The 55676-nt window shown below is 32.8% G+C and overlaps 4 protein-coding genes and 1 pseudogene across 10 annotated transcripts; 3 read left to right on the forward strand and 2 right to left on the reverse strand.

The window, feature by feature from the left end:
- Positions 1 to 1033: 1033 nt before the first annotated feature.
- Positions 1034 to 2474, reverse strand: LOC115961170. Its single transcript, XM_031080200.1, has 2 exons — positions 2216 to 2474; positions 1034 to 1334 (listed from the first exon to the last, which is right to left on the reverse strand). The coding sequence occupies exons 1-2, from the start codon at positions 2472 to 2474 to the stop codon at positions 1072 to 1074; spliced, it is 522 nt and encodes a 173-aa protein (XP_030936060.1). The 3' UTR covers positions 1034 to 1071.
- Positions 2475 to 7558: 5084 nt separating this feature from the next.
- LOC115959969 lies at positions 7559 to 21836 on the forward strand (annotated as a pseudogene). The gene is made up of 7 exons (XR_004085060.1): positions 7559 to 7652; positions 7881 to 7936; positions 9644 to 9784; positions 12026 to 12094; positions 18317 to 18983; positions 19058 to 20224; positions 20762 to 21836. The product of XR_004085060.1 is annotated as a pentatricopeptide repeat-containing protein At3g13880-like (transcript).
- Positions 21837 to 26707: 4871 nt separating this feature from the next.
- On the forward strand, positions 26708 to 27286 carry LOC115961171 (rust resistance kinase Lr10-like). Its single transcript, XM_031080201.1, has one exon. The coding sequence runs from the start codon at positions 26708 to 26710 to the stop codon at positions 27284 to 27286; it is 579 nt and encodes a 192-aa protein (XP_030936061.1).
- A 4551-nt stretch (positions 27287 to 31837) lies between these two features.
- On the forward strand, positions 31838 to 38489 carry LOC115959970 (LEAF RUST 10 DISEASE-RESISTANCE LOCUS RECEPTOR-LIKE PROTEIN KINASE-like 2.3). Of its 6 annotated transcripts, none has more exons than XM_031078652.1 (6): positions 31838 to 32832; positions 33137 to 33172; positions 33515 to 33550; positions 35211 to 35258; positions 36828 to 36854; positions 37133 to 38489. In XM_031078652.1, exons 1-6 carry the CDS (start codon positions 32022 to 32024, stop codon positions 38263 to 38265), a joined length of 2091 nt encoding a protein of 696 aa, XP_030934512.1. In that variant the 5' UTR covers positions 31838 to 32021; the 3' UTR covers positions 38266 to 38489. The 6 variants fall into 6 exon arrangements, with proteins under 6 accessions (XP_030934512.1, XP_030934514.1, XP_030934516.1 ...); XM_031078654.1 differs by having other exon boundaries at positions 35214 to 35258; XM_031078656.1 differs by having other exon boundaries at positions 33518 to 33550; positions 35214 to 35258.
- Positions 38490 to 46978: 8489 nt separating this feature from the next.
- On the reverse strand, positions 46979 to 50119 carry LOC115960916 (rust resistance kinase Lr10-like). The gene is made up of 3 exons (XM_031079918.1): positions 49309 to 50119; positions 48330 to 48356; positions 46979 to 48250 (listed from the first exon to the last, which is right to left on the reverse strand). Exons 1-3 carry the CDS (start codon positions 49979 to 49981, stop codon positions 47139 to 47141), a joined length of 1812 nt encoding a protein of 603 aa, XP_030935778.1. The 5' UTR covers positions 49982 to 50119; the 3' UTR covers positions 46979 to 47138.
- Positions 50120 to 55676: the final 5557 nt, after the last annotated feature.

Below are 55676 nucleotides of genomic sequence, written 5' to 3' on the forward strand. Positions count from 1 at the left end.
CTCTTAGATGATCACACACCAAACAATCTTTATCTCTCTCTCAACACTAAAATCAAAATTAAAAATAGATCATCATCTTTTTCAAAATAAAATAAATCTCTTTTTTTTAATATAAAAAAATTTAGAAAAAATAATTTATTTTTGTTAAATTTAATGCTTTGAACTAAAATATTTGATACTCTATAGTATTAATTCATCAAGCTGTATGTTTAATGAATATTAAATATATTTATTCATTTGATATGAAGCCAGTCCTGACAAAGAGTAACTCTAACATGCACTGGTTGAATCATAGGAGAAGTTCGTGAGAATTACAACAATTGAATCTGTTTAACCACTTTAACGGACTTGAAACCAACTATACCTACTATAACTACTTCAACTGATATAACCGACTTAATAACAACCATAACTAACAAGGTCTGTCACGGCCGGCCTGGCCACCGGTGGCAATGTTCTCATCTCTAATTTTGAGTGTGAATCAAATCAGCATATATGGAGAGTTCTCGGTCCATGGTGGCTTTTTAAGCGGCTCTTTCTTCCAGTTTCCATCGACATCTTTGATAGCTTTCTTGCTCTGGTGTTTTCTTCAGTTCAGTCTTTAGACAATGTTAAAGTAGTTATCTTGTTTTTAATATTCAAATTATATTGGTTGAATAAATGTTTAGAGACTGTTCGTATATGTATTAGTCTCTATTCTTTTATTTGAAAAAAAAATATTATGTGGCACATTTTTATTGCAGAGCATAAATAGAGCATTTACACCGAATTCTTATTGAATTTAATCTCCAAACATGGTCAATCCTTCCAATTGCAAAAAAAATTCAAAAGCTTTCTATATGAAGTCAATATTACATCAAAGCATTGCATCAATGCAAGACTATCAGCATATAGAAGAACACTTATTCTCTCATCTCATAGATTTATTTAGCACTCATTGCATATGATCTTTAGGTAATAATCGAAAAACAAATCTTGCTCGCAACAACTTTAGAATGTAAATATTGGGAAAAAAACCCTAGCTAGCTAGATATAGAATGCAGCAATACAACTTCCTTAACTCCTTCTTCATCAATGCCATTGATGAAACAGTGGCATGACAAATAACTTCATCTGCCCAGCATTGCAATGATAGCCATCACGCTCACCACATGCAAAATAGTAGGGTTGCCACTTTTTCAGCACAAATTCAAATCCCTCATCTCCTCCTTGAGTTACATTGGCCACCATTGTTGCCCTTCTCAAATCGCACGTTGAGAAGCTCCAAAGGTTTGGTAGCAAGTATACACTGTGAGGAATTATGCTGTCGTTTGTTGGTGGATCATACTTGAACACTGCAACCACCACATTGTCATCATATAAAAAATTTTAAAAAATAAATATAAAAAAAACGAAGTTATAGCATAAGATATGGGGAGCCACTGAGCCAGGGAAATATAAGACTTCGATGGTAATAAGTTAAGGCTTCTATTAAGAAGTGTCCTAAATACACAAGTTAAAATATATTTCATTCTCCATTGAATAATGTTTATATTATATTGGTTAAAATTCAAAATACACCCGTGAAGTTTGGAGGATTTTGAATTTTACACCTTAAAGTTTCAAAATTTAAAATTTCACCCCCTAAAATTATATTTTGTTTACATCAACAATGCCTATGTGTCCATATTTTCCGTTAAATGTCACATAAACTTGCCATTTGTGTTTGTTTGTTTGATAAAATGATGTCATGTGATATAATGAAAATGACGGCATCATAAAAATGATGTAGCGTCATTTTATTTAAAGAATTAAACACACGTGACAAGCTTAATTATGTGACATTTAACTGAAAATATGGACAAAAAGGTTGCTAATGCAAATGGAATATAATTTCAGGGGAAAAAAAATCTAAAATTTGAAATTTTAGGATGTAACTTCAAAATCCTTCAAACTTCAGGAATGTATTTTGCACTTTGGCCTTTTTTTTTTTAAGTTAAATTTTACACACCTACTATAAAAAAAAAAGTACAAACAATCATAGTGAACTTGATTATGTAAATCAACACATTATCAACAGAGTATTTTTCTTTTTGAAAGACTCACAACTCATATATGATTATTTATTAGTATTTCTTAAGATGTCTTTAGGACACATTAAAATAACATAAGTTGATGATAAAACCTAGACGACACTTTGACAAACAGTAGTAATAAACAAGGAATGGCAACTCACCTAATGTATCATTTAGGTAAAAGGGGCCATTTTTAAGAGCCCAATCGGTGTAGTTAAAGTTTAATTGCCAGTTCTTTGAGCCACCTACAACGATCTTTCTGGGTCCTGGTGTATCATTTTGGCTTTGGGGAGGGCCTCCTTTGAAAGGCCAATTGGTATAGTTAAAGCCAAAATGCCAATCTTTGTTGGCCATATTAGCAGCCAACATGGAAGCAGTTAGAATCAAGATGAGGCTCAATGAAAAAGTGGAACCACCCATCTTCTACTAGAGTGCTAGTTGCAACTTAAGGGGTGAAATTATAGGATGATACTATAAAGGAGACGGTGTAAAAATCGATGTTGGCATTGACAAGATGATGAGTTCATTGGTATTTATAGCATTAGAGGGAAGACTAGAGAGGAAGGTAGTGAGCACTTACCCCAAAGAAGGAAGGGAGAGTAGGGAGAAAGAGATTGTGCAAAATGGCCAAATTGACATTTTTCAAGATTGGGTAGGTTAAAGATTCAAAACATAGAGCTAAGCTCTTTTAAGAGATATTATTAGGTCTTCTGGATGAAGTTCGACCTAATAATTTCTCCTATTTAAGGAATATTTTTGAATGGTTCTAGAGATGAAGTTTGGTTGGAAAGACCTTTGGAATTCTTGCCTCCTTTTGTAAATCAGGTCAACCTAGTTTGCGAGATTTTCTTTTGATTTGAACCAATATTTTAGTGATATTATTGGTGGATTTATAACATAACATAATTTCTTTTATAATAAAAAGAAGGTTAAGATGAAAATAACTCTTTATGAGAAATTATTAGCTCTTCTGGGTGGAGTTCGACCTAATAATATATCATAATTAGGGAATATTTTTGAATGATTCTAAATATGAAGTTTGGTTAGAAAGACCTTTGGGATTCTTTGCCTCCTTTTGGAAATTGGATCAACGTGGTTTGCGAGATTTTCTTTTGATTTTGATTTTGATTTTTTTTATTTATAGAGTTTCAACCTATGGTTTCTACTTCTATGATTTTTACTCCTTATTATTGTTAGAGATATATATTATTCATATTAGCCCAATGTCATATTCCCATCTTTATTGTATGAGAGTGTAGTACAATAACTTCCTGTGTTACAATGAACCCTAACATGAGTATATATAGGCGACTAAACCCTAGACTACTAGTACAAGTAGGAATGGGCTTGGGCCTATTACATTGGGCTAATATGTCTAATATATATCTCTAACAAATAAAGAAGATTCTCACGTGCACACCGCCAACAGAAGTCACACATGCTTGTTTGCTGGATCTAGACTCCACAGCATCTCGCAGCCGCCATGGCTCCTTGCTGTGTCCAAATCCTCAAGCCCAAGCAATCCGTGTCTCTCCCTATCAGATCTGTGCAAACCCAAGCCTCGCCTGACGAAGCCAACACCACAGACGTGCTCCACGGCATATCGCGACCAAAACCCAGGAACCCGACCTCCAACGGCAGCCGCACGCGCCACCACGCGCGGACAATGGCTCCTGGAACTCTCACAAGCGCCGCCGCAGTTTCTCGACTCCCAGGCTAGATCTCAGTCACACGCGCCGCCAAGACGGCCTTCTCGTCCACCGATCTACTTGGCCTGAGAATCTGGTGGTCATACGACGCTTCACGCGCCACCACGCGCTAGCGCAGTTTCTAGCGACTTCTCCACGCGCCGCCGATTTCACAGGGTCAGTTTCTCCTATGGTTACACGCGCCGCCATGACGGCCTCGCAGCTCGCCGATCTGCCAAACCACCGAAGTCCGAGCATCAATCTCCCTTGCACGCGCCCCCACGCCCCTTCGGAAGTTCCAGACACGCACCGGAGGAATAGAACACGCGCCGAAGAGCTGCTGCTAATGACGTGTGACGTCATCGGATGACGTCACCTATCCACGTCAGCATGCCACGCACGCCCTAGTCCACGTCATCAGAGACACGTCATCAGCCACGTCAGCAGTGTCGTCTCGTCAGCACCACGTCGTTGACCCGGACCGAACCGACCCGGACCGCCCGGATCTGACCCGTGAGCACTTTGACTGTTGACTTTGACTCTGGACCAGTTGACTTTGACTTTTTGCGTTGACCTTTGACCAAAAGTCAAAATTTCCAAAAGGGCCTATCTTGCTCAGTTTTTCGCGTAGATTCCAATTTTGGCCTCCGTTTCTTCATTTGAAACTCCGAAATTGGACATTTGGCACATTCTTCATTGTGGTTTCTTCAAAGGCATTCTTCAAGGCATCTCCAAGTGATCTTCTCATACTTATCCAACCTCAAGCCTTCATCGAGCTTCCGCCTTGAGTTTGAGGGAGGGTGTTAGAGATATATATTATTCATATTAGCCCAATGTAATAGGCCCAAGCCCATTCCTACTTGTACTAGTAGTCTAGGGTTTAGTCGCCTATATATACTCATGTTAGAGTTCATTGTAACACAGGAAGTTATTGTACTACACTCTCATACAATAAAGATGTAGCCCTTAAGGGATTCCTCCGTGGATGTAGGCCGTAAGGCTGAACCACGTAACCCTCGTGTTCTCAGTGTTCCTCCTCTATGCTTCCTCTTTCGCATCTACTCTAACATACACAACATGATATAACACATCGCATTGCTAATATTTAACAATTATCAAACTAAAACACCAATTAATTTTTTATTTGTGTAGGCAGGGATTGAATCCCAGATTTCTTATTTAACCATTATTTTAGTGATATTATTAATGGATTGATAACATGATACAATTTCTTTTATAATAAAAAGAAGTTCAAGATGGAAATAACTTTATATGAATGATCTTGATCCTTATTGTTAAATTAAACATTGTTTTGGTCCAAATAGATCCTTCTTTACTATCCTATAGAATTAAAAAATATTATTAAAGCACTCAATTATCCAATAAGGAAATATCCTAAGAGCTGCAAATCTGCAATTGGGTTGGTGAAAATGGAAGGAAATTCTCTTTCAACAAAAAAAGGGGCAACGTTTTTCCATTATGAATAAATCTTTCTAAGGTAAGAAATTTGACCAAGGAAAAGTCAATGCTAAATGCAAATGTAGGGAAGGATTACGGCTTTAACTGAAATGCCTGAGAAACGTGGGTGAGAACTAAAGTCTAAACAACTGATTATGTATACTTTGGGGGTGACGTGGTGATGATGATTCTATAGCGGAATATCATTTGTTCAGTATAATTTTATGTTTTAAAAACCAGACCGGTTGAATCGATCACTGGTCTGATCCCGAAAAATGTCTAAAACCGATGAAAACTGGAAATTGGAAGCAAATCCGGTTTTACCTCAGTCTGATTTTTAAAACAATGGTAAAATTATCGTGAAAATAAAATATAATTTTTTAAAAAATAAACCAACTTTAGAATTATTATTTTGGGTTAGTATTATTCAGTAGGTGTGCGTTTGGCTTCAAATTAAAAAACCAACTTATTTTACTATTCAACTTATTTTTGCTACTATTCATGAGCTCCATTGCACTTATTAGTACTATTCATAGGTCTTATTATACTATTTTAGCTAACTTTTCCTTTATTTACAGTACTTTCAGTAAAAAGTTTTCAATTTTAGCAAAATAAGCGGATCCTAAACAGATTCTAGGTGATTTCAAAAACAACCGATAGTAGAAGCACATTATTTGTTAGTTCGTTTAAACCTTGTATACTCAGATTGTTTAACCAATTAATTAACCAAGTTGATACTTAGGTTTATTATTCAAATCTAAATTAAACACAAACAATCATATCACTAAGTGTGGAAATGTAAAAAAGGCAAGCGATATGATGACTTGTGAAAACCAATGAAACCATCTAATTTCAAGGTAAAAAACTTAGGAAGGATTTAATCTAAACTATCATCAAAGCAAAAAATTCACTAAATAGAAAGAAAGTGTTTACAATAAAATTTTCCCTAAATCTAATACTACCTCTTGTAATACTTACTTACGTGATCACACGTAACTCCGAATCTACGGACTCTTCTATCTAAATTTCTTGAACACAAACACCCACGTTTGTGACTCTGAGATCCCACTCAAAATTTTAGATCATTAGCAATTGTTGATCTGTATGCAACAACTATCTCCACCAGTTCTTTTTTATGGATCTTCCTTCTAGTAGATGTTTGTTGAGCTAGAAGGTTACAAAACCTCACAAATCTCCTAAGAGTAACTCATTAGTCTTCTTTAGAACTTTTGAAACGTATTTAGAGTTTTTCTTTTATACTTAGTAGTGTTGAGCACAAACCCTAAAAGTTTTTGTGGGCTTTGGGCTTGATTAAAATTCTACAGAATATGATTCTCGATCGGTTGAGCCTTACAGATTCTGAATTCTTCTTTTTGCAACTTGAGGAATAAGTTATGCTCCAAACATATTTGAAACTATCTTGTTCTAACTCATTATGTGGCAACTAAAGAGACATTTCATATGTAGTTTTAGTGACAAGATTTTTTAAATAAGTCAATGACTTATTAATTGCCACATAACAGGTTGAAAAAGATAGATTCAAATATGTTTGGTGTCAAACTTTATCAAATATTTAACAGATATAAGAGCATATTTTATAATAATAAAAAAAAAAAATTGTGAAAAACAAAGTTATGTGTCTATAACTATTAGACAAAATATTTTTTTTAAGAGTATCATTGGACTAATTCAAATATTTGGGGACTCTTATTTTTGTAGATAAAATTTTGAAAACATTAAAATAATTATATATATATTTATATATATATATATATATATATATATATAATATAAAAACGAAATGTTTATCTTTTGTTAGTCACTCTTCATTGTGTCATGTGACTACATAAAATTAGTGTCACGTTTACATTTAAAAACATCAACTTTTCTTTTGGTTGTTTATGTAAAACCCTTTAATATTCTTAGTACCATTTTCAAAAAAAAAAAAAAAAACCACAAACACTTGTTTAAAACAGTGACAAATCAGCAAACAACCTTCTTTATATTTAAAAAAGAAAAGAAAAGGCCAAATCAATTATTAACCTCGCCCTTGCACTGGTAAAAAAAAAAAAAACCTCACCCTCGCACATGTTCACCAAATATTTGATTTGTCTTAAAAAAAAAAAAAAAGAAAAAAACCACAAACACTTGTTTAAAACAGTGACAAATCAGCAAACAAACCTTCTTATGTATTAAAAATGAAAAGGAAAGGCCAAATCAATTATTTTTAACCTCACCCTTGCACTGGTCAAAAAAAAAAACCTCACCCTCGCACATGTTCACCAAATATTTGATTTGTCTTAAAAAAAAAAAAAAAAAAAAACCACACCGTTTCAGTGGGTAACCACTTTGTCTGTATCTATATATATTACTTCTCTTCAAAATTTTTCCTTCTCATGTCCTTTTCCTCTGCGAAGCCTACCGCCACCGTCAGCCAGCGAACCCATTGCCGGTAAAACTGAGCTTTTTTGTTTTTCCTTTTGCAGTTGTAGTGCTTGAGATTTTCTTTCTTAAAATTCTTCTCCTTCTGGGTGAATGTTTGCGTAATTTTGGTGTCTCTTTGTTTTTGTTCAAAGATTTCATTGTTATTGACATCTTTGTTTTTGTTCTCTATATGTTTGTTGAAATTCCCCAGTGAATAATTTGATTTAGATTAACTATATTCTCTATATTGTAACAGTGACTTGAACGGTGCCCGCTGGAATCTCTTTATTCTGTAATTTTGGATAATACTTGGTAACTTCATCTACTTTTTTGTTTTTCATGAAAGTATCTGTGTGTGAGCAATTAGTAATGTGGGTTTAAAGGTTTTGTCTTAGTTCATTGTTATTGACATCTTTGTGCTTTTTTTCTCTATATGTTTGTTTAAATTCCCCAATGAATAATTTGATTTAGATCAATTTGATGTTGTCTTAAATTATCTTAAGAATTCTGATCCTTTTTGTTTTTTGATTTTGGGGTACATGAGAGAGTTTGAATGTTAAGGATGATTATAATTGCTCTGTATAGATTTTGATGTTGGGAAAGTAAGTAGACATGATGGGGAACTCTTATGGCAATTATCACTATATTAGTTATGTCAGTTTTGCAAATAAAGGATCTTATTCCAATTGTTAACTTTGTGTATTTAGCAGTTTCAATTTGTCTCTTTATTCTTCACCAATTGTTTTGTTTGTATCAATACTTTGTTTCATCAGTAGTAATTAGAAATCTGATTGTCCTAATAAGCAATAGAGTGAGAAAGCATAAACACATTGGTATGGAATCAATTGCCTGCCTGATGGGGGAAGGGGTGTATAGTTCACAAGACCTTCACCAAAGCTTGGGCTCTTTTGTTTACAAATTTTTTCTTTGTAGAATGACAATGTTTTTGGGGAAAAATTTGCAAAAAAGCATCTTTTTGGAAAAATATTAGCAAAAAAGCATGTGGAGGAAATATTTTAGTTAGTTAGACTGTTTTTTTTAAAAAAAAAAAAAAAAAAAAATGGAACTCAAGTTTCTGAAACTCGAGTTCCAAGTATTTTCACATGGAACTCGAGTTTGAGAAACTTGAGTTCTGTACAAATGGAACATGAGTTTCTTAGACTCGAGTTCCACCTTTTTTTTTTTGGTCCTTATCAGACTTTATCTAGAAGGAAATGGGTTGGAAATCGAGTTTGTTAAACTCGATTTTCAAAAACAGTCTAAAATGTTTCATCCGCATGCTATGTAGCAAAAAAATTTCTAAAAATCTACCATTTGGCAAATTTTGCCATGTTTTTGGCATTGAATATTTTATGGTTTGAATTAACATCGAAATCAATGGAACTAAAAACCTTTTTACGTTAATAGTTTGTTTATCTATTGTCATGTTGCTAATAGCTTTATAATAAAAAAGAATATGTAGTTGAGCTAAAAAATAAGTAAAAAAATTTATCACAACCCTGGTGTAAATTTTGATTTGTTTCTCTGCTTATTTTTTCGAAGGGATTTTCTTCCCTTTGTAAATTTGAATTTTATTTTATTTTTAGGTTTCTATTTAGGCACTGATTTGTGAGCCTTTGATATAGAGATAGATTCAAAATTTGAAAGGAAGTTTTAGATTATAATTTTTATTGGGTTCCATTAGGGATTTCAAGTTTAAATTTGATCCAAGTTATAATCGCTTAATATGTATACAATATAATTGAATTATAATAGTCTTTGAGATTGTGTATTTGAAAGTTTAGGGAAAACTAAAAAATAGTTATGATTTTTTTATGATTCATTTATGGTGGGTTTGTGCATTGACATTAGAGCTTGGGAATTTCTTTGCAAATTTGAAAATTTTTATTGAGAATGAATTTGTGTTTGATTTAGAGGTGGCTTGGTGTTCTTGAATGTAAATTTTGAAATGAACTGTGTATGTGAATGTAAAGGTTTAATTCCATGCAAGTTTTTCCTTTCCTTTTTTGTGTTATCCAGAAAACGACATCTATCCAATTACGTTTCAAATAATAGGATCAACAAGAATTTCAAACACAAGGAGTTTGCATGGTAACAGGAAATTACTATTATTCAGATCCACCAGAAATATTCCAGCAGAAAGCCAGTCAACAAATAATCGTAAGTTAACAAAATCTATAACTTAGGGGCAGGGACGAACCCAGGATTTCAAGCTGGGGGGGGCCGGAGATAAACGAAAAAAAAAAATTCAAATACACATCCATATAGTCACTGGCGGAGCCAAGAAATTTTCTTAGGAGGAGCAAGTTAGTTATGCCTACATTATTTTAATAGGTTAAGCCTATGTTGGCTCAAAATGCAAAACACTCAAGTTAATTTGGCCCAAATTAAATTACTTTATTTCATAAACTAACTTTAAGTAAACTTGTGCCTACATTTTTTTCACTGTACTAAATTTTTTGTACATAGGTTAATAGGTTTGAACTTACCTTTTTACATTTTAGAGCTTTTCTAAGGAGTTACATCTAATGTTTCAGCATTTAGGATAAAAAATTGATTAATAGGTATGAAATTTTGAAGATTTATACAATAATTTTTGTTAAAAAAAGTGTGAACAATGAAGTGCAAATTACTATTTAAGTGCAATTAGATCAAATCAAACAATTAAACAATTATTTGTCCTACTATTATCATATATAAATAGATAATCTAATATTCTAATATAAACCACATTATTACATATTATATTATTATTATTATTATTATTAATTGTAGTGTACTGTGTAAAGAACATTAAATCACCGAAACAAAAGTAATATACCTTATTATAAATAAAAAAATAAAGAAAGACAAAAGTATTATATGTGAAATGCTGTACAGTTGTACAGCACTTCATTACTCAGTCTAGAAGCTTTCTAGTCGGTCAAAGTGAACTGCTTCAACGGTTTTGGAGTCTTGCTGTGCTGGGTTTTCTTTTCTTTTCTTTTTTACATTTTATTTTTTTAAGGTTTTCATGGCTTTTGAAAACTACTGGGCTGGCCGACTGGGGGGGCCTGAGCTAAAAACCAAGGGGGGCCCAAGCTAAAAACCAAGGGGCCCAAGCTTTTTTTTTGAAAATTTTACCTACTAATTTTTTTTTTTTTTGGACCCAGGGGGGGCCCGGGCCCCCTTTGGCCCCTTCCTGGGTCCGTCCCTGCTTAGGGGGGAGGGGGAGATTAAATGTGAAACCTGATCATATTGTTGTCGCTTCTCATTATCTTTCAAAACCAACAACGACAATAAGAATAATACTTGGTTCTAGCCATTTGGTATATAATATTAGAAGACAATTTCAGGCTTTGTGAATGAGAGGGGTTGGGAAACTGAGAAGTGGATCTGATTTGATTATAATTTATTTTATGATGGGTTTGTGCATTGAGATTATTATTATTTTTTTTTTCTCTGCAAATTTGAAATTTATCATTGAGAAAGAGTTGTGGGTTTAGTGAAGTGAATGATAGGGGTTTAAGAAGAACTTGGTATTTTGATATTCTTATTTTGGTTTTAATTTCGTCTTTTCTTTGAGTATTTTCAGTTTAGTTGGATATAAAGTTTATATTCAATTAAACTTGATAAAATAATTGATGTGAGTATATTACATTTAAATGATAATATTAAACATTTTTAATGTTACTTATACATTTCATAATACATTTTACATCATATTCTATTAACAGTTTTATATGAGTGATGCTACAAAGATTTTGTCAACAGCTTACCAAGTGAAGAAGATGCTGATTCTGTTAAATTTCAAAAAGTAGATGATGCATGTGATGTACAACTCGCAGCTAAATCTGCAACTATGAAGAACAAAAAAACTATTCATTGACCATTGCAGATCGACAAAAGAGGAAGAGGAACCAAGGAATCCTTTAAACTGTTAAACTTGTGTTACAAATCATTTTTAACTTTTCTTACAATAATGTAATCACCATTGGAAGGTGTTCTGTTTTGAGTTGAGAATACATAGCTGACCTTACAAAATAAGTGTGAAGGAATAGTTGGTGTAATGTATATAATTAAATTCTGAATGGTGTTTGCCATAAAGGCATGTGTACTTTATTACTAATACTTGTATTGTACTATTAGTGTGATGTAGATAGTTTTAATTGTGGAATCTATATTGGTTCATCGTTCTGTTTGCTTGCTAAATTAAAGAAAAAAGAGAAAAAAAAAAAAAAAAAACTCTTCTGTTGTTAGAGTATTTCCCATTTTTAAAATTTTTAAAAAGTATATTTAACGTAGTCAAGTTGTTAGACAAAATAAAAGTTTGTTGCTTAAAAGTCTATTTTTTCAATAACTCATTGTGAGAAGATAAAAGTATTTCTTATAAACGGTTGGAACATATGGTTTATTGTGCAGGGACTGTGGCATTATTATTAATCCAATGGATATTATTTTATAGAGCAGTTGAAACAGAGACTTTGACAGGTAAAATCTCTCTCTCTTTCTCTCCAATGTGAGTTGCCCATATTGTTGTAATGAATCTTAAAAGGATAGAAGTTGTTAGCATGCATTTTTGTTTGAAAACCTTTGAGATTACAATGTATTTAAAGCCACTTAAAACACACAATCCTTGTCAGACTATTGCTGAAGCACATAATTCTTGGTGTTTAAAAGCATAGTTGTCAGTATCGTACGATACGTGATACGTATCATACGATACGTATCGTATCATATCGTGTGTAAAAAGTTTCGTATCATATTGGCATATCGTAAGTGTTCTTGAATCGTATGATACATTGTGTGTATCGTATGAATCGTATCGTATCGTATAAACGTACGTATCGTACGATACATAAACAAATGTTTTAAAATGAGTTTTTTGTTAAAATTTGTATTTTTATTTGAATCTAACAAGTTGTTAAACTTGTTTTTAACACAAAATCATTAGATTACTTAATTTAGCCTAATAAAATAACATATTTATAAATTTTTTTTCTCTCTTTCTCCTATAAAATTTGAACTACGTAGTATGCACTTACATTTCACTTTGATACTTACACATTTATTTTCTATACATTGAATAGATATTAATTGACAATATAATTATTTTTTATTTTTGTCATTATTGTTATATATCCAAGAAACTAGAATGCCAAGAAGACTTTAAAAAAAAAAAAAAATCAAAATAAAAAGAACAAAAAAAGATAGTAAATGTTAATGATGATGAAGAAAATTTTAATAAAAAAAGAAGTTTGCAAAATGATAAACATGATGATAACATTGACTTAAATGGGGTTGATTAGGTAATATGATGAAAATAAATTATTATTTTTTTGTCATTTGTAATATATTAGCACTTTTGAATTTAAGCAATTTGAACATGTATGTTATAACACAATTTAGTTTGATTTATTTAGTTAGCTTCTTAAATATTACTACATAAGTGATAAATAAATTAGTTATTAGTTGAACATATTTTAAATTTATAGTGAATATACCTTTTATATATGTAAATCTATAATTTTATATAATTTTTATCAAGTGTTTGTGTATCTTACGATACACGATACGATACGATACACGATACTGAAAAATCACAAATAGATTTACGATACGATTCACGTTTTGACAACTATGTTTAAAAGTAAGCATAATAGTTTTCCCTTTTAGTTAACTTAAAATTTTTTTTGGCTGCTTATAATTTGTATCATACTCAGAATGATAAAATTAAGCTATTCTTCAATTGCACAAAGTTCAAACTTTTCTTAGAAACGATACTAATTTTGTTAATGAGAAAGAAAGGAAAACAACTACCGTACATTATCTGTAAAGGAGAAACCAAACAGCCCGGCAACCCAATCTGTTTTGTGTTAGACTGCACCTGTAAAATAAAATACCCGGCTGTTTTGTTCTTATTCCAGAATTTGATTGAATTCTGTACAGTGTCCATTATGAAGATCTAATAAATGTACACTTATTCTCCTTCCTAGAGTATATACACAGTCTACTCAGGTTTAATAAATTAGCAAAAAGTTTTCTTCCTTTTTCAACCATGCGTTACATACAAAGGTATAATGTACCTGTTTTTTTTTTAAACACAGTCTCTATTATACTATTGGTTCTCCCTATTACTACTCTATTTAATGGAATATGGATTTAAAAAAAATCATAAACTATTATTAGATAAAGGAACTCAATAGTAAGCTATTGAAGATCAATATTGAACACAAACTCTGACTTAAGGAGAAGCTACAACATATATTTAGAGTCCAGAATGCTTCATCATGGACAATGGCCTAAAACTTTGGGTAAGCAAAACCCATGTTCTATTATTGAGTATATAGAGGCTAATTGGCCTGAATTCAAGCTTGACTCACATGTTTCATCATCCTCAGTCTGTGTCTAATTTGATTTCCCTTTTAGATTTGAATAATTTAATGTTGAAGCATTCCTACTTATTGGATTTGTTAGGACTTAGGAATGGTTATTTTAGGATGCATGTTAACTGATTTTTCTCTCAGGAAAAATTAAGTTAAAACATGGTAATATGACCTTTTTGGCTAATTAGTAAGAGGGTTATTTTTTGCGTTTTCAAGTTGTAGCTTATCATGTAAAATTATGCATGACTGGCCCTTCTTAGGCTCATACCACTATTTTTTCTTTAAGAAAAAATGTGCGTTTTAGTTTTGAATAAGATTGTTGACATTCTTTTCTTTTCCCTTAAACTTGAGATTAGTTTGCCCTTTTCATCATATCCTTGATCTGTAGGAGAGTATATCTCTGTCCAGTTGACAATAGACTATAATATGCAGGATTTAGGGAGTTTTCAACTATAATATTAAACGACTCATTGGAGGAATAAATTTCATGTTCTAGGGGAATAAAAACTTTTTCATTTGGATTTTCATTTAGAAGAAAACATGCATCTTTAAAGGAGGCTCAAAATTCGTATGTTTATAAAATAAAAGAAATTTTTTGAATACTTAAGGTACCAAATTCCCATTTTAAAACAAGTTTAATCAAATTTTCAATTAGAATCACAAAAAAATGTAAATTATGTTTGAGTGGGGAATTAAATGCAAAGGTTTTTTGATTGCATGATTTAAGAATTTTCATAGTGGCAGTTCAAGTTTAGAATTTATTTTTCATTTATTAGGAAAAATCTAGGTGAATAATTCACGTGTATATTACTATTGCATTACATTTGATAGGCTTTACCTACAAGACAAGGTTCTGTTCAGGCAATAACTTATCTCTCTTTCTTTATAATATAATTACTGTTTTCTTATGGGTTAGATTTGGTTTTAAATTTTTGATTAAGATTTTGATTTATAATTAGTTTTCAGAAGCCTTTTCTGTTACTTCTTCTTTTGTCTACTGTAATTCCAAAAGGCTGTTTATTCAGTTTGAAAAAAAATTTGTCTTTTTTGGTGTTTATTTGTTTTGATATTGATGAAATATATTTGCTTATTGTTTTTAGCTGGGATGCACGGACTCGGCTCCAGACCCCTCGCACCCGAGTCCGACGCGGCGAGACGTGGCGACGCGGCTCAGACTCGGGCCGATTCGCGCTGAATCGGGCCGACTCGGACCGTATCGGGCGAAACCGGCGAACTCATCCCCTTACAGCAGTTTTCCAACACGTCGGCGGTTGCTAGAATGAACCCAGGCCATGGCAGAGGCGGCTGCTGCTTCTTCTTCTTCTTCTCCTTTCTTCGTTTTGAACTCTTTAAATAAGAACAAATCAGCTACAACTACACAACAGGTACGGTCACCAAGCCTCCTTTACCACCCATTTAAAAATAGACACGCGTACTAATCCAAACTATTTTAATATTTAACTAATCTATGGGCCCACACGTAATACTAATATATGAATAATAAAACTATTTTAATATTTAACTTAAACCTTTATATTGCGTTTTTAATAGTAATTTTTTAAAAGAATATTTTAATAGTAAAATTGTTTTAACAGTATTATTATAATTATTGAATAGATATTTAGACTTGAAATTGATAAATTAGCTGAAATTAGCTTTCAATCTTGTGGAATGTTTTAGTTTCATGGAATGTATTAGTTCAATTTTGTGGGTTGTATTTAATTTATGAACATTATGTTTTAATTATTATCTACTAGTACTCTTAAATTTGGTATATATTTATATAATGTGAAAAAGTATGCTTAGCAATATATTAAAAATATAAATAAAAATATTTTTAATAATTTTTTAATCGCCGAGTCCCGCCGCACCCGTACCCACCTTTTTTAAAAATTGCCAAGTCCCGCACCCGCATCCGAGTCCCGAAACGCACCCGTGCTTTGTAGGTTTTTAGGCACACAAAACAGTTCGTTTAGGTTATTATCGGATTATCCTCGAACTCAGACTCATGATTTGAATTTTTCACAAAGATATTGCTTAGTGATGGCATTACACATTGAAATAATATGTAGTTGATGCATCTTGATTCAATCAATATAAAGTCCTATTTTTTCAAAACATCGGAATAATATGTAGTTGATGCATCTTGATTGAATTTTAAAGCATTAACACATGAATATAAGTAAAATATATTGTATATGTATTATAGGATATTTCTATAAAATCTACATTTGTTCTATATTGCACTAGATTAATGAGAATTTTACTATTAATACTGAGTGAAGATTTCATTTATTTGGTTGCTGGTGATGCTTGAGCTCAAATCCTTTTCATTCTAACGAATTTTGTGTATTCCTTTGAATATTAGTGCTGTAGTTAACTATTTATGTAACTTATTCCTTAAAATCCATAGCAAAAAGTTTTGTTTATCTTAATTAAATTTCTCTCAACCATCTGAAAACATTATTTAGTCTTTTGGATACAGATTAAATTATTGTATTGGCTTTTAATAAGATCTTTCTGAAATCACCATTAATAGTGACATTCATTTTCTCATTGAATTGACAGAAAAACCATTTAATTTGATAAAATAAAATTTAGCTTTTCTAAGAACTTTTCTGTGCATTGCATGGCTGGGTTAGCAACTAGTATAATATAAAAGTGAAATGTTTGACTTTTTGTTGACCACTTCTCATTGTGCCACGTGATTATGTAAATTACTGCCACTTTTACTTTAAAACAACACTTCAGGTGGGTAAAGTGTTAAATTTCAAACCGTTGGTAGGCAACTTAAATTTTGACCAAACCATAGGTGAGTAAATTGTGATTTGCCCTTGTAAAACTTTTCCGTGCAATGGGTTAGTGACTAGTATATATGTATATATATAGGAAAATTTCAAATTTTTTGGTTGGGGGGGGGGAGGGGGGGGGCACATGGCCCCCCACCCATGTACATGGCTCCGCCCCTGGTGCTATTGACTTGCTGTTGAGGCAGTTTTGATTGCCGTATAGGATTATATGCTTGTTTCTTTGGCTTTTCAACTTATTTATATATTTTTCCTTTTCTGTTTTTTAAATCAGTTGGGAAGACCCAAAGTCACAGGTAACATGGATCAACCAAGCTTGCAATTCGTCCTACTTTTGGAATTTGGGGGGGGGGGGGGTGGGAAAGAGCATCAAAGGTAATATATAGATTTTTTTTCTCCCTAAAAGTTTGATGGCTATTTCATATTATGATTTTTTTAATATATAAATTATTATGAGATGCTATATCACCGAAATGCTATAGCGGCGATAGATTTTAGAGTAATGCACATTGATGCTTTTATAGGTCAAGTTATTGTACTACCTAGATGGTTGCTATTTTGTGTTTAAATATTGATTTTCTTATTTATCATTCATTTGCTTCTGTTTCACTCATCAAAGTCTTGGAGTACATTGCTGATAGTTTTTGTGCCTTTACTATTGTAGATAATTTTATGTAAATTCTAGTTCTATTAAATAAGCTTTCTATGTGTTAAATTACTTTGGATCATCTAATGAACTATGAAGCGACATACTTTCACACCCTTTTTACCTTTCCTGTAAACACCAGGTATCCTACTAAAGTTGATGAGCTCTAGCTCAAATGACACATTTTCCCCTTGTAAAAATTGAGGTGGGAGGTCAAATCGTAAGTTCAAGAACCACTAGGGTATGTGGGTAATTACCAATACAAAATTGTTTACTTGTAAAAAAAAACCATTCAATCTATCATTCAGTATTGAGAGTTATTTATTTTGCTAAGTGTCTATTGTGAATTTATTTTCATTGAGGGCAATAGCTAAATTTCAAAGGAGGAAAGCTGGAGTTGATTATATGTTATAACAATAATATTGTGAAAGCTCTCAAATTTCGGGTTGTTAGTCACAGAAGATCACCTGTAAAGCTATATGACTTATAGCATCTTTGACTGTGCGCATTATTTGTCACAATCAGGCAAACACACCATCTATCTGTGAGTTTGATTTGAAGTGTTAGTATTTGAATTCTACCCTTTTTTTTTCCAAACAATTTTCAACTGTATCAAAATAGGTAAGTTTCACATTTTTCAATGTTATACACTTATAATTGCTGATGTCAATGCAAATATGCATGATCAACATTATGAAAAGATGTTTGAATCTTCTGCAAAACATGTTCAAAACTATATTGTAATTTTCCCAGTTCATTGGAGATGGTCATTTACTTGCTTGGTTAATATGACAGCTCTGCACTTTTTATTATTGGTTTTTTACTCCATTTTTATCTCCCTGATATGTATCTCTTTTGTTTTACTATTTTGTAGTATGAGAAGGATAAGAAATTGACCCATGTACAATTCAAAGAAAAATTAGAGAGGATGCTACTCATCTGCTTTTGAAAGGCCTCCTATGTTAAATAGACGAGGATTCCAACTCCATTTGGGAACAAGGCAGATAAAAACATGTTTCTCCAGGAAACAAAACCCACAAAACCAAACTTTCTCCCCCACAGCACCGAGTTTCCTGGGCTCATTCAACCTAGAATCCCCTCCACCATATCGCCACCAGCTATACCATTACATAACCTGCCACAACATGCTCAACCTTGTCATCAAAACTTTTCATTGGACTCTGTAGCTTATACAAAACTGGTCCAGTTCCCTACCAAATCTGGGTCTCTTATTTATGGCAAGGCTGCTCATGGCCACATGATTAAAACTGCTTTCAGATCATGCCTATTTTTGCTAAACAATCTTCTCCTTATGTATTGCAAATGTGGTGAGATAAATAGCGCTCGTCAGATGTTTGATAGAATGCCAAAGCACAATGTTATTTCATATAATTCTCTGCTTTCTGGTTATTCCCAGATGGGTCTTTTTGTTAAGGCCATGGAGGTGTTTAATGAAGCAAGAGTTGTTGGTTTGAAACTTGATAAGTTCACCTTTGCTGGTGCTTTAAATCTGTGTGGTCAAACTGGGGATCTTCTGTTGGGTAAGCTGATTCATGGTTTGGTTATTGTTAGTGGGTTGGGTTATAAAGTTTTTTTTTAACCAATTCACTTATAGATTTGTACTCAAAATGTGGTCAGGTCAATAGGGCGGCACTTTTGTTTGAGTGTTCTAATGACTTGGATGAAGTTTCTTGGAATTCCTTGATTGCTGGTTATGTTAGAATTGGTGCCAATGAGGAAATGGTGAAACTTGTTGGAAAAATGCACCAATTAGGATTGAAGTTGAATACTTATGCACTGGGAAGTGTACTGAAGGCATGTGGCACAAATTATAAGGATTCAAATCAACATGGGAATGCACTTCATGCCTTCTCAGTCAAACTTGGATTGGATTTGGATGATGTGGTTGCAACTGCATTACTTGATATGTATGCCAAGACTGGGGATCTGGTTGATGCAATCCAAATTTTCAAACTGATGTCCGACCAAAGCATCTTCATCTATAATGCCATGATCTCTGGATTCCTCCATGGTGAGACCATTAGTGATGAATATGCAAATGAAGCTTTTGATATTTTCTCTAAGATGCAAAAGAAAGTAATGAAACCCTCAAAGTTTACGTTCTCTAGCATGCTTAAAGCTTGTAATGCTGTTGAAGCATTTGATTATGGAAAGCAAATTCATGCTCAAATTTGCAAGTGGAACCTACAGTCGGATGAGTTCATTGGAAGTGCACTAACTGATTTGTACTTTTTGTCAGGTTCAGTTGAGGATGGAGCTAAATGTTTTGCTGTAACTCCTAAGCTAGATATTGTCTCATGGACATCCATCATCTCAGGTTATGTTCAAAATGGGCATTTTGGAAGTGCATTGGCTTTGTTCTATGAACTTCTCTCATTTGGAATGAAACCTGATGAGTTCATAATATCAAGTATGTTGGGTGCTTGTTCTAATTTGGCATCCCCAAGATCTGGACGGCAGATTCAGGGATATGCAATAAAAACTGGCATTGGCAAATTTACTATTATTCAAAATTCACAAATTTGCATGTATGCAAAGTCTGGAGACATTGATTCTTCTCGTCTGACCTTTGAAGAGATGGAAAATCCAGATGTGGTGTCCTGGTCCGTGATGATCAGTAGCAATGCGCAACATGGGTGTGCAAGAAAGCATTGAGTCTTTTCGAGTTGATGAAGGGTTATGGAATTGCACCCAGCCACATTACGTTCCTTGGAGTTTTGACGGCCTGTAGTCATGGAGGTCTTGTTAAAGAAGGACTCCGGTATGTTAATAAATCCTTTTTACATTTCATAAATGTGTGATTTTTTCCTTTTGATTTTTTTTTTTTTGGAAAGGGGAGGGGTGTTGGGGGGGGGGGGGGGGATGGTGGGGATGGTATCCTTCATCCTCAAATTTTATTTATTTATTTTGCCATGAGTTGTTTTCTGAAACTAGGACTTGATGAAGAAAGTAATTTTAATAAGTTGTGAATTGAATTTGATTGGTGCATAAGGGTAAATTGTATACTAGGGAGAAGTAAATGCAGATGTACTCCTTTTCATCAATTTATTATTCAATGTCAATAATATTTTAGATAGAATATGAAGTTTATTTGTGATACCATGAATTAATTGCTTCCACCCCCCCCCCCCCCCCCTCTCCTTGGAACTTGATCTAAAGCAGAACTTAATTAGTTAATCTTTGAAATTTATAAGCAGTTTAATTTTTTTTTTTTTTGGAGAAACAAATTGTAAATAGTTGTGTGCACATTTGGTTTTTAACTTGTATGACTGTCTTTCACTATCCTTGTCCATGGCAGATTCTTTGAAAGCATGAAGAAAGATTACTGCATGGCAGTTAATGTAAGGCACTGTGCCTGCATTGTTGACCTCCTGGGTCGTGTGGGAAAGTTGGCTGATGCTGAAAATTTCATTCTGAACTCAGGCTTTGAGGAAGATCCAGTGATGTGGCGAGCCTTATTGAGCGCTTGTAGGGTTTATAAGGACACTGTCACAGGAAAACGTGTTGCAGAGAGAGTAATTGAGCTTGAACCTCAGGGATCTGCATCTTATGTGCTTCTTTACAACATCTACAATGATGCCGGGATAAATTTACCTGCGACAAAAATTAGGGAATTGATGAAAGATCGAGGAGTTAAGAAGGAACCTGGTTTAAGTTGGATCGAGGTAGGGAACGAAGTTCATTGCTTTGTGGTGGGTGATCGATCTCACCCAATGAGTCAAGTGATATATACATGCTTAGAAGAGATGATGAAGAGGATAGAGAAATTAGGTTACATAGAAGAGAGGCCTATTTCTAGTATCTCTGAACCAAAACTCAATGCCAGCACAGTGATGAACTACCACAGTGAAAAGTTAGCTGTGACTTATGGGATTCTCAGTCTGCCAGCATCAGCACCAGTGAGGGTGATGAAGAACTTGAGAGTTTGTCAAGATTGTCATACAATGATGAAGTTCTTGTCGAGAGTAGAAAAGAGAGAGATAATTCTTAGAGATTCAATTCGTTTCCATCATTTTAGAGGAGGTACGTGTTCTTGTGGAGATTACTGGTAGTTTCAATAGAAGTTAAATTTTGGGTTAGTGATAGGAGAAATGAGTAAATGTTCTGGCCACAAATGTTGAGTCATATGAGTGAATATTTTGCTTTAGTACTAGAATCTATATTTTTCTAAATAGCAATGTTATAGACAATAAATTTTACAAATTATTAAAATTATGATTGATGGGGGAAAAAAGAACCCACCACAAAGGTTGTAAGCTTATTTTGTATTGTAAGCTTATTTTGTATACATATTTACGCTTCTCAAGAATTCTGAAAAAAATATTGATAAGTCAACAATAATGTAATTTTCTTGATTTGGTTTCCATTGCAAATTTTCTAAATTTGTACATATCACCTTTACTTTACATGCATGCATTTGATTTTTTATTGTGAATGCAAATCGGGACACACTCCATAATGAGAATATAGATTACCACTAGTCCCTTCATTTTAGATGCAATTTGATTGCATTTTATCATCAGGTTAAGATACTAATTGGTTTTTAGTGTAAGGCAGGATTCGAATCCTGAATCTCTTATTCAATGACAAAAACTTTATTGTAACTCAATAACCCACATAGATTACCACTAGTCTAAAGTACCTATAGATTGTCTTGACTCTATGTCCATCAACAATTTTTTTTTGGGCTAACTAGAGATAAAATTTATTGAAGAAAGAGAAGGAACCTAGGGGGACCTGCATAAAAGAGGGTGGGGAGGTGAGATTGGGCCCATAGGAATTACAGAAGGCTCAGCCAGGCTTAAAGCCTGTACCAGAGTGGACAAGAGAATTTGAATTTCTATAAAAAAAGAAAGAGAGAGAAGAAAATGTAGAGAACTAACTATGGACTCCTTATGTAGTGGACTTGAGGTTTTACACAAAGTTATAAGATCCTCATCTATATTTTCCATTCTCCATAATACTTAGAAAAGTAAAAAATATAGAGTAGGAACCAATTTAGAATGCTTTCATATATCCACATCAATTGGGTAAGTATATTTTTAGATTTTCACAATTTTGGCTTGTATATTTATAAATAATGGGAGCACTTTAGCGTAGCCCAAATATGTTTTCAGATACTGCTATACAATTATAATCTATACTCAATTGATACAAGATGAGCATGAATGCAATTAAAGAGGAAAGTTGACATAGATGTTATGGGCAGAAATATATTTTGTTTTTGTAATTTAGTTCACATCTGACATTAAGAAAAAATTTATTCATCTTGCATAATGGAGCTGAATGAAAAACTCATTCTAAGTCTTTTATCAGGAAGTTTAAGAAAAAGAAGAAGAAGAATTTGGTTATAAAATTGCTGGTAGCCTCATGACCATCAATTATGGAGGGACCCTCATTAGAACTTTAAATTCAAAAAAGGTTTTTTTTTTTTTTTGGGTCAAAGCTCGTTTGTTGCTTGTACAAGGACCACAGTTATTGGATGCCAGTGATTAACATTTCTCATTTTTTTTTTTCTCAATACACACAGTGAGATGAGTTTTTTTTTTTTTTTTTGGTTAAAGCTCTGTCTGTTGTTTCAACTCTCATGGCTATCTGATGCAGGTCATAGTGGAAAATGGTTGAATATATTTACCGTTTGTTTTTCAGTGATAAAAAAAAGGGTCTTTCATTTCTTGGGGGTATAATACTCAAAACATGGCATTGGAGTCCACATCCTGTTCATCTCTCATGCCTAATAAGGAATGTAGTTAAACTTTTTATTCTTTTTTTTTTTCCTTCATTTTTTGATGAAAGGAATGTAGTTGAACTTACTAAAAAAACAAGACAAAGAATAGAATCCAAAGACCTGAAAACTCCATGTGAAACGAGAAAACTCTATATATTTTTGGTTTCTCTATGTGAAAATGAGAAAACTCTATATATATTTTTCTTTAATCACTTTCCTCAATTTTATTTTACTACTATTTTATTGATGATACTCTGAAAGACCTGAAAAACAAGTCATCTTTGTCAACAAACCACTGTGCTAGTTGTACCAGATGAAAAATTTCAAGCTCTCTCATAAGGGTGAGAGAATTATCTTTCACTGCAGGACTCACGGCCCTTATTGTTCTTGTATTTGTCCATAAAACTTGCAGTACTAAGAATAATATTCATCAGTGTGCCCCTCTTCCTGTGGCAATATCCAGAACATAAGCAATCCATTTCAATTGACGAGCGATCCAGAAGCCTGTGGCTTCCTAAGGTATGAACTGTCTTGTGAGAACAATCGAACAGTGTTCCTTATTTGAAGGAAAATACTACGTACAGGAAATCAATTACAATAACTACACAATCTGGGTGGTGGACTCAGGTATACAGAAGGACAATTACTTCTCCACACTGAGTTATTCTTTATATCGATATAATTTCAGTTCTCAATGGAGTTCTCTGTTGTATGACTATGACTGGCAAAACTGCAACGCACAGATTGTGGTTTTCTTGAGCTGTGAAAAACCAGTGAATACTCCATTTTATTTGGATACTTCTACTTGCAATGACAATGGAGAGTATTCTTCCAACTCTTCAATTTCTCATTCCAAGAGGTATAAATATGTTACAATTGGTACAATAAGAGCTACGGATGTGGAGGACTTGTGCAAATTAGAGCAGATGGTTATGACACCATGGCCAGGAAGTGATAATCCACATATTTCCTGTACAGAAGTCCACAACAAATTGGTATATGGTTTTGAGCTTTCATGGATCGATTTTTTTTTGTGAAAGTCAATGTGGAAGAGGGCACAGTTGCTACTTTGATAACTTGAACCTTGTCCAATGCTACAGCGGCAAGATTGGTGGGTAAATATAGCGAGAAATTGCATAAAACTTTCCATTCTCTAATTAAATACCTTACATGTTGACCATTATCTTCCTCTCGCAATATCGAACTTCTAGCTATAAGAAGAAACTTCTTGGTGATGTTATTGAAATTTAATAGATTTAATTTCAAGGTTCCAAATGCTGATTTTATTCTTTTCTTTGTAAAAAATGCAGGATTGGGTGAAAAATTATATATTTTCTTCTTGAGGTGTGGTTTCTATCTCAAAAAAGTAGTTTGAACTTTGAAGGATAATATATATAGAATTAACTATGATATAGAATTGCATGAGTAATTGTACGTGAGGAATAACTTATTTATTTGGGCAACTGGATGATCACAATCTTTTATTAGGCTTGAGGAAATGAAAGTAGAAATTATCTAATTTCTGAAGAAGAAAGCTTCTTGATGCATACCACATCCATTCCAATGTAAAAGACATGCTAGGGTAGTTTCAGCATAATGACTAAATTAATTTCAAAGTTCAAAACAGTACTGATGTTATTCTTTTCTTTGTCAAAACTGCAGGATGGATTATAAGTCTTTATTACCTTTTATCAGGTGGGTTTCTATCTCAAAATGAAATATTACGATGATGACACAAGTAAAGGAATAACCATATACTTGGACAATTGGCTGATCTCAATCATTTAGGTTTGAGGAAATGAAAAGTAAAAATTGTCGAACTTTTAATTAGAAGATAGCTTTTTGTTGCATTCTCCACCCATTCCATTGTACTATAGACATGCAAATATATATTTGTTGTAGTTTTTGTATAATGACAAAATTAATTGTAAAGCTCCAAACGCTAATGTTACAGTTATTCTCTTCTTTGTGAAATGCAGAAAGGCGGTATCTTGAACGCCTATATGTATATCATTCCCGCAAGGTGAGTTTTCTATCTCAAAAAAGTTGTTTGAAGGGGTAAAGATAATACAGAATGAAAAATGACAGAATTGCATTGAGTAATTGGGCCTGATGTGAGGATGACACTAGTAGATGAATAACCATGTACTTTGGGCAACCGATTGGTTGATTTTTAGGCTTAAGAAAATAAAAAGTAAGATAATCGAATTTCTTAAGATCTACACAAAATTTGGACTGGTCTAGGTTTTGTGGGCACGAGTTAATTAGATTATTGTGGGTCTGTGGCTTTCTTGATGGGGGTGGGTTTGCTTTGTGGGTCAACGTTGTTTGGTCTTGGGCCCGTGCTTGCCGCTGTTAACAGCTTTAGAGGTTTCTTATTATGCCAAGACTTCTCAAGTTTTTTAGGTCAATTGTTTCCCTAATTAGTAATTTATTTATTTATTTTTAGAAGATAGAAATTATACTTTAGTCTAATTTAAGTGTATATGTGTGTGAAGTTTCCTCCTAGAAATTTAAATCTCGGCCTTTGTCCCTCACAACCCACAAGCATTTATATCTGTAAAGTGACCAACGCACCAATGGTGTGCAATGGTCCTAATTAGTAATTTATCTTTATTTAGCAAAATGTAATTTCAACCTTTCTTTTTGGTTGCAGGATATTATCATTTTTACATACTACCAAACATCGGTAAGAACCTGAATCTCCTTTGATCTTCTTCAACTTTTTTTTAGCAAATCATTCCTAAAAATTGTGCATGAGTATAGTTTACCATAAAAACAAGATGTAATTAAATTTTAGTGACATTTAAATGGAAGCAACATATCTTGTTCTTAATTACTTGGATTAGGAAGGCACTTGGTTGTTAGTTCAACTATATTTTCAACTAAAAATTAAAATAGCTGAAAGCAATGCAACAAGAAATTTGTTTTCTCATAGTTTTTTCTGTTGTCCATGTACAGTATTATACCTTAAAGCAAAAGTGGGCGTGTGTACTCCATTGGTGGTTGCCTTTTTGATAAATAAGTGGTGTATGAGGCATTTATCAACAGATGACGCTATTGAGGAATTACTACAAAGCCAAAATAACTTCATGCCAATTAGTTATTCTTTCTCAGAATTTTGGAAGATGACCAAAGGTTTCAAGAACAAACTGGGAGAAGGAGGCTATGGCTCTGTATATAAAGGGAAGCTTCAAAGTGGCCATCTTGTAGCTATAAAGGTGTTAGATAAGTCCAAATTTAATGGGCAAGATTTTTTTTTTGATAAGTAATGGGCAAGATTTTATCAGTGAAGTTGCCACAATTGGAAGGATTCACCACATGAATGAGGTGCAACTCATTGGCTTTTGTGCGAAGGGGCCAAAGCGTGCCCTTATATATGAATTTATGCCTAATGGTTCTCTTGAAAAATACATTTTTTCTCTAGAAGGAAGAATCCCATTAAGTATTGAGGAAATATATGAGATTTCTCTTGGAGTGGCTCGTGGGATTGAATATCTACATTGAGGATGTGACATGCAAATTTTGCATTTTGATATAAAGCCCCATAACATTCTTCTTGATGAGAACTTCACCCCAAAAATATTTGATTTCGGGCGTGTGAAACTTTATCTTGTAGATGATAGTATAATATCTTTGACTGTTGCAAGAGGAACACTAGGATATATGGCTTTAGAATTATTCTATAAAAACATTGGGGGTGTTTCCTATAAAGTTGATGTTTATAGTTTTGGCATGTTATTGTTGAAAATGGCAAGTAGAAGAAAGAACTTTAATGCATTAGCAGATCATTCAAGCCAAATTTACTTTCCAACTTGGGTCTATGAACATGTTAGTGGAGGCAATGACATAACAATGGCAGATGCCACAGAGGAGGAGAACATAGTTAAAAAGATGATCATAGTTGCATTGTGGTGCATACAGATGAAGCCTAGTGATCGTTGTTCAATGAACAAAGTTGTAGAAATGCTTGTAGGAGAAGTTGAATACTTACAAATGCCTTCTAAGGCTTTCCTATCATCACTAGCAAATATAGGAGACAACTTAAATCCAACTTGCTTGTCAATCCAATCAAGTGAATCAACTCAATTTTAAATACAAACCAATTGATATGTTAGTTGGTTGATTTACATGGAACAGTGAAAGGTATTTTAGGTATTGCTAATTCCATGTAATTTCTACAAAAAGTTTACTTGTAATAACAAAAGTTTCAATGTAATTATTTTCAATGTCATTTGTAACCATTTCATGTAGTCAAGGATGAAGTCTAATGAAAGTTGCAATTGCACAAGTCTTTTTGGTTGAGCAAAATCAAGATGTCGAAAAATAAGTAGTAAAAATTTGTGGTATAGAAAGTTATAATATGTACTTTTTTGTTTGTAGTATAAATTTTGAAACTAAAAATATTCTAGAATTTCTTTCAATGAGTTATTGTATGATATATATATATATATATATATATATATATATTTATATGTGCATACCCAAAATATGGCTGTTGGACTTGACCTTTATTTGAGCTCACAATCTATTTGTATTGTGGGTTTTGGGTTTCCTACCATGGGTGGTCCTATGCTCGGCAGCTTAAGTATACTCCTGTTTCCTCAAACTCCTTTTTTCCTCATAGAATCACTACCTCTCTTTCTTGGAATGATTGTTATTTTCTCTCACTGTTCTCTCTAGAATTGCCAACCCCTTCTTCCTCATTACATTATCTTATTTATAGCTCAGGATAAGTAGAGACATTATGATTAGTCCTGATTATTAGTGGGAATAGGGGTCCAATTCCATCGTTGTTAAGTGGGCATTCTATGGGTAGAGGTAGTAATGGCATTGGAACTGGTTCCCACCTCTAAAGGATGTTTGGTAGCGACTTTCCCCAAGGCAATACCAGGTAGCCAAAATATGTACCCCCGAGCAACCACATATCTGTCCAAGCTGCATTTGATGTGGGCCTTAGAGTGTGTTTAGGTCAATACTACAGGTCCATTGGGCATTGGGTTAGACGTTGTGGCATGAGGCGGAACCCAGCCCTGTACATGGGGATGAGGTTGTGGGCCGCACCACAGGGTAGGGGCCCAAGGCCCAAAGGGCTTGAAGGCCCAACACTATACAATATATAATGAAGTCAAATATGAAGCTACAAAAATAAAATAAGAGATACTAAAAATAATGAAAGAGAGATGTAAATAATATGATTTATTTATTTTTATTAGATGTGCATAACTATTTTTAGTTTACTATAAAGGAAACTCTTAATGTGCCTCATAATTGAACAACTTCCAATACTTTTCTTAATGACAATGCTTTAAAACAAAAAAAAAAAAAAAAAAATCAAAATTACTCCATAACTTACTGATATTTAAAGAAGATCAAGAATCCCCCCCTATTCCCATACAGAGTGCAATTGGGTGGCACCCTCCAAACAATCCAATCTTCAATGTTAACTTTGATGGGTCTATTTTTAGTTACATCAATGTATCGGGCATTGGGGTGGTTATCCTGGACTATAAAGGTCCTGTCATTAGTGCTTTGTCTCCATGAATCTCATTACCTTTCTCTGTGGAGGAAGTGGAAGCTTTAGTGAGTCAGAGAGTAGTATTTGTTAAGGAAATCAGCATTTTTGAAGCTATCTTTGAGGGTGATGCTAAGCTCATTATCCGAGGACTTCTCTAAGAAGACACGTTTAACTCTGCATATGGTCATGAGTTGGATGATACTCTACTGCTAGCATTTGATTTTCGTTTTGCTTCTTTTTCCCATGTAAAAAGACTTGGCAACTCTGTTGCTCATTGTCTAGCCAAGAAGGCTAAATTTATTGAGGATCTTCAGGTATGGATGGAATATGTACCTGAGGATATTGCTTCTCTTGTAGTCTATGACTCTTTCTAGTCTTTGGTCGGTCACACTAAAAAAAAAAAAGGTATAATTTGATGCCTTAGTGGCAAGGCCAATTCCTATAATGCTAGAAGACATCATTTAATCCCAGAATTCAACCCACAGCCCAAAATTATTGTGACCCTCGATGAATCGACAGTAGTTTTACCCAAAAATAGTTCTTGGTGAGAATTGGCATTTGCCTAAGCTCAATGACAACACTTGCCCAATACACAGACTATTTGAATACTAGGCTAAGGAGACTATTAAAGATTATACCTAAATGCTAGGGTTGCTTCCATGCTAAATGCATTGATGAATGGCTTTGCTTGAATGCTAAATGTCCCATTTGTCAGAATACTCCTCAACGATTACAACCAGTGGATATTTTATGATCCTTTGGGATATGCTATAATTTTTTCCTTTCAAATTCTATATCGTGTACAAAAAATTGTTACAAATTGTATTTTGCTTTTCTACTCTTGTTTGAGCCATTGAATCTAGATCATGGTCATGTCATTTGATTTGAACAGGAACTCAATTCTATAGGTGCCTGCAAATCTAATAAACTTTGCACATTACAATCAACACATTTTCAAGAGATTTCTAGCAACAGTCTCTAGATGGTCAAAGCTCTAAAAGCAAAAATATAATAAATAATTTTTAACATTAGAGTGGCAACTTTATTTTCCAATTGAATGACCATTTTATAATTGAATCTTACATAATTTTTGTTTACACTAGTTTTATTTCAGATATTCATGTAAGAGTTAGTGTGATAATAAGGTGTGTTGAGTGTTGATGATTTTTACCAAAAAAAGATCTTTTTCCTTATTTTCCAAATAGTACCACAATAGATTGCTATGAATATGGTGAAATTCATCGCCTTTATTTTTTTTTTTTTGGGAATTCTTAGGCTATCCTCTGGTTGGATAACCAACTCAACATAGTTTGAGATGAATTGAAATTTATTTCAAAGAAATTGATGGCCGAGGTGAGAGAGCCCATATGGCTTTTGATGCTGTTCAATCTATGAACAAATGCTCTAGTGTTTCTTCCTCTGCTCCACATAAGATTCATTTTATTTCTCCTATATGTTTTCTTTTGTGTAGCAGTAGAGGGGATAAAGTGGAGCCCCTGAGTTCTGAGCCGAATCCTGAACCAAGAGATTGTTGGTGCCCAAGCCTAATGGATCTCCGGAGAAATCCTTGGGCTAGAACCTGGCCCAAAAGATGTTTTTGTCCGAAATCACATTTATGTGCCAACTCTAAAATACTACTCGTATTATGTGGACAACAGAGATGTTGGACTCGCATACTATAAGTGGAGAATGTCAATCCATTAGATTCTATCTCATCTACCAAAGAGGTGTAAGCCTGATAATAATTATAAAAAAAAAGAAAAAAAGAAAAAGAAAAAAAAAAAAAGAACAACTGATAATGGTAAGAGTGTCGCTGTTTATATACAGTTTCTATTTGGCCTTTTTAACCACTTACGGTTCGATTGGATTGAATTTATTGTTGCTAAAATTAAAAACTAAAAACTGAAAATACTGTAGTAAAATAATTTTTAAATGTGTGAATAGTATCGTGAGACCCATTTTTAATATTTTTTAGTACGTAAATAGTGCTGTGAACAGTACTGCTACAGTGAAGAACAGTAATTTTGTCCCTGTACAATGAATCCATGTGAGGTTACTGTTCACATACAGGAAAAAAAAAAAAGTGAAAAACATGAACTGAAGAAACGTGTACGCACAGACATGAACCCCAAACACATACTATTATTTGTATGATAAATTCATCTTGAAATTGATTGGACGTGACAAAGTGACTAGTGGCTTGAATTGGATACATCATGCACCGTAGCCACCCACATAATCATACAAATATCGGTGAGACTTTTTAGCGCAATTTTAGGGAAATAGCACAGTACCCACTTTATCATACAAATAACAGTCAAGAAATTCATATTGAAATTGACATGACAAAGTGACCATTTTGGACTGTACAGGTCCTTTCTAACCAATCAATCTTTTGTGTGTGTGCATAAATTAATTACTTGATACATGATTGCTTATAAGACATGATTTTTTTTCTTTTTCTTTTTGTCATTGCCTGACCTACCATATACTAAAGTAACCGCGCACCCTTTCTTTGACTCCCTTTCTAACACATGAACCTTTTTATTATTAATTTTTGGGCCTTCTTCTTTTTATTTCTTTTAACTTTAGTATTGGAGTCTGCTAAAAAAAAACTTTAGTATTGAAGGTAAAATTCTTATTTAGTATAAATATTATCTTTTGATTTGTACTCGAAGTTAGTTCTATGAGTATGAAGGTAATATTTAAGCCACTAAAAGAATAGTCGTAATTATAAAATTTTAGTTCTTTATTGACCTCTTTTTATTGTATACTAAATATATATATATTTTGACTGAAGTGATAGAATAGTAAAATTATATTAAAATTTTATATTGTAATTGAAAATACTAAAGAAATTATTCACTAGCTTAATGTGTAATTCTCAAGTATAAATATTTTTATTATTAGATGTACAACTAATATTAAGTAGATTAAAATGTAGTTCATAATAATTATTTACTTATTTTTCTTCTAATATACTATGTTTTATTTTTGAAAATTTAAATAATTAGTTATCTTTTGTAGGTAAACCAACTTTAAATTTTAGCCTTAAATTTATTAACTTGTAAATTATAAAATCAAGACGTATGTGCTTGCATTGATAACTCGTTATTGGTGTTGTTGATAATACTGTCCCCGTTTTCACCAAACCTTATTTGGTTTCTTTCTGCAAAAGCGAGAAAACTCCATTTTCTTTTCTTTAATTACTTTCCTCAATTTTATTGACAATACTTTGAAAACCAGAAAAATAATTCATCTTTGTCTACAACTGTGCTAGTTGTTCCAGAAGAAAATTCTCTCTCTCTCATAATGGTGAGAGGATTACCCTTCACTGCCGGACTCACGGTAGTACTTACTGTTCTTGTATTAGTCCATAAAACTTGCAGCACCGAGAATAATACTCATCAGTGTGCCCCTTCTTCCTGCGGCAACATCCAGAACATAAGATATCCGTTTAGATTGAAGAGTGATCCAGAATCCTGCGGCAACCAGACGCATGAACTGTCTTGTGAGAACAATCAAGCAGTGTTATATTTATTTGAAGGAAAATACTACGTACAGGAAATCAATTACAAAAACTACACAATCCGGTTGGTGGACTCAGTTATACAGAAGGACAATTACTTCTCCACTCCGAGTTATTCTTTATATCGATACAATTTCAGTTTGCCATATCTGCATACATATACCACGTATGAGCAAAGGGGTACGAAGATGTCCGGGTGGAATCACGAACTATCACGGAGTGTGGTTTTTATGAGCTGTGAAAAACCAGTGAATTCTCCACTGTATTTGGACACTGCTACTTGCAATTATAATGACAACTCTTCTTCTATATCTGATTCCAAGAGGAGGTATAGATATGTTAAAGTCGGTGAAACCTACGCATCCCAAGTGGAGGACTCATGCCAAGTAGAGAAGATGTTTCTTACTTCGTGGCCAGTAATTAACGATGACCCAAATATCTCCTGTACGGACGTTCACCATGAATTAGCATATGGTTTTGAGATTTCGTGGCTCGTAGGTATTTGTAAAAGTTCTTGCAGAGGAGGTATCTATTCTTGCTACCTCGATGACGCGAACCATCTTCAATGCGACGTCACAAATATTTTTGACCTTGGTGGGTAAATAAAGCGAGAAAAGCCTTAACTGTTTCCATTCTCTAATTATATACCTTACATGTTCACCATTATTTTCCTCTTGCACATTTCTTTCTTTCTTTTCTGAACTCTTGCATATCTCCCGTCAATAACCATTCATTTATTGTTTCAATATTGTATTTCTATAAGAAGAAACTTCTTGGTGCATACCCCATCCCCATCCATACCAATATAATAGACATGCTTGGGTATATTTATAGAAATTTACTAGATTTAATTTTAAGATTCCAAATGCTGATGTTTTTCTTTTCATTGTCAAAAAAGCAGGATTGGGTTACTCACTACTTACTTTGCTCGCGGGTGAGTATTTTATCTCAAAAAATTTGTTTGCATGATAGTATAAATGGACTATGAAATCCAATTGCACGAGTAATTATACCAGTGATGATGACACAGGTAGAGGAATAAAGAAAATGAAAAGCAAAAATTATTGAATTTCTGAAGAAGATAGCTTAATTTCCATTCCAATAATAGACATGCTAGGGAATATATATTGTAGTTTTAGTATAGTGACTAAGTTAAATTTTAATTTTTTGGAGGAACAAATACGCACACACATAAGGGAAAGGCAAAGAGAAAGAGATATGACTAAGTTAATTTTGATGTTCCAACTGATGTTATTCTTTTCTTTTGTCTAAAAAGCAGGATGGTGTGTAAGTCTATATAATTTATTCACAGGTGAGGTTTCTGTTTCAATCTCTCTCTTCTTTTTGCTAAACAGTTTCTAACTCAAAAAAGTTTGAGCGATAGTAATAAATTTTAGGGTAAATTTCACTAATTACCCCTGAGGTTTGGGCAAATACCAAAGAGGTCCAGAAGTTTTCAAAACTAACCCTTTCAGTCCTTGAAGTCCAAACGGACCTAATGCCATTAACCTCTCCTCTCATCCCTTTCTCTATCTACCTCCTCTTTCTTGACTGATAAAAATAGAAACTCCCTTGTAACTTTCTCAGTAAACAAACAGGGAAAGAAAATGCTTGAATGAATCCAACAATCAAAACGGAAAACACACAACAAAAATCACAAATCCATCAAGAACTGTGACAAAAAAAAATAAAAATCAGCCTCTCAACTCAAAATCCTAATCCCAAAACCAAACCCAATAAATCAAAACCTCTCTTAACCAAAAACCCAAAACATCTTCTCAAATTCACAAACACTGCTTACTCCATCACCAAAATCCACACCTCAGCCGCCGACCCAAACTAAAATCACAAACCTCCATCACCGACCCACAACCAATCCAAACCAAAATCCACAACCTCCATCGCCGACCCACAAATAACCCAAACCAAAATTCGCACCAAAACCCACGAACCACTGCTAACCCATAGCACGACGCCGCCGAAAGACCACGAGAACCATCACCGAAACTCGCAAACACCGTTTACCCACAGCATGATGTTGCCCAAAGATCAAGAGAACCAACACCGATCCACACCGAAACCCATGAACGCTGCTTACCCACACCACAGAGCCGTCGCAACCACGAGAGAGAAGAAAGGGACACGAGAGTTAAGGCAGTCAGAAAGATTGAGAAGCAAGATTGGAAGAGGGATGAAGGATTCAGAGAGAGTGAGAAGAAAGAGGGATGAGAGAAGAAAGGTTTTGAGTGAGTGTGAAACAGAGAAAGTAAAAGTTTTTTTTTGATTCGGGAAAGTAAAAGTTAAATAACGGTGTTAGGTCCGTTTGGCCTTAAAGGACTGAAAGGGTTAGTTTTGAAAACTTCTGGACCTCTTTGGTATTTGCCCAAACCTCAGGGGTAATTAGTGAAATTTACCCTAAATTTTAATATATATAGAATGGACAATGAATGAAAGCATGAATAATTGTGCCTCCAGTCACTTTAAAACACCAAAAGTACTACTTTTACCGTTTACTACTACCACACTATTTCATAATTTACCTCACGTCTCATGCATCTCTTAATTTTTCATTCAACCTATTAAAATAATATAAACCAGCCAAGAGAGTGAAATGATTAAAGAAATATCGACTTAGCACGCTAAATGGAGGCCTCTTTTTAGTATATGGTGTGTTAAAAAGCCTAAAATAGCATTTGGTTTGTTTTAGCACACCAGATACTAAAATGCTCTGATGTGCTAAGACAAAAGTAGAGGAATAACCATGTAATTAGGATTGGTTGATCTCAATCTTTTAGGCTTCTGGAATGGAGAGTAAAAATTATCAAATTTCTTAAGAAGAAAGCTTCTTGGTGCATTTTCCATCCATTAAAATGTAATAGACATGCTAAGAAATATTTGTTGTAGTTTTTGTATAATGAAAAAATTAATTGTAAAGTTCCAAACGCTGATGTTATTCTCTTCTTTGTGAAAAGCAGGAAGACAGACTCTTGGGCGCCCATTTAAAAATTATTTATATATAGGTCAGCTTTCTATCTCATAAAAGTTGTTGTTGTTGTCTTTTTTTTTTTTTTTTTTTTTTTGGTAATATTAAAAAAAAAAATGTTTGAAGGATAAAGATATACAAAACCGACAATGAAATAGAATTGCATGAGTAATTGTGTCTGATGTGATGATAACACAAGCAGAGAAATAACCATGCATGCTCTTGGGCAATTGGTAGGTCACAATCTTTTGGATTTAAGGAAATGAAAAGTAAAAATAATTATCGAATTTCTTATGAAATTACATTCTTCTTTTGATTAAAAAATTTCCCTTCCTCAATATTTCTGTGATTAAAAAAGGGATTAGTATTCTAAGCAAAATGCATGCGTGAAGACTCCAAACATTTACTCTATTATAACCTAATTAAAATCTCGCTTACTTGACTCGATAGGCAAATTCTTCAGCCTTAGCTGTAGCTTAACTAAAGCATGTTGAGAAGGTCTTTAATCGTGTGAAAATGGAAAGAAAAACATAAAATAATATAAAGAAACAAAGTGGAAGCAAGAGAAAGTGAGAGAAGTAAATGCAGTTCAGTTTGACAACTAATTATGTCCACAATAGAAAACTCTTGATGGATAAAATTTTATTATTAAGCTATTGTATTACAAAGAACCCATTGATCAGGGATGGAGCTACCATTGGATTAGGGGGCAATGGGCTCCCCAATTTTATTTTTATTTTTTAAAATATTATTATATATGTGTACTAATTGTAGCAATTATATTTTATAAAATTACGTTTTGTTTTCCTTAATTAAAAAATATTATTGATTCTTTTAAGAATAATGTTATACTTACGAACTCTTTTATAACATTTTTATAAATTGTTTTGGTAGCAAATTCTTATTGGTTTGTATATGGGCCCATCACTCACATTATTTTTTTACTTATCAGTAATTACTTATTGCATCAATAATTTATAAAAAAAAGCTTGTAACTCTAGTATTTTCCTCTTTTAGTGACCATAAAAAAAAAATTATAGATCTATAATCTAAAACAAAAAATACAAGCCAAAAAAAAAAAAAAAAACCTCAACAACAAAAATTACCAATAGTAAAAGTAAAAATTTAAGCTTAATTAACCAATTTTATCCAAAATAAAAGAACTCTGCCCTTTGAAAAATTCTAAACAAAGATAATTTTGTTCTTACTCAAAAAAAAAAAAAAAAAAAAAAAATCAGCAGCTAAATAGTAGTAGAGTTAAAGGTTGAAATTACTGCACACAGCCAATAGTAAAGTAGCTTCTCCTAACTCAAAGTTCTAGCTCCATCGGAAGTAAATAAAAACCACTGATCGACCAGAGCATTGCCTGAGTAATGCAAATTGAAGATTAAAAAAGATGCATGACTAGAAAGGTAGCGATAAAGGCTATTGATCAGTTTGGTCCATGATACTCTACCAAAATGGTGAGGATGTTTGAACAAGTTATAGATGATTTTTATTAAGCCTTAGTCCCTGGAGATTTCAAGTTATTCCAGTCACTCGTTTCACTAATTAGTAATTCATCTTTTGTTAGCAAAGAGTAATTTCAACTTTTTTGTTGTTGCAGATTATAGTTACTTATCTCTAAACATCGGTAAGAACCTGAATCTCTCCTTTGATCTTCTTCAACATTTTTTGCAAATCAGTTCTTAAGATAGTGCATGAAAATAGTTTATATGCAAACAATTAAGATGTAAATATTAGTGACATTTAAAAGGAAAACCCATATTTTGTGCTTAATTACTTTACTAGGATTAGGAAGGCACTTAGTTGTAAGTTTAACCATATTTTCACCTAAAAATTAAAAAAGCTAGCACCAGTGCAACAACAAATTTGTTTTCTCATAATTATTTCGGTGATGTGCATGTACAGTATTAATACACGTTGCAGCAAAAATGTTCTTGGGAGCTCCATGTGTGGTTGCCTTTTTGACATATAAGTGCCGTAGGAGGCATTTATCAATGTATAATGTTGTGGAAGAATTTCTGCAAAGTCAAAATAACCTCATGTCAATAAGGTACTCTTACCCAGAAATTAGGAAGATCACCAAAGGTTTCATGGAGAAATTGGGAGAAGGAGGCTATGGCTCTGTATTTAAAGGAAAGCTTCAAAGTGGCCAACTTGTAGCTATAAAGGTGTTGGGTATGTCCAAAGCCAATGGCCAAGACTTTATCAGTGAAGTTGCGACCATTGGCAGGATTCACCACGCTAATGTAGTTCAACTCATTGGCTTTTGTGCTGAGGGACCAAGGCGCGCCCTTATATATGAATTCATGCCTAATGGTTCTCTTGACAAATACATTTTTTCTCAAGATGGAAGTATCTCTTTAAGTATTGAGAAAACATACAAGATTTCTCTTGGAGTGGCTCGTGGGATTGAATATCTACATCGAGGATGTGACATGCAAATTCTGCATTTTGATATCAAGCCTCATAACATTCTTCTTGATGAGAACTTCACCCCAAAAGTTTTTGATTTCGGGCTTGCAAAACTTTATCCTGTAGATGATAGCATAGTGGCTTTAACTGCTGCAAGAGGAACATTAGGATATATAGCTCCAGAGTTGTTCTATAAAAACATTGGAGGTGTCTCCTATAAAGCTGATGTTTATAGTTTCGGCATGTTATTGTTGGAAATGGCGAATAGAAGAAAGAACTTTAATGAATTTGCAGACCATTCAAGTCAAATTTACTTTCCAACTTGGGTTTACGAACAAGTTAGCAAAGGAAATGAGATAGTAATGGAAGATGCCACAGCGGAGGAGAAAAAAACAATTAAGAAGATGATTTTGGTTGCATTATGGTGCATACAAATGAAGCCTAGTGATCGTCCTTCAATGAACAAAGTTGTAAAAATGCTTGAAGGAGAAGAATGCTTACAAATACCTTCCAAACCTTTCTTATTATCACTAGAGGATGTAAGAGATAACTTAAATCCAACTTGCTCATCAATTCAATCAGGAGAATCAAGTCAATCAGCTCAATTTCAAATGCAAACAATGTGATTTGTTGGTTGATTTACATAGAAACTAGTGAAAGGTATTTTAGGTGTTGCTAATTGCATAATATATTTGGTTGTAATTTCTACAAAAGTTTACTTGTAATGACAAAAGTTTCAATGTAATTATTTTCAATGTCATTTGTAACCATTTCATGTAATCAAGGATGCATGAAGTCAGATGAAAATTGCCACTGTACAAGTCTTTTCAGTTCAGCGAAATCAAGATTGGTCGGCCGAAAATAAGTAGTAAAAATGTGTTGAATAGAAAGTGGTAATATACTAATATATACTTTTTTGTTTGTAGTAAAAGTTTTGAAACTAAAAATATTCTAGATTTTCCTTCAATGAGTTATCGTATGATATATATATAAAGAAGTCAAATATAAGCTCCAAAAAAAAAAAAAAAAAAAAAAATCCTCTTCCTGTGCCTCATAATTGAACAACTTCCAATACTTTTCTTAATGAGAATGCTAAAAAAAAAAAAAAAAATGAAATTACATCATAACTTATTGATATTTAAAGAAGATCAAGAACCACCACCCCTTCTGTTCCCATACAGAGTACAATCGGGTGGCACCCTCCAAACAATCCAATCTACGAAGTTGACTTTTACGGGGCTATTTTTAGTGACATCAACGTAGCGGGAATAAGGTTGGTTATCCGAGACTATAATGGTTCTTGTTGGGTGCATTGCACCACGTGGGTCCAGCCCACATTTTGGCTTAGCTCATTAAATGAGCTTGTTTGGAAAATTGCCTAAAAAGTTAGCAAAGTTAATTGAGGTTGCTGGAAAAGTTTTTTCCAAAGAAATTGATTGAGCATGGCAAGGTGGCCAAAGTGTTCCTCGTTACATTGACATACTTTAAATTATCATGGACTCCATAAAGTTCTAGTCAATGTTGTGCATATCATGGGATTTCGTAACATTTTAAGTTACAACGTATTTGTGGTTCTAGTCCAAAGCGAGTTTTCCTTTGCAAATTCATATAACTGGGAATATAGCTCACAGTATTTTTAAGGAAATTTGTTGCAGATGGATGGAATAGCAGAGCTACAGTTGATAGAGTAGCAGTATTTATTCAACTGGCTAAGCTACTTGTAGTTTATGATTGTAGTAGCTAAACGACATGTGTTTTACTTAAGCTTATAATGTGGAGTTAGCACACGTGTAATAGTTAGTTAGGTCTTTTCCTATTTTCTCGCTCTCCTTTGATTCTATATATAAACACCAGAGGCTATGTATTTTACATTCAGATTTTGATATACAATTGCATATAGAGATTCTCTCTCAAAGCTCTCTATGTGTGATTCTTAATAAAATTGATAATTATATGAAAAATAATGTAACTTTGAGGCATGTTAAATACTATTTCTTAAAAATTAAAATTGATAACTGTCCTACTCAAAGGAGTTTGTTATTCAATTATAAGTCAAAAAAAAAAAAAATAAAAAAATAAAAAACTAATTTTCTTGGGCAAACTTGCTCGATTGAGTGTTAAACAGATTTCAAGGAAACTATTTTGCGTAAAAAAAAAAAACCCAAATTTTGTTGTCTCACACATAATTTCGTCTAACATGATGAATCTTGCTCAATCAAGAATCCTTCTGCAGCACTTGTACTCTTTCTTCTGAACTTGAACTTCAATGACTCAATGCAATTACAATTTAAATGAAATTGAAATATATGGAAACTTGCAATTACACTGAAACCACTTTGATTTTTGACATGGAAATTTGCCAACATTACAAATAGTTGAATGTAAAAAGAACTATTGCCAAGATTACAAATAGTTGAAGGTAATAGATGAAGTTAAGTGTGAGAATTTCTTCCATAGGTTTAAGGTCAAGAACTTGGGAAGAAGAACTAGTTGAATGTAATGACAAATTGAAAAAAGTATCTAGTGCCAAGATTGATGACAAATTAGGGGTCTAAATAGCAATTTTTCAATTGGTATCAAAACATAGGTTCATTGTTTTAGATTAATATGGAAGCATCTCCTATAACGCGATTTTTCATTTGGTATTAGAGCATAGGTTTATTGTTGTAGGATTAATTTGGAAGCATCTCCTTTAAAAAACGATTTTGATACAAGTTTTCTTATTATTTCTCATTAGATTTCATTACTTAAATATATTCCATTTTATTCCTTTCTCTTTCGCTCTTTTATGATTTACTCATTCTAATTTATTTCACTCTTTTTTTTTTTGAGAACTTTCAAACAAAGTGTTAATGGATTAATGTGAATTTGTGATGCAAGTGTAGCTACGTGGAATTTAGCTACTAAACAGAGATACTGCTTGTGTCTTGTTTTTGTGTGCATAACACGCAAGCTAAACCAAGCGAAGAGCTGCCACATAATTATAAAGAGACTTCCATGAAATTTCCATGGACCATAACTGTGTTTAGTTTTGGTTGGTGACGGTGGGTCATGTTGATGCAAAAGTGCCCCCTCAATTTAACAAGTTCATAGAAGTTTCATTATTATTTCTCTTTGGATTCTATATTGTAGTGAGGGGAACTTTTCGCAAAAGCAATAGTACTGTGTCAAAATAATCGAGTAATTATCAGTTTAGGAGGTAAAGTAAAACATGAATCTCCATTAGACAATTACATTTAAAAAAAAAAAAAGAATAGAATCTCAAATGTGAAAACAAGAAAGATAAGAATTACACTGCTTGCAAAAGTCGTATTTGTTGACTCATGGCTTCAATTTGATAGGAAGGTGCATGGAACATCACACAAATATTGGTGAGAATTTTTTAGCGCATTTTTAGGGGAATAGCACAGTGCCCACTTTATCATACAAATTGAGCTTTTCAAATAGTCAACAAATTCATGTTCAAAAAGAGCAGGTATCTCTCTCTCAAAAAAAGAAAAAGAAAAAAAAGAGCAGGTATGAAATTGGTTGAACATGACAAAGTGGCCGGTACTGATTTTTATACTCAACAAATAATCATTCTCCCCTGTTTGTCCTTTCTAATCAATTTGTCTTTTGTGTGTGTGTGTGCAAAAATTAATTATTGGACTTGGACAAAAACAAAGTGGCCGGTACTGATTTTTTTTTTCTTTTTATCATTGCTGTCACTAAAGATAATATCTTCTTCAGTCAACTAGCTAGTGAAACTCCTCATCATCTTCGTAGTTGGACTAGGACAAAAACTAAGGCCAGTTTATACATCATTTGTCCTACTCTTAGTTACGCCTTTTCCTACCATTTTGTTTAGGTTATTAGTGCGAATGAGATGCCAGATTGTATATCTTGATTTTGAACACTTACTAGTCTTGGTCAACTAGAACATAAATCTTCTTTCCTATGCATCTTTATCTTCTTTGAAATCAAAATATTGCAATTCGACATTAGTACTTGAATCGTTGCTGCAATCTAAGGTAACATGGATAGAGCGAGAAATATTATTATGAAGCATTTAGACACAAAATATGAACTAATAGACTATAAAAATAGAATCAACACAAATTATTGTGTAAAAATTAGTTGAATTGAAAAAATCAACCCTTGACATCAAGGTAAATGATCAAAATCAACTCCTGGTCATTGAACTATCCAGTTTGGTTCATTTCGTTCTCTAGATCAGACTGATCTAATTTGCAGTTAGGTTGTGGGTTGGATCAAGTTGGATAACCCAATTCAATATTAACGTAGCAATTAGCTAGTAAACTACAGAGCTGTGTGGTTAAATTACTCAATTTTATCTCAAATCAATCAATATATATATAAAAGCAGAGACATCACACGAGAGAGCACGAAGTTTTGCCAAGTGGCACTCTCTTTGAATAGATAATTGATTTTTTTTTTTGAAATAAAATACATCATTCTTAATTTATTACACTTATTATATGCCATATCAATTATTTACTAAACTCAATAGATTTTAATTAGTAATAAATAAGACTAATGGATAAGATAGAGGGATGTTAATCATCAAAAACTCTTTGTTTTCCTTATTCCTCCATCCAAAGGTTTTCTTATGTTTATGCCTACTCCTCTTCCCTTAAAACTAAATACTTACTCTTCCTAAACCACTACATGCCTTCTCCTATGCCTATGTTGCTAAATTACCGATTATATGTTTTATAATTTGCACAAACTGAAATAGCATTAAGATTATTTAAGAACACATGAAATCATATAAAAATCACCAAATTAGAGTTTAAAATTATAATTAAAATTTTAAAAGAAATCTAGGCACATTTGCACAAAAATTCCATGTAACTAAGTCACACTTAGGAATATTGGACCATTTTTCCTTTGTATAAATAGAAGGGACTTATGGGATGAGGGGGCTAACAATTTTCTCTCCAAAACATTTATTGTTGGAACATAAAAGTTTTCCATTGTAGACTTTTCACGATTAAAGAACATGACTTACCAACTAATCAAACTGGAGTTTTTAGTACCTACAACAATTTCACAACATCAAGAACAAACCCCAGTGTATACAATGTCAACTTCCATAGTCTCCTATTACATCAAATGAGTGTTTAATTTTCCTCACAAAGTATTGAATAGTAAAGCTTCTGGGCCATAGTCTTAATTACAACTCTCAATCATGTTGGACTTGGATGACACCTATCAACAATGTATCCTTATGTGATGTAGAAAAAATTTGGAGTATACACAACGTTTAGTGTGGATGGGAAGAAATTTCATCCTATTCCAATTAGTTAGGTTAGTAAGGGACCTATTCCAATTTAATGATCCTGGAATTTTGTATACAAGTAATAATCAAGGAAACTTCCACCTAAAATAAGTCGGACTTTTGGCAAGAGAGAAAATTGATGTCTAGACAAATCAAGATAAGGCCAGCCAATATGGACCATATTCTTAATTTCTTATCTCTATTTGTTCCATGTACAAGACTTATAGTCAATGCTTGGTGTGTAAAAGTTGAACATCCTATCTAAAGTCCATCATCTGAAAGCTTGAGAAAAAATTCATTTAAACCAACACAATATATAAATTATAAAGGAATCAAAGAAAAACTGTAAAAAATAATGAAAATTTAATCTATGCTTAAATTCTTATAAGGATGAACACAATAGCAATATCCTTTTAAAAAAATTAAGATAAAAAAATCTATACTTATTTTGTACGTATGATAAAGTCCTATCACAAAATTTTTTGAGACTCATGTTGATTAATGATTATAAATTATAAAGGAATAATCATCAATATATATATAAGCAGAGATCTCATGCGGGAGTGCGTGAGGTCTTGCCAAGTGACGCTCTAATTTTGCATTTTGCATTTTTTTTTACCTCTTTCATTAAGTTTTTTTTACTGTTACCCAGAAGTTTACATTAACTTATTTTACTGTTATCTCATTAGTCTCTGATTAATTGCCTAAGCTTACATCACACATTTCTCTCTTTTTCATGTCTTTTAGCATACCCACCATTTTAATATTTTAAAAAAAGAAAAAAAAATTAAGGACTAATAGTAATAACTAACTAGATATGGCTTGGGAGAGAGATAGAGAGACATAAAAATGTTGTGGATTGTTAAATAAAATGCATTGTTTCACTATAAAAGACCTGAGACTGACAAAACATTTGGAAGAGAGAGAAAGAGAAATCTAAGGGGACGTTGCCTCCATCATATTGGCCTCCCACCACCATCAAGACGCCGAAACCCCTACGGGTATTTTTTTTTTTTTATTTTAAATTAGGAGATTAAATATGATTTAGGTTTGGGTAATTTGGTTGGATAGTTTTTGTTTTGGGTATATAAGTAGAGAGAATATTTGGTACGCAATGTAAAGCCATATTCTACCATGGTTTTAAATCATCTATAGGACACGTGCATACACACTTGCCCACACCATGTTTTAATGTTTCACTATCAATGAGTGGAAGACAGTAAGAGAGTTGGACATATTTTTATTTCATTGTATTAAATATGTGAACACAACACAAATTATTTGATTTTCACGGTCCAGTTACTCTTTTGTATTTATTTTTTGTTTCATGATTTAAAAAAAAAAAAATTAATCTTACCTTTTTTTTTTAGGGTGAAAAATTAATCTTACTTTGAGAAGGCTATAAATATGCAGTGAAACAACAGTTATAAATTGCACACACATAACCATTATAATTATTCAATTCAAGGAATTAGTAAAAAAAAAAAAAAAAAAAAATTGGAGGAATATTGTAGAATAAAAGTTGTTACAAAATGTCTCTCTCTCAGAGACCTCATGTGAGAGTGCATGAGGTCCTACCAAGTGGCACTCTAATTTTGCATTTAGCCTTTTTTTACCACTTTCAATAAGTTTTTTTAATTTTTTTTTTTATTGTTACCCAAAAGTTCACATTATCTTATTTTACTGTTATCTCATTAATATCTCATTAATTGCGTAAGCTTATACCACACCTTTCACTATTCTTCATGTCTTTTAGCATACCCACTATTTTAGTATTTTAAAAAAATAAAAATAAAAATAAGTAAGGGCTAATAATAATAACTAACTAGATAAGGCTCTAAAGAGAGATAGAGAGACACAAAAATGTTGTGGGTTGTTAAATAAAAGGCACTATTTCACTATATATTACCAAAATAAAAGACCTGAAACTAACAAAACATTTGAAAGAGAGAGAAAGAGGAATCTAAGGGGTCACCACCTCCGTTATATTGACCTTCCACCACCATCAAGACATTGAAACCCCTACGAGTAATCTTTTTTCCTTTTTAAATTAGGGGCTTAAATATGATTTAGGTTAGGTAATTTGGATAGTTTTTGTTTTGAGTATATAAGTAGGGAAAATATTTGGTGCGCAATGTAAAGTCATATTCTACCATGGTTTAATTTTAAATCATCTATAAGACACATGCATACACACTTGCCCATACCATGTCTTAATGTTGCACTATCGATGAGTAGAAGATAGTTAGAGAGTTGGGTATACTTTTATTTCATAGTATGAAATATGTGAATACAACACAAATTATTTTATTTCATGGTCCCATTACTCTTTTGCATTTATTTTTGGTTTCATGATTCAAAAAAAAAAAAAATAATCTTACCATAAGAAGGCTACAAATATGCAGTGAAACTACTAAACCAAATTTTAATATCTCAAAATATATTTGTTTCTTTACTTTAATTTAGTTTACTTTTTCTTTATAATTAATGTACAACATTATTCAAAACTGTTTTACATAAAATTATCCGTGCATCGCACGGGCAACTTACTAGTGTTATTAATTCCCTTAGAATAAGTTAAAACACGCTTGAAATATATATATATATATATATATATATTTCAAAAAAAAAAGTTTACTAATTGCAAAGTTACTTAAATAAATAACTTTTTGATGTGGCTTTTCAAAACTAGGAGATATCATAATGGTAAAGTTATTGATTTTTTCCCTCTTTAATGGCAGGTACTACCTTGAGGCATGCAAGGATATGTGAACTTTTGTTGTATCCCGGTTATCCTATTATAATTTTAGAACTATTGTGGAGTTTGTAATATGTGGTCCTTTAATTTGATGTACGTGCGGTTGAAGACTTGCAACGCATATTGAAGGAGATTTGGACCCAGTTATATTTGAATACTAAAAACTACTCTTCAAGAGTTCTCAAAATACATGTTTTTAATCACCTAAAATACCTGTTTTCAATCACCTAAACTGAGAACTGTTATCTAAAAAACCTCATTTGAGTACCCTTGCCAAACACATAACGTAAAAGTGGGGCCCATGTATTTGGCATTTAATCAACCCAAAACAGTTTTCAAGTTTCCTTACCGAACATGCCCATAATATTGTGTTTTGATATAATATAGATTTTGAAATATGTAGTTCTTTAAAGTATATGTGCATGGTTGTGGTTCTTTTTAAAAAAGAAAAATTTTAAGGGAAAAAAGAGAAAAACCTTATTTTGAGGGTTGGGAGACCCTTTATCAACCTCATTTATCTAGGGTTGTAATTTCAAATCTTTGGACCTTTGGTTATTTTTACCTTTTTCAAGGGTTGGAGATCATCAATAAAGATAAAACACTTGTTTTGAGGTTTGTGAAGGCTTTTGAAATTTCGTTTTCGATGGTGTATATATTTCAAAGGTCATCAAGGTTCCCCAGGCTCTAAAATTTTTTTTTTTCGAGAGTTTTTCATACGTTTTTCAAGGGTTTTGACCCTTGAAAAATACCTTTTATTTTTTGGCAGTGGGTGTTGTACAAAAACGTGGTTACTTTGTGAAGGTGACATGTGTTGTTTGGCACAGGGTTTGAGCAGGCTTCTTCTTAACAAAATTTAACTCATTTTACATCAAATAATATACATTAAGAATTTAATTTGATTACAAGCAAATTTCATGGAGTGAGCAAAGAGACCTCTAGCATCCATCAGAAAAAAAACAATAAACACTCTTTGAAATTTTTTATTACTAAATAGTATGAATGCCTGAAGGCTACAACCACTAAATTAAATCGGAAATCACCGAGGAAGTCCTTGAGCATCTAGGATACTTCATTGCACAAAATTAGGTTAAAAATAAGAAGTTTTGCCCAACTTTTTTTTTCCTAAAACAAATCTTAATTTATACCATTCCATATAAGGGCTTAATTTTAACTAAAATACTCTTTAAAAGTCTCTGAAATAAGGAAATAAAGCCTTATTCTAAAAAAATTGTGAAAATTATAAAAATAAAATATAAAAATTTAATAAACATAAAAAATAAACCTTATATTCTTTCCTACCTCAACAAGAAATGAAGAGATTTTTATGAGCATTATCTTCCTGGTACTTCATATAAAAAAAATTTGAAGTCCCTACATTGACCACATGATAAGAAATTTCAATCCTTGAGTACAACATGATTGCAACTTTTATGATTGTCAAGGACTCCTACTTTATATACTTACTCTGATTCTAGGATGACTTCTAACTCTTGGTTTAGATGACTTGCAGGCATACTTACATTGATTCTTGTGGGGTTTGTAGACGCAAATGGATTAGGGGGCATGGTTAACTTATCTCCTTCTCCCTCCAACATTTGGACCACAACTTTCATAGAAGGACGATCCACTGGGTGCCACTGGATGCACCAAAGTCCCACAATTGCAAGATTCTTTGCAATTTTAGCATCTTCATTATCCTCAACATAGACTCGTAGGTCTTCTTTTTGCTCTAACAAATTGTAGATCCATTCTGGGAAATATATTTGGCTAGTGTTCTCCACAGTTACATCAACATTTTTCCTACCTCCAACCATTTCAAGCAACAATATTCCAAAACTGTAAATATCTGATTTGTAAGACACACTCCCAAAGTTCCTAGAGAACACTTCGGGTGCAATGTAACCCATGGTCCCCCTAGCTGTGGTCATGGACACTGCACTTTGATCCTTAGCACACAACTTGGCCAAACCAAAATCAGAAATTTTTGGAATGAAATTTTGGTCTAGCAAAATATTATGAGGTTTAATATCAAAATGGAGGATTCGTTGATCACATCCTTGGTGAAGATATTCAATTCCTTTTGCTATGCCAAGAGCAATGTCTTGTAACTTTTCCCAACCAAGGAAACGGTTAGAATCTACTGAGGAAATGAACTTCTCTAGTGAATCATTTGGTAAGAACTCATAAACTAGAGCTCTTCTAAATCCATCAGCACAAAAGCCAACCAAGCGAACCACATTAACATGGTGGATTCTACCCATTGTTCCCACTTCATTTATAAATTCTTCCCCATTTCCCTTGGAACTGTTCAAAATCTTCACAGCTACATGGATTTCATTCGAAAACTTTCCTTTGAACACTGTTCCATAGGCTCCTTGTCCTAATTTCTCAGTAAATTGATTTGTGATTCTTTTAACATCGTTGTATGAGTACCTTGTGGGCTTGAGAGCTTTGTAATCCTCCAAAAAAATTTCAATCCTAGCTTGATTTTCTTTTTCTGTTTTGTCATAGCTATAGACACGATAGAGTGCATAGACTACTAGTGTCAAAAGAAATGATCCCAAGATGGAAACTGCATATTAAATATTCATGAGTCAAGAAAACAAAAAGTAATTTACACTGAGTTTTCAAATGGCCAACGGACAACTCACCAGTGGTCATTATTTTTCTTGATCTACCTGTAAAATATTTTAACATGATCAGCTTCTAATTACACTTATTAGAAAACAAAAGATAATTGTGTAAAAGTTTATCACTATTAGTCGAACAATATTTAGATAATTCATGTGTACATAAACATGATAGTCCCTTCTCTTACATAAATAGTGGATTCCACCATGACTTTAATTAGTAGAATAAGTTACTATGTGATGGGGAAGTATCAAGTAATTGTACTCCTAAGATGCAAGTCATTGTACCCCTAAGATGTTGAATAATTACACTTATTAGCAAGGTAGTGTTGCATTCAATATTTTTGTTCTGTTTTAGAGTTTTAAGATGTTTAATTTGCTGAGCAATGGTTTTCCTCAATTAATCAATTACCACACTTATGCTAATCTTTTTACGTAAGGTTTATCTTGATATTGCAAGGTTTAGTTTCAACTAATGAGCTACCTGCCTATTCAAGGGCTTTTGAGACATGCGTAATTATTATTATTATTATTTTGGAGAAACAGACATACACACACATGCATAATTATTTAATACTATTACTATGAAGTACAATTTAAACTCTTTTCTATACTGTGTAATAGTGAGTCTTACTCATTAAATTCATGATAAAATTCACAATTTTTGTAAAAGAATGAAGCACTAGATCGCTCAATGCTTTACTCTAACAGTATCTAATAATTTTTCTTTTGACACAAGCCCACTTCTAAAATAATGTTCTTTTGAATGGAAGGAAAAATATTACTTCAAGAATGGATACGGACACAACTTACAAGCCCAGTTCTAAAATAATGTTCCTTTGGTGAAAAAAAAAGAAAAGCCCCAATTTCTTGGCTTGTAACGGGAAATTACCGTTGCAGAACACTTATAAACTAAGCTTTGATAAAATTAATATATGTTGGCATGAAACAGAACTTTTGTGATTATAGAAGTGGAAATTGGGTAGAAATAATACAATACCTTTGTCTTTGTCGGGGTCGAAGCACTCTGTTTTCAAATCAGTGCTATTATTCTCGAATCTACATATCTTGCCTTTCCCTTCACAGTGTCCGCACTTCGGTCCGGACCATGTCAATTCAAGAGAAGAATAACTCCATATATCATATGGAACTGATGAAACGGTGTACATCTTTGTACACGATAATACGGGCAAGTCGTCAATGTCATCATCCGAAGTAAAAGCAAGAACTGAGGTTGAAGCGCTATTAAGACAAGGGACCTGATATGAAGATTCTGTATCTGGCTTACAACTGAAAAGGGAAAAGTTATAAAGAGAATTTTTGAATTGGAAAGGAGAGGAAGATAAATTGAGTCTCAGAATTTTCCGTGGAAAGCAATTATCTGAGTCAGTTACTTCAATTAACTGAGATTTGTAATCAATGTTTTTAACAAAGGCTTTTACTGAAGTAGGCAGCTCAAGCACCGTATCATTACTATGAGAGCAGTAGAGATCAAAGCCAGGATAGCCACAGTGCTGGTCTGGCTGCCTGTCTTTGAGTCGGAAAGGAAATCGGATGGGTGGACCGTTTCCACACTGTAATTCGGGACAACTATTGTGGCCTTCTCCAAGGTCTACGATGAAAAGCACGAACAACAGTAAGGATGGGATAACTATTCTTAGGGAAATATCCATATCTGTGGTCTGGAAAGGCTTCTCACACTCCCCAGATTATCTAAGACCAACTATATGGATTATTACCCTATTTCTAAGCAATCAACGGTTGACTTGGGTCAACCGTTGCTTCGGGTGGACTTCATAAGTGCATTTGTTTTTTACTTTTTTGCTTGGATTCATTGATTCAATAAGGGCTGTTATCCTCTAAAATATTCTCACGCGTGTTACTTTTTTCCAGGGCGGTCTACACATCGGAAGATTCAGAACTCCTCAGATATCAACTGGGCTGGCCCATTATAGAATATATAAAGCTCATGATGAAAGTCTGAAAGCTTTTTGTATTGTGTTTTCTTTATGTACATGAACAATTCCATTGCTCACATATCACAATCCTCTCATGGGCTACTTTTTATAAGTCCGATGGGCCGATTTTGTAAGGCTCATGGCTTTGAGGACAGAAAGAATAATGATTTCCCTTTCTTCTTGATTCATTTAATACATTAAATAAAAAAAAAAAAAAATGACAATCACGCATTAATTTGAGCTAGTTGTTTTCATGACCTTCCTGCGGCTAACGAAGGAAGAATTTTGATCAACTTTTCTTATGCCGTATGACCATACTGAACTTTAATTTTATTTAATGTGTTGAACTTTCCACTGAACTATTATTATTCTTATTCTTATTATTTTATTGTTAATTTAATGTGTTGAGATGATAAGTTGTATTTTTCATGGATGTTTCAGTGAGAAAGGAATAAAGATATGGATGACTCTACTTGCAAAAGTGGGTATTCAAATTTGTACAGAAACATAGCTTATAGAAAGTTATTTGTTGACTCATGACTTCAATTGAATATGAAGATGCATGCAACAAAGATAGGAATGACTCTACTTAGTTTTATTAGTTGTGACTTGCCTGCTTGCTGTCAGCAATTTAGTATTTATTAAGTTGAAATATCATTAGGTAAAATAATTTATTTGGTTAATGTATTATTGCTGTGATATAATTTTTATTATTTATTAAATTGAAACATTGTAGGCAAAATAAGTACTGAAAATTTGATTGATAGGTTTTACTAATTTTAAAACTTAAAATAATTATGAATTATGTCCAAAAATATTTAAAATATACATAAATAAATTTTAATTAATTAATTAATAGTCATACCTCAAACTTGTCGTACCTTAATTTTTCAAAAAAATGTCATACCTCCCATACCCGTATCATACCGCATCTGTGTCCGTGTTCGTGTCCAAGACTTCAAGCCATTTATTTTGGTCATGTCCAAGAGCTAAAAGAATTTGGGGCTGTTCTAGGATTTTTAAATTAACCCAATTATGATGGTCAATTATATAGTTTTCTAGAGCTATTTTGGAAGATGACAATGAATGATCATTGCGATGAAGGTGTCATTGCGTTGGTGGGGACGATTGCTTGGAGGTTGTGGGGTAACCGGAATGAAATTCGAAAGGGAGGAAAAAGGATTGGTGAGTTGGAGTTGCTTTGTGGAGCATCATCGTTGTTGCTGGAGTATCAGGAAGCTACCGCCGATGTACCAAAGCACTCAGATTCGTTGGTACAACGTTGGATTCCTACTTCTGGTTACATGTATAAAGTTAATGTGGATGGAACTGTTTTTAAAGCACAAAAAGAATCTAGGGTGGGGGTAATAATTTGTGATGCCAATGGTCTAGTGGTGGCTGCATTGAGTAAGAAATTTCAAGCTCCTTGGGGTCCTTTGGAGGTGGAGGCCAAAGCATAGTTTGCCAAATATGTGGGATTACAGGAGTTCATTTTAGAAGGCAATTCTCTTAAATGTCTTTCGTGCGCTTGCAGGTCTGTCTCCTCCTTCAGCTTCGGTAATGCCTATAATTTATGGGATTCAAGCTTCATGTCATGATGTTAATTAGGAATGTGTTGTGTTTTCCTATGTATGTAGGTAGGGAAATAAACATGCTCATCTTTTAGCAAAACATGCTGTCAGTATTGTTGATTTTTCTATTTGGATGGAAGAGAATTTTTGTTTCTTGAAATAAGCTTTTTATCAGGATGTAATGTTTTCTTCAGTTTAATGAAAGTTTCAAGTTTCCTATACATATTAAGCTTTTGTTTTTATTAAAATAATTGATAAAAAAAATTAAGTAGTTGTTTCTATCTATAAAAATTACTGTTATTTGGCAAAACCATATGATAATTAAAAAGGTTGTCCATTCGGGGTAATCACAACTTCTAAAACCCAACTTATAGTCTATGATACATGATATGTTATCATGTCTAACGTTGGTATTTTTTTTTTTTTTAGACAAAAAAATGGGAGTATTTATGGTTATATTAAACCCCCGGGCAGAGCACACACGCTTAGGGATGTGATGCCCACCAACGAACTCCTGCTGGTAGCAGGAATCGAACCTGAGCATATTAGGCTGAGCGAACGAACCATACCTAGCTGAGCCAAACCCCTGTTGGCCATGTCTAACATTGGTTAATTAGCCTAACAAATCTTTTTGTTCTACACACATAATCTCTAGATATTAAGAGGATTTAAAAAGTTAGTTATTATTATTATTTGTTTTTCAAAAATATCCCTAATTTAATTAACTTATCCTTATTCCTAAAACATAAAAATAAAATAAAATTATAAATTGATAAAATATATATATATATATATATATGTATATATATATAAAACCTACCCACGTTCTATAAAACTTCCCATTACCCCATGTACACAACCAAAATTACCCCATGTTCCTTAAAAATAATAATAATAATAAAAACCTACAGAAAAAGATTCTTATTGCACGCATGTGATGAGGCTAGTAATTCATAACTGTTTTTTTTTTTTTTTTTTTTTTTTTTTGGGATGTTGGCTGAAAAGTGAAAAGCAAAAGTGCCGCAAAAGCAATTCTGAGTTTTTTAATCCCACGCGGAGGGAGTGGGGGAAGTGCAGCTGGCTTTATTTCTCTTGATATTTAAAAATAAAAAGAATTTTATAAAGTTGTAAAAGCACTAGTAATAGTGGTGCTAAAAAGTTACTTTTAGCATCATTATATATTAAAAAAAGTGCTGCAGCTGTGAAGATATAGGTATATTTTTTACCTATCTTGCTACAGTGCACAGCTATATATGGCTGTGCATTGTAATTGAGAGCTAAAAAAAAAAAACTTTTTTATTCTCCACTCAATTAAAATACTACTAGTCAGAAACCCATACAACGCACGAGAACTTACCTATTTATAATAGACTAAAATAATTTTATAAAATTTTAAATTGATTATGAAACTATACTATTGCGTGAATTGCTCCTATCTTTTTGAGTTACAATTTGATGAATAAGCCATTGCTTGAACATACAACGGGTTGCAAAAAATCTAGCTAACAAATTTAGATATAGCAAAAAAATAACTAAAAAATTTTGATGTTAAAACTTCCGAAAGGAAAAAAAAAAAAAAAAATCAAAAAATTCACTGGCATTGCCTAGAATTTATTGAAACAAAACAAAATATATATGACTACCAAATAGAGAAATACAAGAGAAAGATAAGTTACCTTCAAAAGAATAATCCATAGTTATAACAATTGAAATTTGCCAAAAAGTTTCAGATATTGCAAAAAATTGAACCCAAAAATTCAGATGGTCTACTTTCAAAAGAAAATAAAATTAAAAATCAAAAGATTCAGAACCTACAAACTATAAAAACAAAACAAAAAATATATAGTCATTATTGCGAGAAAATTTCAGTAAGAATGGAAAGCTTTTCTAAGTTTTTATTATCCAATTCTTCCTAATTGATGAAAAATTTGTTTCAAACATTGTCGAACACTTTAAAGGTGCAAATAATATAGGCTTCCAACATAATCTTTAATTAATAAATAAAGAAACATGACACCATAAGAGAAAACATAAGATAACATATAGTGCATAGACCTTACTCCACAGTTGTGAAAAAATATCCACACAAAAGGAATTGAAAACTTGTACAACAAATGCAATAAGCTACCTCTGATGTGAGACAACCTAACATACGTCTCCATAATGTAAAGTTTAAGATTATATAATCTAAAATAACATAGAATATAGCATCTTTGAACCATACAAAAATTTAGCAAACTTACTGCAATACTTGTAGTTATACTATATAATGTAAAGTACTACTCCATTGCCAATGAAAGTCATGTAAAATCTCATGGGGCCTAGAAGAACAGACAATTGCAAGATCACCTCCACCAGACATAAAACAAAAGCAAAAAAAAAAAAAAAAAAAAAAACTTATTCACAAAAAAGAGAAAAAGTAAGAGCAAGTGTACCAAAGAAATTGAGGCTTAGGGTTTTCTCTCTTAGTGGAGTGGACAGAGGAAGCTGCTTTAGGGTTTTCAAAGATTTTGTCACGCTTAGAAGGAAAATCAAAGGGAATTCCTGTTAAGACTCCTGTTATTACTTATATATATATATATATATATATATATATATAAGAGACTCCTGTTAGGACTCTCTCACTATTTAGTTTGAAAATTTAAATTTTTTTATAAATTAAAACAATAATGTGGAAAATTGTGGGAGTTTCAGAGGCTTCGGTTATATATATATATATATAGATTTGTTTATTGATTTTTTTTCCTATTCTTTTTATCCAACCATGACTCACTCGCTCTCACTCTCAACTCCCTTTGAACTCTCCAACTTGTGTCTCAACTCCCTCTAAACTCTCACCTTTCTATCTCACTGCATGTTTAAAGAATATGAGTTCTTGTTAGTTTAACGAAAAAAGTTTTCTTGTGGTCAAATAAAAGACTTAGATTCAAAGCTAACCTTAAAAAAAAAAATAAATAAATAAATAAAAATCAATTAGTGTATTGGCCTAATAATAAAGGGCAATTATTAGAGAGAGGATACTATAGGTTTCAAATCTTATTGTGTCTATAAAAAAATTATTTTAAAAAAATATTAATTGTGAATAATATAATTTACAAGATAATTATACATGACTTAATGAAAGAAAATATTTATCTTGAATTATGGTGCTCTCTAAATAATAAATTATTTATTATTTTCTAATATTCATTCTTTTTGGTCCCCAAAATAAATTATGTTAAAGACATGTTTTAAGTATAAACTGTGCATATATGTGTTTTTTTTAAGAAAAGTATATGCATATTATTTTGTGTATTTGAAAATAATTGATCAATTTAACTTGATCTCCCTCTGAAAAAAACAAATTTCTGACTTTGCCACCTAATTCAAGCCAATAATCAACAGCCTGCATCATCCTTTGCTAATAAGAAGGCTGTCTGTACCTGCATCAGGTGAACAGCCAAGAGAATAAATCCAAATGCTCAAGTGCCAGGGCTTTTCTGGAATTAACCAACCTACCATTCACTGTTTCACCTAACGTGGATTGTTCCACGTGCTCACACCGGCTCTTCCATCCTAATAATACATTCAATCTTTAACGCCCTTTTTGTTTCCATTTTCATCATGCATGTTTCAAGAATTAATTGATTAAAGCTATTTGATACCCAATCAGTTGAAGGATTGATCGAAATTCGAGCAACCTGCAGCAAAATAAAACCTCCTCTTGTGCCAAAGAATGACTTATTTTGTTGTAAGCAGGATTATATTCGTAGAGGACGAATAAAGTTAATGTTATGTTATCAATCGTTGGTACATAAACATTGTATAATATTAAAAAACTGGGTGTTTTGTCAAAAGCC

Source organism: Quercus lobata, chromosome 9, assembly GCF_001633185.2.
Source record: "Quercus lobata isolate SW786 chromosome 9, ValleyOak3.0 Primary Assembly, whole genome shotgun sequence".
Lineage (NCBI taxonomy): Eukaryota > Viridiplantae > Streptophyta > Magnoliopsida > Fagales > Fagaceae > Quercus > Quercus lobata.

Excerpts from the sequence above, each read along its gene's own strand:
- LOC115961170 (XM_031080200.1), bottom strand. The coding sequence starts at position 2,474 with ATGGGTGGTTCCACTTTTTCATTGAGCCTCATCTTGATTCTAACTGCT. Across the intron at positions 1,335-2,215 it reads TTACCTAAATGATACATTAG|TGTTCAAGTATGATCCACCA; the intron begins GTGAGTTGCCAT and ends TGGTGGTTGCAG.
- LOC115961171 (XM_031080201.1), top strand. The coding sequence starts at position 26,708 with ATGCAAATTTTGCATTTTGATATAAAGCCCCATAACATTCTTCTTGAT.
- LOC115959970 (XM_031078652.1), top strand. The coding sequence starts at position 32,022 with ATGGTGAGAGGATTACCCTTCACTGCCGGACTCACGGTAGTACTTACT. Across the intron at positions 33,173-33,514 it reads ACTACTTACTTTGCTCGCGG|CAGGATGGTGTGTAAGTCTA; the intron begins GTGAGTATTTTA and ends TTGTCTAAAAAG. Across the intron at positions 35,259-36,827 it reads TAAAAATTATTTATATATAG|ATTATAGTTACTTATCTCTA; the intron begins GTCAGCTTTCTA and ends TTGTTGTTGCAG.
- LOC115960916 (XM_031079918.1), bottom strand. The coding sequence starts at position 49,981 with ATGGATATTTCCCTAAGAATAGTTATCCCATCCTTACTGTTGTTCGTG. Across the intron at positions 48,357-49,308 it reads CGACCCCGACAAAGACAAAG|GTAGATCAAGAAAAATAATG; the intron begins GTATTGTATTAT and ends AATATTTTACAG. Across the intron at positions 48,251-48,329 it reads AAGAAAAATAATGACCACTG|TTTCCATCTTGGGATCATTT; the intron begins GTGAGTTGTCCG and ends TTTAATATGCAG.